General features: G+C 33.8%; 1 non-coding gene and 1 pseudogene across 1 annotated transcript; one reads left to right on the forward strand and one right to left on the reverse strand.

Annotated features, from left to right (window-relative positions):
- Positions 1 to 15,060: 15,060 nt before the first annotated feature.
- On the reverse strand, positions 15,061 to 16,350 carry LOC122479401 (annotated as a pseudogene).
- Positions 16,351 to 19,974: 3,624 nt separating this feature from the next.
- On the forward strand, positions 19,975 to 20,138 carry LOC122496738. Its single transcript, XR_006300920.1, has one exon. It is a non-coding gene; the product is annotated as a U1 spliceosomal RNA (small nuclear RNA).
- The last annotated feature ends 51,951 nt before the right edge of the window (positions 20,139 to 72,089 follow it).

Raw genomic sequence — 72,089 nt, forward strand, 5'->3', positions numbered from 1 at the left:
TTGGTAATATTATCAAGTACTGTTTTAGCTATAGATTACTGCAAAGTTTTCAGAAGGCATTTTTATCATATATATTAAAAATCCTCAAAAGTTATTACTTAGAATAGGCTAAACTGTAGTATAATAAGTTACTCTAAATTCATAGTCGTTTAAAGAACAAGAAATTGTTTCTCAAGTAACAGTCCTGAACAAGTATGCAGGTCAGTGGAACACTTTTCTGCCGAATATGCATTAAGAAACTAAGGCCATAACAGATATTAAATTTAACCAATGTTTCCAAGGGCAACTTGCCAATCATCCAAGATGGAAAAAGAACATAGAGTATCATACCAGGGGATTTTATTAGGAAGATCTGGAAGTGATGCCTATTGAATCTGCCTATCTTCGATTGGAGAAAAATTAACCACATGGCCATACCTAATTGCAAAGGAGGATGGAAAAATAATCTAGTTTTGTCCTCAATAAATGGGAGAACATATGTCAGTTGGTAGCAAGCAGGCTTTCCCAATTCAAGAAAGTTTCTGTAAAAATATTCGGGGCCACACAAATATGGGTATGCAAGGTTATATATCATGTTGTAATTTTTATAATAGGAAACTGGAGACAATTTATGATTGGTTAAATGAGTATAGCTCTTGTGTTAATAATTTATTATGAAGCCATTTAAAATTACAAGTTAAGATATTTAAAACTTGGCTTGCTGTTATATATTTGTATATTCTTATTTTTAAAATATTTGATATGTATATATTTTTAAAAGCTGCAAAGAAAAAGAAAAAATATGAATTGTGATCTTTGTGTGTGAGTTTTTATATTTCTTTAAATTCTTCTGTGTTTCTAAACGATTCTACAATAATTATGTATAATTTTATAATCAAAATAAAATGTATAAAATTATTTAGAGTAGTTATACAAGCATGTCATTTGAGCTACTTTAAATACAAATAGGAAGCAAATTACTTTTACAATGAAAAATATATTTTCCACATTGTCACTTGTTGGAAAAAGGGAACAGATTTTCCTCCCACATGTGAGAAGAAAATCACCTAGAGAAAGAGGCAAAACATGCGACACTTTAGTGCAAACCGAGACTTTTTCAGAATCATGTCAGGTTCTGAAAACAGAAGTTTATAACAGAAACTGTTTAGTAACATTAATCATAGCGTTTGGTACTGTCTTGCCCATAATGTCTAAACATTTATTTAAAGATCTTGTTAGGGTTATAAAAGTACCTGTATGCAGAGTTCTTATTAAATTTCATATTAAAATAAAAAAAATATTTGTTTTTTTTAATGTCCAATTATTAGAGGATTTTAATGGTGTTGGTATGTCAATAGTTATATTGAAACTAGATCTCAAATAAAATATATCCACCTTGCTAATAAAAATATAGAGGAATCTTGAAAGTTGTGAATTTTTGTCTTTAATATGGCATATGTCCCTTTCAAACTGTAAGGGATGATAATTTTCTAAGCATGGATGAAGTTCAGTTTTCACTTTTAGATTTTATAACAGAATTTCTTTTTTTTTTTTTTTTAAATTTTTTTTTTTTCAACGTTTATTTATTTTTGCGACAGAGAGAGACAGAGCATGAACGGGGGAGGGGCAGAGAGAGAGAGGAAGACACAGAATCAGAAACAGGCTCCAGGCTCCGAGCCATCAGCCCAGAGCCTGACGCGGGGCTCGAACTCACGGACCGCGAGATCGTGACCTGGCTGAAGTCGGACGCTTAACCGACTGCGCCACCCAGGCGCCCCTAACAGAATTTCTTAAACAGCCAATTTAAATTGTTTTGGTTCCTCCTCAAAGTTTAAGAAATATTCAAAGTCAAAAGAAAAAGAACTAAGTAAATGTGTATGTCTATGTGTATATGTATATACATGAACATTGTTAAAAAGCAAAATTCAACTGAGTAAATTTGAAGATCTTATTGGCTTTATTAAGTGGTTCATGAATTGGACACCATCCCCTCTGGCAAACAGAAACAATCTCCAATGAGCTGTACAGGATGGAAGGCTTTTATAGCCAGAAATGGGGAAAGAGTGGATTGTTCCAGGAAAGGTCACCTTTCCTTTAGGGAATGAAAGGGGTCTGTTGGACAGCTTACCTCAGTAGTGCTGACCAGGAAATTCCAGACTGACTAGTTAAGGTTAGATTCCTGGGAGGGGCTTAAAATGCAATTAGGTTAGGTGTTAAGTCTTGCTGATGTGGGATTTTGCACAAGTGACTCAATCGTGAACCTGTTGTTTCTTAAAAACAAAAAGTATATATATATACATATATATATATATATATATATATATATATACACACACACACACATATACATATATATGCATATTTGCATATATATTATGGCCATATTTGCATATATATATTATGGCCATATTATATGGCTCAGTCAGTTAAGCATCTGACTCTTGAGTTGGGTTCATGGGACTGAGCCCCACACCAGGTTTTGTGCTGACTGCACAGATCTTGCTTGGGATTCTCTCTCTCTCTCCACCCCACTCTGTCTCTCACTCTCTATTTCTCTCTCTGTCTCTCAAATAAACATTAAAAAAATAAAGGTAAAGAAAACTTATACATATGCATGCAAAGTAATAATGAATATTGCTAGTAACTGAACATCATACCCTTCTGATTGTCACCTATGTGTGGTGATATTGCCTGATGTATTAAGCATAATCTCATTTCTTTCTCAGTTAACTACAGCTACATGGTTCTATTACCTCAGAATGTCATCATCACAAAATTATAAGGAAATTCACTGAAATAGCAGTCTCTCCCAACTTCCTCTTCATCTTCACCTTCCCCAAAAGAGGAGACTAAATAACACCTTTTTCCCCTATAAACACATTACTATGTATCACAAATACATAAGGATTTCACTATAATATCATTATCACACCAAAATATTTAAAATTATTAATTCATACCATGTAACTACAGTCTATGTTATTTTTCCAGAGTATCAAAAATATAGTTCTGCTGGGGTTTTTTTGTTGTTTTTTATTTTGATTGAAGATCCAAATATGGCCCATTTTTAAACTTATTATAGCTTCTCCCTTAGTTTATCTTTTCATGCCGAATGTAGTTGACCTTTGATCAACATGGGGATTAGGGGTGCCAATTCCTATGCAGTTGAAAATCTGTGTATAAATTTTGATACCCCCCAAATTTAACTACCAATAGCCCACTAGTGACTATAAGCCTTACTAATAACACAAACAGTTGATTAAAACATATTGTGTATGTTGTATATATTATATACTATATTCTTATAATAAAGTATGCTAGAGAAAAGAAAATAATTTTTTCAAGTTTTTATTTGAATTCCAGTTAGTTAGCATACAGTGTAATATTAATTTCAGGCATGCAATATAGTGATCCAACACTGCCATCCAATACCAGGGGCTCATCACAAGTGTACTCCTTAATCCCCATCACCTGTTTCATCCATCACCCCACCCACCTCCATCCTGGTAACCATCAGTTTGTTATCTATAATTAAGAGTCTATTTATTGTTTTATTTCTGAGTGGAAAATATTATTAAGAAAATCATAAGGAAGACAAAATAGATTTACAGTACTGTACTGCATTTATAAAAATAAAAAATAGGCCTATAAGTAGACTTATATGGTCAAACTCATGCTGTTCAAGGGTCAACTGTATTTATTTATTCATTATTTAAATGTAGCCCCTTGTACTATGTAGAATTTCCCACTTTCTCTATTCAGGTTGTTTCATTTTCATGGTATCATTTAGCATATTTCTATATGGCCTAAGTTTTCTGTGAATGGGAAGTACGATTTTGACACTTGATAAATTCTAGCGAGGTCATTTTGAGTTACTCAGATAAGGGAAAATGGTTTAAATAATTGAGCTAAATAATTACCTTGCAGGAATAAGCTATAATAGAAATGGAAACTCGACGAATATTCTTTGAAAATTTTCAAATGGAATATGGGTTGATGGGAAGAGACATATTTATTTCTGATTTATTTAACCGAGGATTCAGTAATTGCCTGCACAGAGCACGAGTAAATGAATATAAATTAGAATGGCTTTCCCCTGTCCTACTCTTCTTCTCTAGGGACATACAACATGCAGATTATGTGTTGTTAAGAGTTGAAAACACAGAGACATTATTGTCTTTCAATAATCTTTTTATACACCAGGTTGCAGCATCTTCTTAAAAGATTTACATTGCTAATCTCTGCACTTCTCTTAAAATAAATACTTTTATAAATATCGTTGTCCCCTGCTAACTAAAGCAACACAGCCTTAGCTAGGCTATGTCCTCATAGCAAAGCCAGCAGGATCCCTTTCCAGGTGACCCTGAACAATCTCTATTTTTAGGATCCCTGATAACCGCATTTCTACACAGAATTTCTTCAAAGGCATGGGAAAAAGGGCTAAATAAAAGGTACATCCAGACTGAATGTAGCCACACATGTTTTTAATCTAAGCCTATTGTATAATATTTTAAAGAACTATATGAGACTATGATGGACCAGAAATCGCTTATATAATACATTATGATGAAGGTGTTTTTGTGTGTGTGTGTTGTTTTTGTTTTGTTTGTTTTTGTTTTTGTTTTTTCTGATAAAGACAGCGGATTAATCCAACTTCGTACCTGAAAAATAAAATGCCAAGAAATAAAATAGTTATGTTAGCTTTGTATACATTATTGTTCAGAACCTCTGATTCCTGTTTGTACCACACATTTATTAGGTTACAATTGAACATTCTATTAATCTTACTAAAACTTTTGGGTGAAATTCAATTTTCATTAAACTCTGATGATAGTTTTATAAATAAAATTGTTGTAGCTATTAATATGTTGGTATATAAACATTAAAAAAGACCACAGTCTGGGGCACCTGGGTGGCTCAGTCGGTTAAGCGGCCGACTTCGGCTCAGGTCATGATCTCGCGGTCCGTGGGTTCGAGCCTGTTTCAGATTCTGTGTCTCCCTCTCTCTGACCCTCCCCTGTTCGTGCTCTGTCTCTCCCTGTCTCAAAAATAAATAAAACGTTAAAAAAATTAAAAAAACAAAAACAAACACACAGTCACCATGTATTCAATACACTCTGCATGCGGTCATAGATGAGCTATTTGCACGTAAGATTTTAGGTGAATTAAATGACTTTAATGTTTTTTTCAAATTTCAAGATTCTATGAATATATTATTCCTGAAAAAATCTAAATTTATCTCCACAAATTTGGTTATGTATCACAAATTACCTGTAACTCCACAGATTACCTGTAACATGTAGTAATCTGATTCTTTTATTATACTTAATAAAATATAGCATCATTAAGCATAACATTTTCCATCACATTTTTTAATCAATGATTTAGCCTATCAGTTTAATTATATATGTTTGGTTGGAGAAGATAAGGATAATTTTAAAAACCAGTAACTCAAGTGTGACTGACTGCATTATCATTTGGTAAAATTGAAAAGGGATGTATTTCACTATTTGCACTTTGTAAAGAACAACTGTTTATATTTCTGGGCAGTTTGTTTTTTGAGGCTCCTTTCCCTCATTTGGCTCTAAAGACAACTATGTATTCTTTTGGCAAACAGCCCAACTTCATTGTCACTGCAATTGAATGGTATTGACCTCCCTAATCCCCCCCAGTTGAGGAGTGGATATGTCTGGTCCATTAGAGAACCAAACCTCTCTGAAAAGTGATTGGGAAAGGAAATACATGGCAGAAACAAATCCTGTTTCATTTCCTTCTTTCTGGACATATGAGAAAATATATTTTCCAGCATCTCCTTCACTCAGGTAGCTGGATGCTACTGAGTTCTTGGCAAGTCAATTCAGAGTGTATTTTGTGTGTGTGTGTTTTCTCTCTCTTCCCCTGCTATGGAGATTTTAAGGTCATGAGTTAAAGATGGCATGACGGAAGGGTGGGAAAGAGTCTTTTGACCTACATCAGTCATGGCTTGAGCAACAAATAACGCTTCCTTACGTTAAGCTACCATTACGGTATCTATTTATGACTGCAGCAAGTCCTAAACCTACTCTGACTGACAGGGATGGGCATGCAACCCCAGGCCAGTGAGACTTAGTTTAAATCGTTGGTGGAATTATTATAAGTGTAATCAGTCCGCTTCTTTGTGTTGCCAAAAAATAAAATGTAAAGTTAGATGTTGCTGGAGATCAACTTGTTTTGTGGGGAGATTCAGCTGAACTTAGGGTGGAAATAAAGAAGCAAGAGCATGATGTTATTAGACCATCTGAATGTTCATCTATAGACATATTGGAACCTTTGAGTTACATAAGCTAATAAATGTTCCTTTTTTCTTAAGTCAATATGTGGTTTTGATCATTTGCATTTTAAAGAGCTAAAATTGATAATGGCCATAGAACTTCCAGTATGTTTTCTACAAACTTACAAACTTACATATTTTGACCTTTGAAGATGAGGAGTCTCATTTAATTGATTTACTCTGTGACTATAGAAATGACAATAAATAGAAAAGCTTCTCTTTTAAAATCTCCCTTATTTGATGTTCTACCAGAGAGCCAGCATCATTCTCATCCTGAAATGGTTCTGTGTTTTGCTTCTTGGTGCAACTTAATTAAAATTAACCTCCAGATAGTTTCTATTCACCATATTTTGTGTTAAAATATAAAAACTTACACATGCAAACACATACACACACTTACATTATTACCACTTTTAAAGTATAATTTAAAAATTATAGTTAAATCCTGATTCCACAGACAGTTATAACATCCAAGCTCATGTTGAACACACGTTTGTTTGTTGAATCATATTTTTAGCTATGAAAGTATTTAATCCTATCACATACCTGCTGAGCTCTAGAAAATCTCTACTCCTTAAAAATCAATTTTACAAACTTAATTTTTCTTGTTTTTCCAATTTTATTAGGCTAAATCTTATAAGCTCTGTGTTAAAATTAAACTACAAAAACTTCCTGAATCTTATTTTTATTGATTTTTCCAGACACAGCTTTAAAAACGGCTACTAGATAAACACTGCAGAAGAATTTTGTCCGGTGTATGAAGACTCTGAGGATTATTTATTTATATAGGATTATCTATGTGAATTTGAATTATAAATGTCCCATTTTAATTTAGTGGACTGTATTTAAAACTTATTTTTTGTATGTGTTAAATCACAAATCAATTGGTGCCAATAACAGCATATTTGTTCAAATTTTATTATTCTGGGTCCTCAACATCGGTTTACATATAGAGATGTAAAATACTATCATAATGAATATTGAAATGTAAAATAAAAATATTCTTTAGAAAAATACATAATTTATTTTAAGGAGAACACTTACAAATATAGGCTCATCTTTTACAATATAGCCTTATTATCAACTAACAGAGTTAGTCTTCTCTTTCCCTTGAATTATAAGTTTTTCAGACCTCCTATAAGGTCTGTATTAATTTGTTTATTGATTGATTTAATAATTATGTATAGCTACTGGATTTACTGTAAACTATTGATCCCACTCCTAAAGGTTGCCTGCAGACTGAACTCAACACTACTGAAATATTTCACTAATATGTTAAGAGAATTGTTATTTTTTACCCTTATGTCTGAATACTGTCAGTTGAGTAATGTAAATAAGCCTGATTAGCTGTTTCAGGAAGCAGAGTCGTAAAGCAAATGAACTAAAATTCTAAGACCCTTTGTTTACATGGACTGGTTACTTTCCAAAAATTGTGTCTGCTAAATTTTGTCCTTTCAATGCTGGTCAAGATGCCTGGTGCAATGCAACCATATAAAAGAGTTAAATTAGTTATTGCAAATAACCCAGAGACATCTGCTAATATTGTTAAATCAAACTCCATGTCTACATTTAAGTCATTGAATAAATAAAGAAGTATTTATATGTAATGATGACATCTGAAAATGGTCCATTATTCAATAGTTTTTCAACTAAATAGAACACCTTCCAAACAAGAACATGATCTGGTGTACATCTGAGATACAAGGTTCTTAAAACACGCTCTGAAATTAGTTATCTGTAGTAAATACAGACTATGCCTTGATTATAGGTAAGTCTACTTAAATAAGGTGAATTCATTGTGGCTTATGCAAACACAGGTTTCTTCATAGATTTCTTCATTGGAAGACCACACTGTTCTGGGCTTAGAGAAAGCCAAAGAACACTTAAAGAAAGCTAATTAATATCCAACAGCTACACCACATGGTGGAGTGGATCAGTGACAGAAATGGCAACAGTGGACTTTTAGACACCAGGCTTCCTATTACTTGCTTATGGAGAGTGTTATTTTCCTTTAGATTAATAAGATGGGGGTTACAAATACAAATGCTCAAGAAGGCAGATTTTTTTTTTTTTACATTTTGAAGGGGGCAGCAAAATATCTAGTTATTAAAATATATGAGATTTCCCAATTGAAAATATTGCCTATATTAGTTTTAGAAACAACAATTTGCAGTCTAAACAAAATACATTAAACAAGACGTTTCTACCACATGAGTGACCAGAGTGTGATTTAAGTGCCCAAGGGCCTTGAATAATACAGTGGAGATAAGAAGGAAGAAACAGCATGTAAAAACCATGCTCCTGGCAATCAAACATGTTTAGTACCCAAGGAAGACTAACGTTTCCCCCAGCTTGACTAACTTTTAGATGCTTCCACCTGACTCTAGACCCTGACCTCTTTTTTTCTTAGAATATTTACTCTAGAAAACTTATAAACTCTTTCTGTGCCCTGTTGAGATGAAGTTTCTTGCCAGTTTTACAAACCAGTAAAGCCCTTGTCAAGTTCCTGGGAGCCATCCCTTTGAACTGTAATCATCAAGGATAACAGCACTACCGTCTGCCTCTGTCAATAAGAAGGCAAAAGGCTAACTGTAATGGGCAGTAATGAGCAAATACAAATGACCGTGATCAAAAAGAAAAAAAAAACCCTTGCAAACTCAGGAAAAACTGAATGCACCTGGCACATCCTATACACCAATGCCACCCCCTGAGGTCCTCAGTACTTTTGTACTAACTTACTCCAGGGCTTAAGAACCCTCCCACCTTTCCTCTGAGTGGAATTGAGTTCAAAGGGAGTTCTGTCCTCTCTCCACTCTTCCAATAGCCATGAAGAAAGTCCAGGGCTTAAGAACCCTCCCACCTTTCCTCTGAGTGGAATTGAGTTCAAAGGGAGTTCTGTCCCCTCTCCACTCTTCCAATAGCCATCAAGAAAGTCTTCCTTGACTGTTGAACTTTGTTCAGTGTAATTTTTGTTTTGACAGTGTTTCAACATTTTAAACTTCCTTTAGAGAAATAGGAGGAATGTGATTAATTATACTCCAGGCATGTTAGACTCATTTGTTCATATTACACACTGCAGTTACTTGTGTTCTAATGGATTTTACCCATTGGCCAGGTTCCTAGGCAAGACTGGTTTAGTTTTCTCCTGTATCTCTCATGACGAGAAGGGTATTCGGTTGATAACAGGCACTCACTACATGTGTTTTGAGTGACATGAATATGATATAGATAGATAGGTCTGTCCAAGCCACTAAACTAGTTACCCTGTGAACAACAACAACAACAACAAAAGGATAAAAGTGTTTGAAAATTATAAGAGTCAGAAGTGGTAGAGTCGAAAGTGCACAAGTTTTAGTAAGCTGGATGTTATTTTGATACAACTGCATTCATTTATTGGCTATATGATCACAGATGACATTGTTATCCTGTTTCACTACAGTGTGTTTATTAGAGAGATAATAGCAACATTATCAAATATTATGTCGAAGGCTTTTGATATTTAGAAGTTTTTGATAACATTGTAAAATAATAGTTAAATATGGTTTATTATCCTCAATTTTTTACTCTAAAATAATTACTGTAAGCAAGATTATACTGATTTATGTTGGGGTAATATATAATTATTTGGGAAAGATACTGAATAGAGATATTAGGAGTTGTAATCATTTGAAACTCTTCCTGTTTTCAATCCTATTAGTACTTTAGTTTCTGTTGTTATTAAAAAAAAAACTGACATATTTTTTCCCTACCATGAATTCCTTTTCATACCTCCAGAACATTTTCAAGGATTATTTTGACTATCATATCTCTGCTAAGCCAATAATAGGGTCATTCACTCTGTGTTCTTTTAGTGTCTTTTATATATTCCTGATATGAAACACATTTTAATGCATTGTACTTGTGTATATTTAACTAAACTGAGACCTTCTTCATGTAGGAAATATGACTATTTTGTTGTTTCTTGGAGGCCTATCATCTGTGTCTGGCGTATAATACATCCTCGATATTCAATTTTTGATTGGTTGGCTGGCTGGCTGACTGAGGCCATTTTTCTCAATTTTTGTTCAAAGTGAATAAAACATGAGGAATTAAGAGAAACTTTTAAGATAAATAAAAACAAAATTATTTTTAGCCACTTCCAAAAATAACAATTTTGGCAAAGATTAATAGGTTGAAATAATAGGCTTTGGTTGACTTGAAATGCCCAGAATATACCGAAAATACTTCATTGTTGTCACTCAAAATTATCCTTATTTGTTTATTGTTAATGGACTGACAGATACAAAGGAGAAAATACACACACACACCCACACACACTTAGAATGTCTCTCTGTGCCACTGTTTGACAAAATAAAATGTGTCAGGAATATTATAATAATTTCTATTTGGCTCTGCAAATTATTGTTTGCAAAGTCAGAATGCTTCGTGGTTTTGAACAGACATCAACATGAATTACTTTAAAGATACCAGCATTTATTATGTCATTTCTCTGTGCTGGGCACCAGCTACGTATTTTCTATTCCATTTAATCTACAGGTTAATCCTTGGGTTTCCTTATTTCTGGAAAGAATCTTATGATTAGAAAATAATTTTGTCTAAGTTCTCTCAGCTAATATGAGGTAAAATCCAAATTTGGGTATAGGGATCTAAGACTCTAAACCTTATGTTTTTATGTATCATCCTATATTCCACTTGTGCAGAAACACCTGCACACACTCTTAAACCTTTACAGTTTATAATAAAGGTCGTTAATGAAAGGCTGAATACATTTGCATTATGTAATAACCTTGGCTTTAGCAGAGTATAGGAATGGAATGTATGTGCCTAAAGTATAGATATTATGCTAAAAGATTGATGTAAAATCATGTCTTGAGTATATTCTTTGCCCCAGTGGAGGTAAAACAGAAATAATTCATTTTGGAAGAGAGAGAGCAATAACTTTTCTAGAAGAATAGAAAGGGATGGCAACCTTGTTGTACCCAAGGCCTCATAGATATCATGTAACCTTCTCATTTTTACAACTAACAGATAATTTCATATGGATTCATTACTTTATAAAGAAGAGGGAGTGCAAGAGAGAAAGAGAGTCTATGAAAGGCATTTTATGATACCCATTATGTGCAATCAAGTTAATGATGAAACTGCATTTTCTGTAGTACTCCAAAGAATTAGAAGCATAGAAATACAAATCACACCTTCTTAATTAGAACAAATTAATTACTAAAAATGATGAAAACAATTTGCAATCAATTTATTCTCCCTCAAATTACATATTAGTTTCTATATGTATTTCTAGCTAGAAGTACAATTTTTGTTTATTAACATTTGTTACCAAGTACTGTATATCATCCATAATTCTGGGTTATTAAATTCCTGAAGCATGCAGTACAGCAAACTTAATAGATTTTATGCAAATTGTTATATAACAAAATAAGAGCAGATGCTACTCATCACATCAGAATCTTTCAAAAACAGCTTCATATTTTTGTTAAAATTAAACAAAACATACAGGTACCTTTGTGGCCATTAACTTATTTTAACCCATTCCTTATAACTGTTTTTAGCCATTCTCATAACCTTTTGCACCACATTATGATAAAATGTCTGATTCAACATTCTTTTGTATTAAGCTACTATCTTTGAGTTCTTATTAGGATCTATGGGATAATTTACGCATACCAACATTTTCACTGCCGAACAAGGTATAGATAAATAGAGGACAAAATTCAGCTTTGGGTATAGCTCAACAGTTAAACTACAAACAACATGAAAATTTTAAGTGCCTAGTTTTGTGTTTATATGTATTAATATATAAAATAAGCATGTAAATACCTGCTCACAAACGTACACATTTATAACCAGACACCCCTGAATGCGGTACACTTTTTAATTCTGTGATTTTACTAATCTTTGTATACAGATAGAACATTGAATTTCATAATTATACTGAACTTTTATAAAATAGCTCTTAGAGTTATAACAGTGCAAATAACGATTTGTTGAGGAATTCACATACATTTTTACTTAAATTTTGAAAATTACATAGTGCAAGTGTTCATTTTGGGTATAGGCAAAGAAATCAAACATAAGTTGTGATAGCTGAAGTAAGTTTGAGGAAGGTCACTTTGTCAGTCTACTGGTCTCCTAAAAAAAAAAGTGTATGAAATCACATGAGACAATGTTTGTATCAAGCTAAACACAGGGATTCTGCTCCTTATGTAATGAAGAGTTTAATTTGAGATATAATAGGGCAAAACAAGGAGAGAGGCATATGTATCTTTATAGGACACAAGAGAGCCAAAAGAGTCTTATTCATTATTGTATTTCTCAGTGGAGAGATATAAAGGGATCGTCCATTGTGCCTATACTATGAGATATATTTCAACACAAAATTTTTAAAAATGAAAGTAAGTATGGGAACTGGAAATTGAGCAAAGAAACAAACAGGTGTCATGAATTAACAGGTGAAATAAACAGGTCAAAGTGTTTGGAAACCATATTGAAAAAAATAATTTCCTTTGGATTATTAACAAAATTGACATTATCACAGTACAGTAAAATAATAACATATTAACAAAATATTTAAAATACCTAACCACTTAAAAATTAGGTGAACCTCAAGATACCTATTTGATCAAGTGGAAAATTCTTTATTTTATAGAGAGTATTTGGCAAATAATATAAATATCTATGGATTATGGTTATAATTCTTCTCACAGATATATATCATAAATTCATGTTATTTTTATTAATTGAGAATAATTGAAAATGAACGGACAGAACATGGTTATTTGATAATTTATGAGTTTATTCTTCAGAATTAAAAGCTTTGATCAATTTTAACAGTAACTTCTCCAAGGAAAATTAAAGATACTTTTAAAAATAACACTCAAAATTGGATCATAACTCAAAAATATATTAACAATAAATAATCAAGGTTTATAGGTTAAAAGTATCTTGAATATATACCACAATTGCATTTCAGTAAATGGAGACTAATTAATAATTCTTTAATGGTAAAATAAATGGCAGAAAAATCAGATTTCCTCAATTTAGGGAGTCATATAACATAATTTTATTTTAAATTGTAGATTTCCCCCACAAACTTAAAAATTTACTTTAAAATTCACATGGAAAATGAAATGCATAAAAGATAGAATAGTATGTGTACTGTTGCCATAAATAATATAAAGGTATTATAAAATCCATTGATTAAATAATTGTGATGCTGGCCCAGCAACAAATATGCAGATCAATGAGCAGAACACAAATTATTAATTAAAGAAGAAATTTATTAGATAAAACCGGCATTTCAAATCAGACAGGAAACGTGTGGATTATTCAATGAATAACATGATTAACAGTTGTTAATAATGTAGTTGCTATTTCTGATCTATCAGCTTTCCTTTGAAATAGTGATGTGGCTCTATTCTTAATGCTTAGAATCTTTGTTATTTTAATTATAGTGTGTTTCTTTTGATCATTTTAAGACTTTTGCCCAATTTGAATGCTGTAATATAGATAATTTTTAATATCAACAGTATTATCTCTTTAAATATGATTCATATTAAGCTTACTTTCTTTACTTTTAGTTATAAGAATATATTTAAGAATAAAAATGTGTTAAATAGTTATATACATATACACCTCTATGTCGTATAGAGCTTTTTAAGATGATCTTGGCTTTGTTTCCCTTAAGATCCTAGAGAGATTTGTTTTTAAATATTAAAAATAGAAACAATCACCTAGGGTAGGGAAAAAGCCATGGACTGAGACATCTTGACATACTAATTATTTGAAAATTTTAATATGAAGTCCTTAAAAGCTATGGAAGCTATCATAAGTCCTCACTACTTTTTTTAATGTAGTATATAAATTGTATGAGTGCAAACATCAGGTTTATGAACTATGCTTAAACTTTTTAGCAACATAGAAGTCAACCCTAGACAATTGTGAAAGTAAAACAAGTTCTCTGAAACATGAGCCCTGAGATTTTTTAAATATTTTGGTCAAGTTGCAGCAGGGAACAGTCTGGCACAGCTCAGGGTAGAAGAAAATATGTGTTAAAGCACTACTGTTAGTGGTACTGTCCAGATACTTTGAAAAAAGGTCAAGAGCAATGAAATGACTTTTGAGAGGTTTAATTATAAGTAATTTTATTAGTTACTATATGAAATACTAGCACACAGTATATATGAATGCCTTTGGGAATTAAACGAACACAAATTTTACACACACAAAAATTAACCTGAACCCATTCTTTGTAACATATACAAACATGAGCCCAAAAGAGATCTTAGACTTAAATATAAAGAATAAAGTTACAAAACTTTTAGGATGAAACACATTAGAATACATTTGGAACCTTGACTAAGGCACAGACTTTTTAGAAAACCAAAGAAAAATATATAAAAAGCAAATTGACAAGTTAGTTTGCAAAAAAATTAATAGTCACAGATTGAAATAAAACATTTGATAAAGAAATTATTTCTTGTTTTTTGTTTGTTTATTTGTTTTTGTTTTTATTTTTTTGAAAAGGAGCTCGCCTTATTTGGGGGAGAGTACCGCACGTGACCAACAGATGAAGGCAGCCCAGCGGGCACCCTGCACATCACACTCAAAAAGGGACACAGGAGGTTTCACTAAGAAAGATCAACTGGAACATGGGTTCCTCTGGGCAACTTTCCCAACCTCATACCTCTGAGGAGTCAGGACACTCCGACAGATAGAGCCCCTCAGGGATGCCGCCTTGTTTTTTGTTTTTGTTTTTGTTTTTTATAAAGAACATTTTCTTTAGATTTTTTTGGAGTCTTCATTTGTTGCTTTCATTCTATGTTCTCTCAAGGCCATCAGACCAACTTCTGTACAGATTGTCTGGATGTCGGCCCCAGAGAAGTCATCTTTAGCCATGATCAAGTCATCCAGTGTAACATCATTGGCCAAGGTCATCCTGCTTGTGTGCATCTGAAAGACGTGCTTCTTAGTCTTTTCATCGGGCAGGGGGAACATAATTTTCCTGTCAATGCAGCCTGGTCTGGTGAGTACTGAATCCAAAGTTACCATTTTGTTTGTGGCCATGATCACTTTCATGACACCCCTTGAATCAAATTCATCCAACTGGTTCAACAGTTCCAGCATTGTTCATTGAATTTCTCTCTCACCACTGGAATTTGAGACATAACTTTTTGTTCCAGTGGCATCAATTTCATCAATAAACACGATGGATGGTGCATATTCTTCTGCAACTCGAAACAATTCCTGAAGGAGGTTAGGCCCATCACCTAGATACTTCTGAATAAGTTCAGAACCAACCACTCAAAAAAGTGGCTGAGGTTTGGTTTGCTACTGCTTTGGCTAATAAGGTTTCACCTGTGCCAGGTGGCACAGAATGACCCCCTTTTGGGTACTTTATGCCCCTCTCTTCATAATATTCATGATGAGTTGGAGGAAGCTCCACAGATTCCTTAATTTCCTGGATTTGGTTGTCCAGCCCCCCAACAGCAGCATAAGTTTCCTGGCGGAGGTGCCTTTTTACCTTCATCACTGTGATCAAGGGTCTGTGTCATCCATGAGCACCTTTATGATGGCATATACCTTGTGGCTAAGCAAGACCGAGCAGCCTGGCTCCAGCAGATCCTTGTCTACAAAGTAAAGAAGGCTGACGTAGTGTTCTGAGCCCACAGATGTAGACACGATGGCATGATTGCCCTCAATGATCTCTTCCAACATTCCTACTGACATTGGGTTCCCTTCAGATCATCCACCTTTGATCTTTCCTCCTCTTGTTTTTCTTCTAAAAGTTTCATTTGTTCCCGATCTCTAATGAATTCTTCCTCCATGAGAAAATAGTCTTTTCAGTAACTTTAACTGGCATGGAGTGTGAGGTATCTCCGTGTTAGCTTGCTGACAGCATCTGATCTCCTTGTCTTCTTTTTCTTTTTCCCCACTCTAGTTGGCCCGGGAGGTTTGTATTTCTTTTCCTTGTCCTCTTCATCCTTCTTGCCACCTCCAGGGCCATGACCACCACTCTGACTTTGACCCATCTTGCTTCAGCCCCTCCAACCGCCACTACCAGAAGTGCTGATAATGAAATTATTTCTGAAATAGATAAAAAATTTCAAAGTTCAATAATAAGAAAGCAAACAATCCAATAAAAAGGAACTCAAAATACTTGAACTAAACTACAACAAAGTAGAATTATGGATAGAAAATAAGCACATCAAAAAAAAAAGTTCAACATCTTTAGGCTCTAGAGAAATGCCAATTAATACCAAAATGAAATGCTACTACACACCTGCCTACAGGAATGGATAAAATTGAGGCAAATAAATAAGCAAAACTGATCATACCAAGAATTGGTGAATATGTGGAGTGCAACTAGAAATCCTGTACATTGTGGAAGAACTGTAAAATTATATAATAATTCTGGAAAATAGTGTGGTCATTTCTTATAAATTTATATATGTGCTAACCATGTGAACTAAAGATCCCTCCCATGTATTTACTCCAGAGAAATAAAAACTTATATTTGCACATAGCCTTTATGCAAAGGTTTATCATAGCTCTATTCATAACCAGTAAAAAGTATAAACAACCCAAATGCCCCTCAATCAAGTAATGGACAAAATCTATTTATCCATGAAATGAAAGTAATAAAAAGAAATAAACTACAGACACATGCAACAAAAAGAATCAATCAAACAATTATGCTAAGAGAAAGTAGGGAAACTCAAAAGGCTGTGCAAGTATTCCTCATAACATATTAGCAAATCACATCCGCAATGTTTAAAAATAATTATATTCTGTGACTAACTGGGATATATTCCAGATATGCAAGTCTGGTAACTTATTTGAAAATCAGTCAATGTAATATACCACATCAATAGGCTAAGAAGAAAATCATATGCTCATATCAATGGATGCAGAAAAGGCGTTTAAAAATCAATACCCATGTATGATAAATACTCTCACACAAACTTGGAATAGAGGGGATCTTTCTCAACTTGATAAGGACACTTTCAACAAATCTACAAGAAACATCATGCTTGACATTAAAAGAGTGATTATTTTCCCTGTAAGTTTAGGGACAAAACAAAGATGTCCACTCTCATTCCATATAGTACTGGAAGTTGTTCCCATTTTAAAGAGTAAAAAAAATGGCAATAAAAATCATACACATTGAAAGGAAGAAATAAAACTCTCACTATTTGAAAATGGGATGATTATTTGTATTGAGGAAAAAAAAACCCTCAGAATTAATAAGTGAATTCAGCAAGATTGCAAATATAAGGTCAACATACAAAAAAATCACATTTGTACTAACAATAAATATATGGAGACCAAAAAGTAATACTCAGAAAAATGCTCCAGTAAAATACTTAGATGCAAATTTAACAAAATATGCTATAGGATCTATGTGCTAAAAATTACAAATTACTACTGAGATAAAGAATTCTTAATGGAGAGACATAGTGTGTTCAAAGATTTGAAGACAATGTAGAAAAGATGTCAACATTTAATGAAATCCCTATCAAAATCCAAGCAAGATTCAGACATAGAAAACATTATTCTACGTTTTATATGGAAAGTAAGAGACTTTAGAATAACTAAAACAACACTGAAAAATAAGAATAAAATGGGAGGGATCACTTTGCCTGAGGGTAATGCCAACCCTGTAGCTATAGTAATTAAGAGAATGTGGAGAAAGAGTAATTAAGAGAATTAAGAGATGAGTTCCTCCTCATCTGTGGGGGGATGTTCCAAGACCCCTGATGGATGCCTGAAACCACAGATATTACTGAAACCTGTATGTACTGTTTTTTCCAATACATATGTACTTATGATAATATTTAATTTAAAAATTAAGCAGAGTAAGTGGTTAACAACAATAACGAATAATAAAGTAGAACAATTTTAATAATATGCCATAATGAAAGTGACCATAGATCTTAGAGACTTCAGCATATGATTTTTTCTTTTCTTATAAAATTGAGAATTTCCACTTTTTAAATGTTTAAATAAACATTTTTAATACAAAAAGGTAATAATAACACACATACAACAAGAGAATGAATTAAAAATCAAACACCAAACAAAGAAAAACCCAAGCAGATAGTTTCATTGGCAAATTCCCCCAGATATATGAAGAATTAGCAACCATCTTTATCAAATTCTTCTGAGAAATAGAAGAAGAAGAAACATACTCCACTTATTCGGTGAGGTAAATGTCACTCTGATAGCAAAACCAGACAAAGAATTCACAAGTTAAAAAACCAAGACAGGGTGCCTGGGTGGCTCAGATGAACCCAACCCTTGGTTTGTGCTCAGGTCATGATCGTGGGATCAAACCCAACATTGGACCCTGCGTTGAGTGTGGAGACTGCTTAAGATTCTCTCTCTCTCTCTCTCTCTCTCTCTCTCTCTCTCTCTCTCTCTCTCCTTCTGCCCCTGTCTCCTACACTCTCTCTCTCTCTCTCTCAAGTAAATACGATGAAAATAAAACAAATATCCCATATAGATAAAGATTTAAAACTCCTCCACAAATTATGTATGCAACAGCATATCAGAAGGATTATATGTCATGTATTTAACATCAGTCTTTTAACAATTATTCCAAAAACTAGAAGAGTAAGGAAAATTTCTCAATTCATTCTATGAGGATAGTATTATGCTATTATGAAGCCAGAGAAAGGCATCATAGAGAAGAAAACTAAAGGTTAATATCTCTTAAGGAGATAGACACAATAATTCTCAGTAAGATACTAGAAAACAAATCTAGTGGTATATTAAAAGATTTTTACACTGACTATGGAACTGACTTAGGAGTGCAGAGTTGAGTCAACATAAAATAACCATTCAATGTAACAACACCATATTAATAGAACAAGAATATCATCATCAAAATAGACTCAGAAAAAGCATTTGACAAAACTCAGGGCCCTTTTCACTATAAAGCAATAAAAAATTTAGGAACAGATGAGATTTCCTCCAAACAAAGAGCAAGTACAAAAATCTCACTCCTAACATAATGTATAATGGTGAAAGAGTAAATGCTTTCCCACTAACATCTGAAACGACAAGAGTGTTCCCTGTCATCACTTCTATTTACATTGTACCGCAGGTGCTACAGGTCCTACAGAGGGCAGTTAGAGAAGGAAATGAAATAAAACACATGCGGATTTGAAAGGGAAAAAGAGGGGAGCCTGGGTGGCTCAGTCAGTTAAGTGTCAGGCTCTTGACTGCGGCTCACGTCATGATCTTTCAGTTTGTGGGTTTGAGTCCTGCATCAGGCTCTGTGCTGACAGCATGGAGCCTGCTTGGGATTCTTTCTCTCTTTCTCCCTCTCTCTGTCCCCCCCTGTCCATGTGCTATGTTTCTCTCTCTCTCTCTCAAAATAGATGAATAAACTTAAAAATTAAAAAAAAGAAAGGGTGGAGGAAACTGTCTCTATTTGCACATGACATGATATTATGTGAAAAAAAATCTTCAGGAACCCAGAATACCTATTAGGCTGATAAGTAATTTCAGCAAGTTTACAGGATATGAGACCAATATACAAAACTCAATCTCATTTCTGCCTGCTAGGAAAAAAATAACCAAAAATGAAAATAGGAAAATAATTCCATTTACAGTAGCATAACCCAGTCTAAATACTTGGAAATAAGTTTAAGAAAAGGAAGCACACAATACTTACCTGGCAGGGGAGATACCATGATCACGAAGGTGGTTTTCCCAGGGCGAGGCTTATCCATTGCACTCCGGATGTGCTGACCCCTGCGATTTCCCCAAATGTGGGAAACTCGACTGCATAATTTGTGGTAGTGGGGGACTGCGTTCGCGCTTTCCCCTGGCAAAGAAAAAAAAAAAAAGAAAAGGAAGCACAAGACTCGAACACTGAAAATTACAAAACGTTATCTAAAGATATTAAAGATACATGAAAAAAAATGGAAAGGTATTTTGAGTTCTTGGATAAGCACTAGTCTGTAAATGATCTATAGATTCAATGAAATACTATCAAAATTCCAGATGGCTTTTTGTAGAGTTTATAAACTGATCCTAAAATTAATATGCAAATTCAAGGAAACCCCAAGAGTCAAACAGTCATGACAACAGAGTAGGAAAACTCATGCTTTTTGATTAAAAAGGCTTACATTTCCTGCCTGAGTTTCCAGCCTACTGTCCTGCCCCCACCATCTCAGACTCATGACTGCTACTTCAACTCTTGCCTGAGTTTCCAGTTGGCTGGTCTGCCGTGTAGATTTCAAAGTCACCAGACTCCACAACTGTGTGAGCAGGATGGAAACTGGACAAGACATTTGTATTACAGTCTTCAAGCAGAATTCCTTCCTTTCAGGGAAACCCCAGTTTCTGCTTATGAGGCCTTCAAGTGATTGCATGAGACCCACTCACATTATCAAGGGTAATTTGTCATTGTTGTTGTTTTTAGCTTAAAATTAACTCTTTGTAGATGTTATTCACAAAATACTTTCACCACAACACCTAAGTATTGTTTGACCAAACTGACCACCATATTCTATACTTATAAGTATATGCTTACAAATTTACACATTGGTAAAAATGTGTTTTCCAAATTGATACCCCCATGGGAAGAAAAAATGTTTAAAGATCGCTGGGTTTTCCCATTAACACAAATAAACTGAGTTATTTTTTCTTTCTTTACCTTTGACTACTTTCTAATATCCAAATATGATTTGCTTTTTCCACAGTTTACAAGATGAATAGATGAAATAATTCAGGAGGAAGGAAAGATCAAGAGAGGTGTTAACATTTTATCCAGTGTGACTATCTCTAGTTCGTTCTTTCTTTCTTTCTTTCTTTCTTTCTTTCTTTCTTTCTTTCTTTCTTTCTCTCTTTTTTTTATGGGGAGAGAGAATGAGAGAGAGAGAGAGAGAGAGAGAGAGAGAGAGAGAGGGAGAGAGAGAGAATCTTAAGCAGGCTCCAAGTTCAGGATGGAGCCCTATGCAGGGCTTTACTCCACGACCCTGGGATCATGACCTGAGCCAAAATCAAAAGTCAAATGCTCAACTGACTAAGCCACCCAGGCACTTCTTATAGCAGTTTGTAAAAAACAGTAATAATAGTACAGGGATGACTGGAAGCTAGGACAAAAAGAGTACATTTTGCTAAAATGGAAAAAAAAATTGATAGTAAACATATATTCCCATTAGCCCTAAGAAATAATTAAAAGGAATATTTTGAAGTCATAACAAAAAATGATAATTATAATAAAACTGCTTTATATTGTTAAAATTATTTGAATATTCTTGTATTCCTTTCAACAATGATTACTTCTTGTTGTTTCTCTCTAAAGTTTTATATATAAAGCTGCCCTTTGCATAAAAGTAATCTAAAACCATTGTTTCTATTAAATATATTGACTTCATATTTTCTCATATGTATGCAAATATATTGTTTACTTTTTGAGAAATAATAATTTTCCATTTGTTAATTATGCCTCTAAAAAAGAAAAATCTTAGAGCTGAAACAGGGCCATAATTTGAAGCTAAAATAAAATTATAAACTCCAAGAAGTATAATTTAAAAATTAGATTAATGTGTTCACCTGCAAGACCTTTTATTAATACCTAAGGAGACTGAGAAAAAAAAATCCCATGTGATTTAATTATGATTCAAATTTTTCTACTTACAGGATGTGGCTGTTCTTGTCTATGAGATCAATAATATATTAAAAATGTGTTCAATCCACATTCTGTAACTTAAATGGACCAAAATAAGAAACTGCTTGTTTGGCTAACCCAAAGTAACCTAATATATTCTCAATATCTAATGAAAATCAATTATTTACTACTTATTGCTCATCTAACTGGATTAGTTGAGTTAGTGGTTACCCTCATTGAATTGCTTTCAAATTGAACTGCTGTTCAAATACTAGAGCGGTCCTTGTTACCTGCTTTATTTAAATGTGGTGAAGCAGTGAGCTAACATAGAAGCAAAGACGTCAGAGATTTTTATGTGTAGTCATGACATACTAAACTGATAAGAGTAATCTTAAATTTTCCATTCTTAATTAGCTTTCTAGCACTTAATGCATGCAAACTTGATTATTTTGAAAACTTCTGGCAATATTTATAGTAAAATGGAATTACTATTTTAGGTACTAGGTTTACAAATATTGTGTAACCAGTAGAAGCAGGAAGAAGGAGTCTTGCAATGAGAACTTAGGTGACCGTGCACAAGTACTTATATCCTCTAGTTTCAGGGTCCATAGTGGTGAAAGAAACTGTTGAGTTTAATTAGCAATTCCTAAAATGTGATTCTATGGAGAAATTCAATATAACTTTAAGTGGCACATGGATGAAATTTAAAAATTGTTACATCTAAAAATGAAGTAGGGAATTCAAACTATTTTTTAATATTTCAACTACAACTACTGAACATAATCAATGAGTAAAAAGTATTTCATCCCTGGAATGGAACGCTCAATGTTGCTTTGCATATGTGGATATTTCATTATAGATAGAAAGAGAAAAATTAACCTGAACTATCTCTCAGTATAAAAAGTAATGACCATGACTGAAAAAAATATTGGTCTAAGCACAGTTGAAATGGCTAATGAATTTTCTCAGTAGGGACCTTACATTTTAAATATTTCTTCACATATACCACTTTATGGTATCCTAAACCAAATATTACTCATCATTTTCAAGGGATAGGAGAATTGATTTTTCTAAATAAGAGTGAATAGCAGTGACTAAAAAGATATATAGGAGAATCCATGTAAAAACATAAAGAAATAGCAAAACCCTAGAATTTTTATAGTGATTTAAACAATCATGTTCTCTATAACACAAAAATAAGACAAAATGCATGCTTGCAAACACTGAATCTTTAGAAAATATATAATATTCACTGCACATTTGGCAATATTTTATCTACTTTGCTCAGTTTGAGAATGGGTTACATTAGTAAATAGGGAATCATTTAATTCAGTACTCGTTTCTAAAATTCACTGAGTTTAAAATTTCTATTTCACTATTAATTGAAAGCTAAAGCTAAATGGGTATTTATTGCAAGAATTAATATAACATTAATATACATATATGTGTGTGTATGTATGTGTATATATATATACACACATATATGTGTATATATATGTATATATATACATGTATATATATGTATATATGTATATATATACATGTATATATATATAGAGAGAGAGAATATATATATATGTGTAATACATATATATATATATATATATATATATATATATATATATTCTAAGGTATCTGAGACTATTTTGCCTGAAAATTTCCTTGTAACGCATAGTCAGCAAACTCATAAAGAAGTCAGGTAGTAAATATTTTAAATTTTGTGGGCACTTGGTCTGTATGACAAATTCTTAAGTCTGTCACTGTAATATGAAAACAGCCATAAAATCTACATAAAGAATGGGGGGGGATTTTTTCCAATAAAACTTTATTTACAAAAACAGGCAACAGGCCACATTTGGACCTCTGGACAGATTTGGTCCATGGGTGGTATCTTACTGATCCATTTTAATGCAACAGGACATGCAGTATTAAAAATTATTTCTATGAAAACTCTTAGCTATTCCCTACACAAAATCAACTGTAAGTCAGTAAGTATCAATATATTATTGTCCTCATTTTATACAGTCTTTGTGTAATTATGTCCATACTAATCTCTATAAAGTGCAACACATTCTAATTAAGTTTGGTGAAAAAAAATCTGAATATTTTCAAACTTTTGGAAGTTTTATTTGGTTATTTAAACCTGAAGGGAGGGGGCGCCTGGGTGGCGCAGTCGGTTAAGCGTCCGACTTCAGCCAGGTCATGATCTCTCGGTCTGTGAGTTCGAGCCCTGCGTCAGGCTCTGGGCTGATGGCTCAGAGCCTGGAGCCTGCTTCTGATTCTGTGTCTCCCTCTCTCTCTGCCCCTCCCCCGTTCATGCTCTGTCTCTCTCTGTCCCAAAAATAAATAAACGTTGAAAAAAAAATTAAAAAAAAAATAAATAAACCTGAAGGGAGAATAGAGAAAGATAATTGCAACTAACAAACATGTAAATGCAGATAATATGGGTTAATACTAGTTACAGACCACTCAGTAGCATTTAAGTTTCTAGAACCTAGGTTTATTATTTTCAAGTGTAAAAGCAGTACCTCAGAATAATCTTTTATATTAGAAACCTGTTTTTGAAAAAGGTGAGCTGTAACCAATGTGGGCTTACGTATCAGCCTCCCATATAGACCATGAAAAGCTCTATTAGCACATTTCCTAATTATTCATTTTCTTATTGAAAAATCACAATAAAATGAAGTCAAATCTAAATCTCTCTTAGTTTTTTTTTCTTTAACAGTATAAGGAATAGTAAATCAATTTATCCTACATGAAAATAGGAAAAAAAATTAGTTGGCTACATAATTAATTTGACCACTGGCTAATAGAGTGAAAACTCACACACAGTAAAAAAAAACAAAATAAAAATAAATATATATATAATTTATAATATATGTTATTTATAAATATATTTATATTTATGTTATATTTATATATTTATTTTTATATTTCACCTAAATACCTTAGGAGAATAAAGGCTAAAGATTGCAACCTATTGTAGCCAGAAATGTGCCTCAAAAGTGAGGGCATGTTCTGGAGGAATTTTGTAAAAGGTAAGGCTTATATATTTCTTTAAAAAATTTGTTTTTTATATAATTTAAAAATACTACAACTAACACAGTATCATAAGAGGGACTTCTTTGACCTACATTTACATATGTACTTTCATGACTTAGAGAACGACAAATACAAACGTATTTCATTTAGAATACTGAGTTTGAAACTGCTGGGAAGAAATGCTCACCACTGCAGGTAGATCTATTTGAGTTAAGTTGGAGGAATATGGAAACATGATTTGAACTAAAGGACAATGAAAGGATCTGTGGCCTGCCTTGGTGTCCTTGCAAAGGGGAAGTGTCAAGACCCAAAAATTCAACATAGGTTTCAAATTCAACTTGTTCACCAGCTATATATACTGCTAGGGATAAAAGGTGAGTAAGCCATTGACCATCCCCTTAAAGGTCTTAGTAAGGTAAGTTAATCATCACTGTCACATTACCATGAAGCAGAGCATGGGGGATGGGCCCAAAGACTTTGTTGTATAGATAGGGAAAAAATGCATTATGTCTATAATCAGGGTACTCACACAATAAATAATTTTTGAACTGAACTGAGATTCAGGTCCATTATTCAGTTTCACATAGTGACATCTAGAGTGCATTATGTATAGAAGTTTTATATAATGAGATAAGGAGGGGGGGAAACAAAACAAAAGAGAATATGTAAACCTGGAATCAAGAAACTTACCACCATGGGGGGAAAAAGGGCAAAACAAAACAAACCCTTTTTTAAGATATTAATTTTAGAGAATATAGGCTGGTTATTTAGTAGAATGTTCCTTATTCTGGCCTTTTTCTAATGAAGAAAACACAATTTATTTATCCAATCTATACAGCTGTTTGGATTCTTCCCAGTTTGACTATTATGAATGTTTAACAATATGCACATTCATGTACCTGACTTTCTGTTGTCCATATACCTATCAAATATGTACCTTGCAGTAAAAGTGTTGAGTCATTGACTATGCATTTGCATTTTGTTTGTTTGTTTGTTTGTTTGTTTGTTTGTAGAGTACATAATTTATTTAAGTTCCAGTTAGTTAATATACAGTGTAGTATTGGTTTCAGGAGTAGAACCCAGTGATTTATTACTTACATACAACACCTATTGCTCATCCCAAGTGCCTTCCTTAATGCCCATCACTCATTTAGCCAATCCCCTCCCACCTCCCCTCCAGCAACCCTCAGTTTGTTCTCTGTAAAAACAGACAGGGAGGCAAACCAACAGAGAGGGAGGTAAACCTTAATTTGACTTTATCTCATGTTTTCTCATCATTAGATCCTGGTAACCCATTTTGGCCAGAAAATAACAGAAATGCTGATGTGTCCTTCTCACTGAATTATATTAAGAGCCATTTGACATCTCATTATTAGTGACGATAACTCTTATCACTTGGTCAAGGCAGTGTCTGTTAAGATTTGCTGTTATAAAGTTGCCATTTTACTCTTTCCACAGGAAATAATTTAGGATTCTGTAAATATCTTCTTTTTCATCATACTTTTGACCAATAGCTTTAGCATCCATTGATGATTTTTGCCATTATGTTTTGTAACTATTGCATTTTCCAAATTGTGACTTTCCATTTCCATCTCTGTTTCTGCATTTTTAGGTTGAAATTTTGCTGTAAGGAGAAGCTTTCCCTTCTATGTCACTTATTTATTTATTAAATTGTGTGTGTATGTGTGTGTGTGTATATATATATATATATATATATATATATATATATATATATATGTATATATAAACAGTATGGGCTCATGGGTTCTTACTTCGTTAATGGGTTATAACATGTTACTGTCATTATTTGTGTGATGATCAAATAGTCCCCAGTTCAGCTACTTCAAGATGATTGCTGTTTTCATTTAACATAACTTTACCATTCTTTAGTCACTTCCTTATTGGCTTGCACTCCCAGAAAATGTCAAGATCATGAAAGACAAAAGCAGATTGAAGGGCCATTCCAGATTAAATTAAAAATTAATTATAACTGAATGCAGCATACACACACACACACACACACACACACACACATATACCTATATTAAATCCACAGACTGAATTTTCTTTTACTATAAAATAAACTAGTAAGCAGTTGGCAAAATTTGAATGTAGAAGAAATCATAACATTGTAACAGTATGTGTACCTGGCTTTGACCATTATAGCATACATATGTAACATATTCTTGCTTTTTGGAGATATACATATGGACACATTAAGAGGTAATGGAGCATCATGTCTAAACTTACTTTTAAGTATTTCAACATTTCAGAAAGAGACACATAGAAATTTTGTTTCTAATGTGGGAAACGTTTAACATTTAGTGATTCTGTGTGAAGGGCACATGGTGATACTTTGGATTAATCTGGAAATTTTATTTAAGTGTGAAATAATGTCAAAATAAAACACAATTTAAAAAAAAATACAAGTTCAGAGATCAGCCATGCTTCCATGTGCACAAGTATATATACATCCATATCCATATATGTTTACTCAGCACAAGAGGTTACAGTGCTTGGAGATCGAATGGTTTGTGTTAGATTATTACCTGGCAGAGCCAGGTATCCCCCTAGATACAAGAAATATGGTTTTTATTTATTTATTTATTTATTTACTCACTTACTTACTTACTTACTTACTAGTTTTGATTTACTCCAGGCTTTGGAAAGAAATGACATAACCTCTCAACTCCATTCCTGTTTAGAGAAAGATAAAAAAAAAAAAAAAAAGCTTTCTGAATGGTAGCAAAAATTTAATGTCTAGTCTAGAGCTATCATAGATAAATTAACAGCTTTCCAGCCCAAATTCTGTATAATACATTGAGAAAATTTTGTTACTTGTGAGCAGTATAAAGATTAGTGGTACAGATTTTTTTAATAATAAGACAATATTCCATAAGTTATATTGATATGAGCATGAATATTAAGTATAAAAGAACAGATTGAATTAAAATAAGATATATTTACTTTACCCTTAATTTTAAATGCTGAACTCAGTTATATTCCTAAGCTTTTTTTGTTTTCTGGAACTTAATTATATCTTTCAAAAGTTTATCTTTCCTAGACAAAATTTTGATCTGTGCTATTTACTAATGACTTTAGTACAGATATTTTGCTAAAAATATAGATTGCTTGGCAACAATCTTGTTTTATGATAACTACCAAAAATGACATTGTCTGATGTTTAAAATTAGTCCACCTTAAAAAAAAAAAAAAAGGCAGAAAGTTGAAAGCCAAAAAAAAAAAAAAGTGGGAAGTCAAACATTTAAGTAGATATGTAAGGTGAATCCCATTTAATCTCAATCGTAGAACCAGAGTTAAATTGTCTATTGTTAGGTTCCAAGGTCATTAAGAAAGATGTTTAATTTTAATCCTGTGTGTACATTTTACATTTTACCCAGAGACATCATCTGAACTATAAGAATTCATTCATTGCCCATGGTTAATATTCAAGAAATTTGCAAATCTTGTGAATTCGGATGTAAAATATTTTTGTGTGCATATGTGATTTATCATTTAATACACCCATGGGTAGAACTTCTATAGCTTTTATTAGATTCTCAAGTGGGGCTGTGGTGAAAAGGTTTATTATATGGCCAATTCATATTTTTATCACAATGGATTCCTCAGAGTGTTCTCTGAACTGTATCCTTTTAAAGTAGATTGTATAGTCTCATAACAATAAAGTAATTGAGATTGCTTTCTTTATCAAAAATTTAATAATCAGCAAAGCATGCATCTAACCATCAGATAGCATAAAGTTTAAGATGCACCAAAAATAAAAGCCTTTAAATTTTACAATTAGAAAATAGTGCTTCACGATCAATAAAATTAAAGCACACATGACCTTCTTTTTAACTACACTAGGGTCATAGAATAGTATAAAATGTGCCTGTAGCACATAAAAAAATAACTTGAGTGCTACATAAAATTGCCTGAAACATGTGCTAGTTCTGGCAACATATTGTTAGGCATCTCAATTCAGTAGGATAAGCACTAATATTGTAGGTATGAGCCCTTAGATAAACATTAAAAGGATTTTATGTTATAAATGGGGAAAAACATGACTTTCATATCTTATAAATCAAATCAGTAGCACAATGACAACAAGAAAAGGAAATGAAACTTGAGTTTCAACATAAGCAGGAGATTCTATACAATTACTTATGGAGAAGGGCTACAGCACACAGCTGATACCCAATAAGGTTTCAGAAAGATGCCTAAAATGCATGATCGCAAGAATAATTCTCAGACTAAGTTCTCCGAAGCAAGTTACTCATACAAAGAGAGACAACAACAAGAACAAAACAAACCAACAAACAAAATCCTTTTTTAAGACAAGAGCAAAGATTTGTAAGGGCTGGTGGTGACAGCTTCTGTGGACTCTCTTTTAATACAATAGAGAAGAATCAGGGACAGTTTGGGTACTGAAGAAATATACAAATTCTTGCAAGTCTGTTATTTATGGAGTCTCTAAATGAGGAACAACTCTGAGGTTGGCAAACTGTTGGCTTGTGGAAAATAAAGGGCTAAAATAAATCATTTAAACACAAGCATTTCTGCCTTGAACACTGGCTTCTCCATGCATTGATACATACATCCTGCTAATGGCAGGTCATAAAAGAGCTCATATCATTAAACAGTGTTTGGTACTCATTATGTGCAAACATTTGCACAAAACAGAAAAATAATCTATGAGAACACAAGAGAAAGGAAAAAGAAAACGAAAATAGCAGACAACTTTGACAAAATATTTTTAAAAAGGTTGCCAAGAGGACAAATGAGATATACAAAAGCTTAAGGGAGAACTGTCAAAGCATCTGAAGGAGAGGGTTGTGATTTAGCAGAACTCAAGATGAAATTACAAGAAGAAATTAAATGGTCACATTCTAAAATATGAATAACAAAAATAGTGCCAAAAACATTACAATCCCTGTAGCCATTCTAACATGTCTGAGGTGATAGTTCATTGTGGCTTTGATTTGCATTTCCCTGTTGATTAGCAATGTTGAGCATATTTTCATAGACTTGTAGGCCACTTCTATGTCTTCTTTAAAAAAATACCTTCAATTAATTTCTTATTTTTAATTGAATTGTTTTTTGCATTGAAGTTTGGGAGTTCTTTCTATATTTTGGAGATAAACCCCTTATCACATATAGGCTTTTCTAGCAGTTTCTCCCATTCCATAGATGGCCTTTTTACTTTCTGTTTTGTTTTTTGTTTTTTTGTTTTCTTCTGTGCAGAAGCTTCTTAGTTTAATGTTTTTGTTTTGTTGTTGTTGTTGTTGTTGTTGTTGTTGTTGTTTGCCTTTGCTATCTTTGTTGTTGGTGTATATCCAAGAAATCATTTCCTAGATCCCTGTCAAGAAACTTTTCCATTTTTGTTGGATTTCAATGGTTTCAGATCTGACATTTAAGTTTAATCCATTTTGAATTATTTTTTTGTGTGTGTAATATAGGATAAAGTACCAATTTAATTCTTTTGGATGTTGATATTCAGTTTTCCCTACATCATTTACTAAAGAGACTATCCTTTCCCCATCATGTTATTCTTGGCAGGAATTCTTGTTAATGATCAGTTCACTATATATGCATGAGTTTATTTGGGGGCTCTCTATTCTGTTCCATTATTCTTTATGTCTATTTTTATGCCAATACCATACTCCTTTGATTATTATGGCTTTGTATTATATTTTAAAATCAGGAATTGTGTTGTTTCTAGCTTTGTTCTTTTAGCATGAAAATGCTTTGACTATTTGGTGTCTCTCTTGGTTCCATAGAAAATATTTTAGGATTATTTTTTCTATATGTAAAAAGTGTCTTTGAGATTTTGATAGATTTGCATTGAATTGTAGATTGCTTTAGGTAGGTAGATGGATATTTTAATAATATTAATGCTTCCAGTCCATGAATACAGGATGTCTTTCCATTTATTTGCATCTCCTTTAATTTCTTTCATTAGTGTTTTATAGTTTTCAGCATATAGATTTTTCACTTCCTTGTTTAGGTTTGTTCCTAAGTATTTTTTTTTTCCTTTTGTGTGCTATTGTAAATAAATTGTCTTCTTATTTTTCTGTTGGATACTTCATTGAGGATATGTAGAAATACAATGGATTTTTGTATATTAATTTTGTATCCTGCAACTTTTCTGAATGTATTAATTCTAACAGTGTTTTGTAGAGTTTTTAGAATTTTCTGCATATAAGATCTTGTTATCTGCAAACAGATCATTTTGCTTCTGTCCTTCTGATTCAGATGCTTATTTGTTTTTCTTGACTAATTGCTATGTCTAGGAGTTCCAGTATTATGTTGAGTAGTAATGAAAATAGTAGGCATCCTTGCCTTATGCCTTATTCTAAATTAGAAGAAAATCTTTTAGTTTCTCACCACTAAGCATAATGTTAGCTATGGGTATTCATATATGGCTTTTACTGTGTTGTAGTAAGTTTCTCCTGTGCATAATTTTTTGAGAATTTTTACCATGAAAGGGTGTTCATTTTTGCCAAATGCATGTTCTGCAGCTACCGAGATGATTATGTGATTTTTGTCCTTTATTCTATTAATGTGGTGTATCTAATTAATTGATTTTTGTATGTTGAATGATGCTTATATCCCAGTGACAAATTCCACTAGGCCATGGTGTATGAGTATTTTAATGTACATTGAATTTGGCTTGCTAATATTTTGTTGAGGAATTTTGCATTTATGTTCATCCTTTTGTAGTGTTTTTCTGGCTTTAGCATCAGGATGATTTGGGCCTCATAAAATGAGTTTGGGAGCTTTCTCCTTCTAATTTTTTGTGAAAGTTTAAGAGGGATATATATGTGTGCATATATATTTATATATATGTATATATATATGTATATATATATATATACACACACACATATATATATATATATACATATATATATATGTAATATATTTGGTAGATTTCATCTGAATCCATCTGGTCTTGGGCTTTTCTTTGTTGGGAGAGTTTTGGTTATTGATTCAATCTCTTTATTTGTTATTGGTTCATTCTTTTTGATTCAGTCTCAAAGGCTGTGTGTTTCTAGCAATTTATCTATTTCTTCTGCATTATCCAGTTTGTGGTCATGTAATTATTCATATTAGTTCTTAACTATCTCTGGCATTGGTTGTAATGTCTCCTCTTTTCATTTTTCATTTTAGTTATTTGAGTGTTCTTTTTATCTTAGACTAGTTTAGAATTTATTGGTTTTATTTGTTCAAAAAATGAGGCTTTAATCAATTTTTCTATTGTGTTTCTAGTCTGTACTTCACTTATTTTTTACTTCTAATCTTTATTGTTTCCTGTATTCTGGTAAATTGGGCTTAGTTCCTCTTTTCCTAGGTCTTTGAAGTATGAAGTTGGGTTGTTTGCTTGAAATCTTTCTACTTAATCTTTTAACTTTATTGTTTTAATTAAAAATTGTATGTATTAAAATGTACAAATGAAGCATTATTATTATAGTCAGGCTTTTAAAGTATCCATCTTCTCACATAATTACTGTGTGTGTGATAAGAGCACATAAACACTACTCCCCTAGCAAATTTCTGGTATATAATACTGTAGCTATAGTACTAGAGCTATAGTCATCATGTTATACATTGGATCTCTGGACTCTTTCATGTAAATGTTTACATGAATTACATCAACATCATGCAGATGTTACATAGCTCCCTCTTAGTACCGCATTTGCTGTATTCCATAAGTTATGGGGTTTTTTTTAATATTCCTTTCTCCTACATAGTTTCTAATTTCCCTTTTGAAATCTTCCTTGACCCAATGGTTGTTCCAGAGTATACTGTTTAATTTCCCTGTATTATGAGTTTCCCCAACTTCATTTCAATATTGATTTCTAATTTTATTTCATTGTTGTTTGAAAAGACAGTTAGAGGGACACCTGGGTGCCTCAGTCAGTTGAGTGTCCAACTCTTGGTTTAGGTTCAGGTCATGATCTCACAGTTTCGTGAGTTCAAGCCCCACATTGGGCTCCACACTTGACATTCCAGAGCCTGCTTGGGATTATCTCTCCTCCTGTCTCTCTGCATTCACAGTGCCTCCCCCATTCGCACTGTCCCTGTCTCTCTCAAGATAAATTTTTTAAAAAGTTTTAAAAAAAGAAAATATAGAATTATTTCAATCTCCTTATTTTGTAAGACTTATTTTGTAACCTAGCATGTGACCTATTCTAGAAAATGTTCCGTGTATGCTTAAAAAGAATGTATATTCTGCTGATGTTGGGCAGAATGTTCTGTATATGTCTGTCAGGTCTGTTTTGTTTATAGCATTGTTCAAGACTGTTGTGTCCTTATTGATTTTCTTTCTGGATGAATTATCCATTATTTAAAATGAGGTATTGAAGTATCCTACCATTATAGTATTTGTGTCTATTTCTCCCTTTAGATCAATTGATATTTGCTTTATATATTTAGGTGCATTGATTTGGGGTGCATATATATTTATAATTTTATATCTTACTTTTGAACTGGCTCTTTTATTATTATGTAATCACCTACTTTGTCTCTTGTGATAGTTTTTGATATATACTTTATTTTATCTGACATAAGTATAACCACCAAGCTCTTTTTATTTACATTTGCATGGAATATCTTTTCTTATCCAATCCCTTTCAGCTTATGTATTGTCTTTAAATCTAAGGGAATCTCTTCTAGACACTATATAGTTTACTTCTTTATATTTTTAATTTTTTTAAATAAAAAGTATATAAATTTGAGAGGATAAACATGATGATTTGATAGGCATACACATAGTGAAATGGTTATCATAGTCAAACTAATTAGCATATAGATCTCTGTACATAGTTATCATCCGTGTCTGTGTGTGTTGAGAACACCAGAGATCTATTTTCTAAGTAATTTTCCAAAATAAAATGCAATATTATTAACTATATTTACCATGATGTACACTAGATTTTTATAATTTAATAATCCTATGAAACTGTAACTTTGTACCCTTTAACCAATATCACCCCCGTTTTCCCCAGAATAACCTCTGCTTCTATAAATTCAACTTCTGGAGATTCAATATATACTTATAGTGAGATCATGTAGCATTTTTTATGTGTCTGGTTTATTTTCCTTAGCATAATGTTCTCTAGCTTAATCCATGTTGTCACAAATAGTAAGATCTCTTTCTTTTTCGAGGGTGAATAATATTCCGTTATATATACATAATATATATACATATATACATATACATATATATATACATATATATATGTATATATATAGTACTAATATAATTTCCTTTGGATATACACCCAGAAGAGTGATTGTGGTGAGTATTCTTTTTTAATCTAATCATCCCACTGTCTTCTTTTTCCAGTTGTATTGAAATATAACTGACATATAATGTTGTGTAAGCTTAAAGTGTACAATATGATGATTCAGTTACACATATATATTGTGAAATAATTACCACACTAGGCTTAGTTAGCACCTCCATCACCTCACATAATTATCAATTCTTTTTTGTGGTGAGAACATCTAAGATCTACTCTCCTAGCAACTTTTAGTATATAATATAGTATTGTAAACTATAATCATCATGTTATACATTTATACATTCAATCTTCAGAACTTATTCATCTTGTAACCAGAAATTTATACCCTATGATGCATATTTCTTTATTTCCCCCATCCCCAGTTCCTGGAAACTACCATTTTAGTGTAAGAGTTCAGTTTTTTTTTATTCCATATACAAGTGATATAATATATTTGTCTTACTATCTATATCTTATTTCATTAAGCACAATGTTCTCAAGCTTCATCCCTGCTGTCACAAATTGCAGAATTTCCTTCTTACTCATGGCTGACTAATATTCCATTGTAAATATATATACTATATTGTCGACCTCAATGGCCTGTGGACCTGGGGCTGCAAAGGAACTGAGAAAATGAGATGACAGTATGGCGAGGCACAGGGGACCCCGAGCCAACAGCCTGAGGAACCAAGGTTTATTGTACATCTTCTTATATACATTTTCAGGAAAAACAGATAAGCAATGATTAACAACAGAAGCTTAGCAAAGCATGTCAACAATATACATCTGATTTGGTTATTGTACATATCTTGCTTATGAGAGCAGTCTTGCAGATACACATGTTCCGATAAGAATCTTTATGACAGAAGCAAAGACAAAGAAGGGAGTGAATGCACTGTGCTATATGCAGCTTGCTTCCTTTAAGCAAAACATCCCTATCTGAGTACTAAAGAACAGGCCACATTTCCCAAGGGAAATTCACTCAAGTCTTTTCAGGTTATTTTTAATCTTACAATCTGGACTTTTCTCAGAGATCTTGGAGCCTGAATGAATATGAGCCTATATGGTCATTGTGATATTCTGTTTCCCATACCATATATTCATTGATGAACACTTCAGTTATGTCCATATCTAGGTTGCTGTGAATAATGCTGCAGTGAACATGGAGGTACAGGTAGGGCTTCAAGATCCTGATTTCATTTCACTTGAATATAAACCTAAAGTGGGATTGCTGGATTATATGGTAGCTCTACTTTTAATTTTTAGGGGAATTTAAGTTCTGTGTTCAATACTGGCTGTACCTATTTACATCCCCACCAAGAGAGCACAAGAGTTCCCTTTTCTTTACATCTTCAGCAACCCTTGTTATCTCTTGCCTTTTTTTAATAGGGAAGAGATAATATCTCATTGTGGGTTTGTGCTGATAACAAGTTAACTTCGATCGCATACAAAAACTCTACCCATTTTCCCCTCACTTATATGTTTTGATGTTACAATTTACCTCTTCGTATATTTTGTATTCATTAACAAATTATTGTAGCTGTAGATATTTTTCATATATATTTTTTTTGTGTGTTTTAGTCTTTATACTAGACTTAAATGGTTAATACACCACCATATTACAGTATTAGAGTATTCTGAATTAGACTGTATACTTACCTTTACCAGCGTGTTATATGTTTTCATGTTTTCATGTTATTAATTAGTGTAAGTCAGGTCTAGGGGTAATGAAATTCTTCAGCTTCTGTTTTTCTGTGAAAGTCTTTATATCTCCTTCATTTCTGAAGGACAACTTCTCCAGACAGAGTACTCTTGGTTGATAGGTTTTTGTTTGTTTGCTTGCTTGCTTGCTTGCTTGCTTCAGCACTTCAAATATATCATCTCATTCTTCCAGGACTGCAAAGTTTTTGCTGAGAAACACACTATAAGCATCATGAGAGTTCCCTTGTGAGTTACAGACTTCTTTTCTCTTGACACTTTAAGATTCTTATTTGTCTTTGATTTTTGACAGTTATGTTTTCATGTATCTTGGAGAAGATCTCTTTAAGTTCTGTTATTTTGGTAACCTATAAGCTTTAGAACAGATACAGAAATCTCTCCCCAAATTTGGAAAGCTCTCAGCCATTTTTCTTTAAGCCTCCTGTTCTCCCTTTTCTCACTTTCTTCTGGGACTTCAGTAATTCACTATTGCTTCTTTTGATGGTATTCTATAGATTATATAGTCTTTTTTCACTTTTTTTCATGTTGCTAATCTTTGTTCTCTGATTGGATATTCTCAAAGTTCTTATCTTCTACTTTACATGCTTTTCTTCTGTTTAATCCATGTTTATGTTGATGCTCTCTATTGCACTTTTCATTTCACTCATTGTATTCTTCTGCTCCAGAATTTGTTTGGTTCTTTTTTATGATTTCTATCTCTTTGTTAAACTTTTCATTTTGTTTGTATATAATTTTCCTGATTTTATTGAGTTGTCTTTATGTGTTTTTTTTGTAGCTAACTGAGCTTCCCTAAAGCAGCTACTTTGAACTCTTTATCAGGCAAATCACATATCTTTCCACCTTTGGGGTTGGTTACTGGAAGATTATCACCATCCTTTGTTAGTGTTATGTTTCCTTGACTTTTCAATGTCTCTTTGAAGTCTTTTGTTGCTGTCTTCACATTTGTAATAGCAGTACCTCTTCCAGTCTTTACTAACTAACTAGGAGACAAATACCTTCCATCATCCCTGCTAGGGTTCTGAAACTTTCTAGACCTTCTATGGGTATACCTGCTTTATGTTTCCTACTCTCTCTGTGGCAGACTTATTAAGCTTCTATGCCTTCTCTTAATCACACAAGGCACTAGGCTGGGTGTGACAGTATCCCTTTTGCTTTCTCAAGTGTGGAGTTGAGGCTCAAGCTTATGATCTCTTTCTGGCCTACAGATTTGGTTCAGCTCTCTGTTCATGCTCACTAGCCATCTGTCAAAGCACACTCTAACCTCCATTGTTATTGCACAGACAAGGCACAGTGTGGGGTGTGTGCATGGGAGTGACGTGTGCATGAGAGTGAGTACTGGGGATGCCTTTGGCCCAGTTTTGAGCACCCAAAGGTAGACATTCCCAGCAGCTCATGGACAGGTTTCTTGATGGAGTTTATGAAGCATTTAGTAGGATCCACATCCTTTTAATGCCCTCTGAGAGTCCTATCTGCCACTGTCCCAGCCTCTTTCCACCTTCCAGTTATGCAGCTCATGATTCAGTACACTTGATGCAGCAAGAGAGAAATATGCCTTTTTGGCAATGTCCCACAAGGCTCAGGAAGCTAAGCATTCATTTATAATCTCTTACTTTCCTTGCAGGAGAAATTCCAAATTAGGAAGAACTCTCTTGGCATTAAGCTGAAGGAGAGGTGATATGGATATAAACTCATATTGTTCCTTTTACCTTCTCCAATGTGTCTTTCTTTCTTTCTTATTATTTATTTATTTATTTATTTATTTATTTATTTATTTATTTTCCCTCTTATGGTATGCTACACTTTCTAAACTGGAAAACCACACTTCCACAAAGGTGCTCCTTGCCATGAAAGATTATCTACGACATTGTTTCACAGGGGGCTCTTGGACTAAGGATGAAAGGGCCTGGAGCTTGTTTTGGCCAAAGTCTATGTACCTATTATTCAATGCACAAGCAGGCAAGACTTGTCCTGGGTCCCTTGACGTATGGTGCTGGATTGCACAGTTCCCACAAAGGCACTCTTGTCCATGAATGGATGCCAAATTGTTATTTTTCATAGGGCAGAGGTGGAGAATACAATAATAGAAGTCGTATTCAGCCATGTTGCAGACATCACTCCCATTCTGTCTTTTGGCTGGTGAGTTTAATCTATCATTTAAAGTAATTATTGATAGGTAAGGACTTTCCATTCATAGTTTATTTATTGTTTTTTTGTCTGTTTTGTAGTTCTCTTGTTCCTCTCTTCCTTTCTTGCTGTCCCTCTTTCTGGTGTTATTTGTTATTATTGTTGTTGTTATATGCTTTGATTCTTTTCTCTTTAACTATTGTGTAATTAATATAGATTTTATCTTCATGATTGACATGAAGCTTGCACTGAATTGCTTATAGTTGTAATTGTCTATTTTAAGCTGATGACAACTTAGCTCTAACTGCATATAAAAATCCTAAAGTTTTATTTCCCCATGTACTTTAAGTTATTGATATCAGAGTTTACATATTTTATACTATGCATCCATTAATAAATGCTTGTAGTTGTAATTATTAATACTTTTGTCTCTTAATTTTTATATTAAAGTTAAAAATAATTTATGTACCACCTATACAATACTATAATATTCTGTTTATATATTTACCTGTGCCAATGAGAATATTTGGGTAGACTATTGACACAGCCTCTCTAAATTTGGCATATGAAAACAGGCATACAAGGATAAGTCTGAGCACTATCCATAGCATAGATATTTAGACACCTGGTGTTGGTTACCTTAATTACATGCATTCGATATCCTTAAAAACTCCTGAGGTTTAATAGGAGAAACCAGAAAAAAAATAAAATTAATAATAATTATAAATAAAACAAAAAGCTTTTCATATGTGCCAATGGATTTTCCATGTTCCTAAATTTCATTGGTTTGCTATGTTTACCAACCATCAAAATTCCTATAGATTTTTGCTGTAGTAAAAGATGAAGTATACTTGGTAGCACGAAATAAATAATGTTCCCTTTTATTTTTCTCTAAAGATCTTGTTAATTTGCAGATGCTCTGCTTTGATTATCTGAATTTCCTCCCTAATACCACTAATCATACGGATACCGCCCTTGAAGCCAAGTATACCACATCAACATATAAAAGTTAAAATGCTTGATTTCTTGCTTAAAGTCCAAAATCTTTTCTCTGTATATACTGTCCTTAGCTGATTGTCTACATCTCTAAGCACTGAGTTTATCTGTAAGGGATAACTCCCAAATTCATATCACAGCTCAAACCCTTTTTCTGCTGAAAAATTTTATAAACAGTAACCTATTTAGCATCTTCAACTTGGATATTTCATTGATTTTTGAAATCTAAAATTTCTAATATTCACCCATTCTCATAATTCTACTGTTTCTCAACTAGCAAACTTTTTCCGATAGTGGATGTTTATTAGTCTTTCTCCATTTCAGTAAATACTATAATACATTCACTCATTCAACAGCTATGTATTGGCTTATTGCTAGAATTTGCGAGTAGAGGGGTAATGGTAAAGGAAAAGTGTCTTATTTTTATGGCTTATTGATTTTCATTCTAGCATAGGAAAGTCTTCTGCACCTGCAGTTTATACAAGCAGTCTTTATATTTTCTTTCAATATTGAGATATTTTTTCTGCAGTAAGATTTTCAATAAAACTTGAATTTAAATTTTAAATTTAAATTAAATTAAATTTAAATTCATGTAATCATGTCTGATATTTACGTTGTTTTTCCTCTCAGAATCCTAGAGTAAACAATTTGTTAAATAACCCCATCCATTTCCCACAGTTACAATGCTACCTGTATTAAATATTAAGTTCTCATACATTCTTGGATGTATTTCTGTTCTTGCTATCATTTTCTATTAATTTGTTTGCCTATTTTCAGACCAATGCTATCTTTTTATAAATACAGTTAAATTATTATAAAATTTGATATCTGGTAGGGCAAATCTATCACTATATATTTTTTTCATTTAAAGTTTCTAATTTTCTCACAAATTTTATTTGATAAATAATGAGTTATTTTGCTAAGCAAAATTATAAAATAAAATTAGTAACAAACTCAGTACGTTGTAATTCTAAATGGAATCTCAGTACAATTATATAGTACCTTAGAATTACTGTGGACAATTAGTTTCTTCATTTATCCAATATATTCTTTCAACAAAATGGCTTTCTTTGCTCATTGAAATATCTAACATTCATTTAGAAATAATTTTACTTATTATAAGGTACTGCTGTCATTATAAATAAATTTTTTCTCCATTTTTATTAATAATGTTTAAATTATTATAAAGAACTTATGTATATTATATTAAAATCTCCAGACACTTTAATAAATTATTTTGTTATATAGTTATAACATATGTACAGATATGTGCATACAGACACATATATTTGTTATCTTGGTCCTTTTAAATTTTCATGTATACGATGGCATCTTCACTAGACAATTCTGTCTCTACTTTTCAGATATTTATTCTGTTTATTGAGATTTTTTAAACATAACTTACCAGTTTTTAATCTCCACAACATAGTTAAATTGTGATGTAGTTGGCAGCTTTCAAATAAATGACTTTGTCTTTTGCAGCATTTTCTCAGTGTTTTGGCATTCTGAAATTAGGTGGGAATTTTCTTTCCTATCTAATTAACACAACTACCATTATTAGGAGCCTGCCTTGGCAGTTAACCCTTGTGGTCATTATTGCCAGCTGCAGGCTGGGTTGTTTTCTGTTTGTTCTGTTTTTTTTGTTTGTTTGTTTTGTTTTGTTTTGTTTTGTTTTGGTTTGGTTTGGTTTGGTTTGGTTTGAAACCATGGCAAATAGCTCCCACTTAGGCACCGTGAAACCCCAGCAGTCCACACTTCCCTAAAAGTGCATCATTATCTACCCTCACCGTAAGTCGATTACTCTGAAATTCTGGATGTCCTTGTTAGTTTCAAGTTCCAGATACCTCTGGGAAATTAGGGAGCAAGTAGCCAGGCTGGAGCAGGGAATGGTCCTATTGTTTAGCTCTATTATATTGACAAAAGGACTTAGTGCTCCATGATTTCCACTTGCTTTGCAGTCTCTGCACTCTTTCTAATGAGCATAGATCCCCCATTCAGACTCTACCACAGCAATACTATTTTATTTAGCTTGCTACACAGTGGAGGTGAGGTTACAGGTGACTGTCAACGAGGGGCTTAGTATATATCACTGGTGAGCTCCAGAGTCATTCAGTTTGCCCACTCTATTACCAGCTGGTATATTTCTTTTTGTCTTCATGTTCTAATAGTTCCAGAGATAACAGAACCTCATTCTTTTTTATTTCACATTATATGAAGAATGCTTACAAATCAATAAAGACAAGATTGACAACCCAGTACAAAATGTGTAATAGATGTGAACAGGGACTTCACAAAAAAGATATCCAAAAGGCAGTAAACATATTTTAAAAAATCACATATCATGAAAATGGAAATTAAATCTACAAAGAGACATCCCTCACATTCATCAAATGCCTCAAAATAAAAAAAAAATAATAATAAAAAAATGAAAAAGATTGACAAACATTTCCAAAGATGTAGAGCAACCCATTTGCCCATACATGGCAGGTGGGGGTGAAACCACTTCCAAGGACTGTTTGGAAACATCTAAAATGAAATATACACCCTGTCTACACTTTAGCAGTCTTCCTTCTTTTCACGTACGTATGAGAAATGCGTGGCTATGTCCTCCAAAAGACAACTACCAGTATGCTCATGTGTGTCATGAGTATGTTCATAGCAGTTTTATTTACATGGTCAAATTTGAAGACTCTCACGTGCCCAACAATAGTAGAATGGACAAATAAATTATGTTATATTTGTGTCCAATTTTACTAAACAAAAATAAAAAGAATAAATTGCAATAACACAGATACATGTCAAAGATTGTATGGCTAACAAACGAAGTCAGTTGCAAAAGGAAGCATACTTTATCATCCATTTATATGATAAGAAACACAAAACACAAGCAAACTACCCTAAGATGATAGATGTAAGAATACCGGGTACCTCTGGGGGTGAGGGTATTGTCTGAGAAGGATCATAATGAAACTGTCACAAATGTTCTAAATCTTGATTGGGGCAGTAATTATGTGGCATTTATATGCAAAAATTAATTGAACAGTGCGGTAAAATTAGCACACTTTATGTGCTCTATTGAGGTATCTCAGTTTAAAAAAAAGTTAAATGTGTGTGCTGTGTACCATTCAAATAGTGGTTGAGTAGTATAGTTACTGTTCAAAATCTATTTGTGATCCTTCAGGTCCAATCATAAGCAGTTACAAAGGCTTTTCCTGGAGGCCTCACATTGGACAGCCAATGCATTGCAATCTCAGAAGGGAGATGCAGTGAAGGAGCTTCCTGTGGGGAAGGGAAAGCAGGGTGTCAAATTAAAGATCCAAAAGAAGAGCTCTAACAAAGCCAGGGAAGCAATTTCCCGGCTACTTCCTACTGTTTTACAGCATGGGACCAAAGTCATCAGACCCCCCCCCACAGAGTTGTACAGGTGACTTTTATCGGCTCAAAGCAGGTCACTGGTACCGAAGGACAGCCTGCAGCCAGCTATTGAGACTTACACTCTAAGTGAAAAAGAATATAGAGCCCTTCAGATTACCTCGCCTAACAACCTGCAGAGATCTTAGAAACTTGGCTAATTCACCACCAGAACGAAGGTGATAATCTTGTTTAACTTAGTAAGAGTGGCATCTTGTGGGGCAAGTCACCACAGATCTTGACACTGGCTGGAGTACCTTGACAGTGTCCACTCTGCATAAGCAGGAGAAGGAAGAGAGGGTGGATGATGGGGTACAAAGAGGTGAGGGTCCACTGACTTATGATTTCATTGCTCATCAGTTTTTGTCATGTAAACCGGGTTGTCATCTGTCACTACATGCAATTTTTTTTTTTAAGTTTCAGGTTTTATTTTAAAAGTTTTTTCTTTATATATATATTTTAGTAACTTTATCAACCTGGACCTACGTGCAAAAACAAGTGGGAGAATTATTTTTGTTCCCATCTAGATTTACTTACATGTTTGTTACTTAAGGTGTTATGGGAAAACTTCTTGGGTCTTATCTTGGGGGATTGTTTGTTTTCATAAGGAAAAAACAAAAACAAAAACAAAAACAAAAAACAAAAAACAAAAAAAGTCATCTTCGCAGGGATGTGGATTCTATAACTCAACTGTTTGTTATCCTGTGAAGAAATTCCCCAGGCTCGCTCTCATTTTATGCTATTGTGATGAGTGGGGCCATGGTCATTGGCATTCTGAGTCAATGGCTGCTATGCTGGTCTTCAGGTTAAGTCTGTTCCTACTGTACCCACCTACAATAAGATTCGCTCTTTGTAGTTCTGCTAGAGGATATAGTTGCAGAATGGGTGCATAAACACAAAGATAATAAAAAGACTAAAAGGACAAAATGTTTTAACTGTGCTTGTGGATGAACTCTTCCAATGACCTTTGTCTTCACCATTCCATTGTCTTTCTATAGGTTGGCTTTTTCCCTGGGCCTATTTAGTATAAAGGACCCCTGGAGCTTGCGAGTTAACTGGTTGCTATTCTAAACATCTAGGGGTATAGAAAGCTAATTTTTAAATAGTATCATGAATTAATCAATGGAAAGGCCAGGAAGAGCATTATCAAATTTAACACAATAATCTAAATTTGAAGTTTAATGTCTCAGACTCTAAAAAGCACCTGTGAGTTACCTAGAATGCAAAGTGTTCCGTGTACCAATTTAGACTTTGCAGGGGGAGGGGGGATGGATTTTGGTTTTATTGTTGTTAAGTAATCTTCAGAAGTAAATAAACATTAAAGAAAAACCATTTCTAAAAAGGGGCGCCTGGGTGGCTCAGTAGGTTGAGCAATCGACTTCAGCTCAGGTCATGATCTCAGTTTGTGAGTTCGAGCCCTGCATCGAGCTCTGTGCTCACAGCTTGGAGCCTGGAGCCTACTTTGGATTCTGTCTCCCTCTCTCTCTGCCCCTCCCCCGCTCATGCTGTCTCTCTCCCTCAGAAATACACATTAAAAAAATTAGTATTGTGAAGTAATCTTTTATTTTTTTGTTGTTGAGATTATTATTCATCCTTATTTTCAATGTGTTTCTGTCTCACTGCTTTACTTTTTTTTTCATCTTTCATAATTATCTTAAGCCTCTATTCTATGTCAGTAATTCTCTAATTCTCTTTCTATTTGTCCCTTGGTACTACCAATTTATTTGTGAATTAATTTCTGATGTTTTCATGCTCAATAATTTTTCCTTAAATTTTATTTTTTTAGTTTATTTTTTTTACTTTGAGAGAGACAGAGAGCAAGTGTGGGAGGAGTAGAGAGAGAGGGAGACAGAGGATCTGAAGCAGTCTCTGTGCTGACATCAATGAGCCTGATGCAGGGCTCAAACTCACGAACCGTGAGACCATGACCTGAATCAAGTCAGATGCTTAACCAACTGAGCCACCCAGGCACCCTCCTTAAATTTTTCTAATTCTTTTTATTTATTTGATGTCTGATTTTACTAGCATGCTCAGCAAATTGCTTTACTCCTGAAAGTACTTAGACAAACTTCGTTCTGTGTCTTGGGCACAGCTCACTACTAAACCCAGTTCTTTATTTCCTTTGTGCTACTCTCCTTTGTTTGTTGCTATTTGGTTTTGCCATCCAAAGTGTATTTCCATAATTTCTGTCCCTTTTAGACCTTTTTCATATCCTGGCAGCTTTGGGCCTTTCCATTTGTTTTTTGCCTGTGGACGATTGCTTTACTTCTTCCTCAACAGAGTGAAAACCATTTTGTGGTCCAGATAAGATAACAGCTGTTTCTGCCCACTATTTTTATGAAGTCTAAGAGAAGTTAGAGTTCACTGAGGCAGAACTCAATGTTTTAGTAAAAGCACTCTGCTTTTATTTCTCAGGTTTGCTTTGTTCCTTTCATGTATGTAGACAATGTAACCCAACCCAAAGTGGACAAGTTCATAGGCTTAAGATACATCACATATTTGGTTTGTAGGACAGGTACATTCATTTGTGTCAGAGAGAATGGCTTTGTTTTCCACTTCTTCCACTTTCATGCATTTCTCCACAGTCATTATCCCCAATACCCTTCACCGCAAATTCATCTCCCTCCTGATACAAGAGGAAAATGCAGTATCACCAATTCAGATAACCACTCTCTGGATTCCAAGATATCAAAGAGAATTTTGTGGATATTGAGACTCAACATTATGTTTTTTGGGGGTGGGGTACTTTTAGAAGCCTCGCTGTGTTATCTACACAATTCCAGAAATTTCTCACTAACTTATTTATATCAATAATTCAACGATTATGACATTATGCAATTCCCCCCCCCCTTTTTTTTGTTGTTGCTACTAGTTAGTGTCTATCTGGATTTTTCTTTTTCTTTTTCTTTTTCTTTCTTTCTTTCTTTTATGTTTTGAGGTATGGGAAAGAGGAGGATGTTATGGTTTCTATTACATGACATAAAAGTGCAATTCATATTTTTAAATATATGTAATCCTATAAAACTATAACATAATGTTTATTTTTATATATTTGAAGCAGAAAATTCTTTAGAATTCTTTCGAAGTTTCCTTAATATTAATGCACTATTCACAGGACTTTTCTAAGATTTAAGTTCTTACTTTCTTAAGAACTTAAATAGATTTATAGCATACCAGCAGGTTTAATGCATTTGAATTTTTCTCTGGTCATGTAATGTGGCCAGGCTATTAAAAAAAATTTACTTTAAGTACACAGTCTAAACATTTATTAAATACAAGTGAATCTTTATGTCCCAAAAACTATCGATTAAAAATTTCACAGAGAAACACTTTAATGCCATCAAAATCCAAGAAATGAAAACAATTAAGAAGCTGTAGGTTAGCTATTTTTACGGAAAATGTATTCAAATTTACTTGTGTTCATAAAAATAATACCAGACTTATAAAACATTTATATTTTCAATACACACTCTGGTAAATGAGGCCAAATAATTGAGTACTTACTAATTATCCTTAGAGAGTCTCACAAGGCATATTATAGCCTTTAACCCACAGGAATTTAACTTAACTTTAACCCCATAGAGTATTATAATTCACATAATATTCAACCAAGGATTATGTACTTTAAAACTTCACTGATATTATTTAAAGAAGGGACTCAAGATACTTGCTATATTGCCTCAAGTACTAACTATAATTTAAGTAATGAAATATTATTTTCACATATGTGTAACAATTAAAGCTGAATATAAAATGTACCAGTTGTAGTGTATAGATTATAAAGAGACTTTTAAACTAAAAATAAGTCAATAATAATAATAATATTTTTTATAGAAATGCTGTTTAAACTGAGAGCCAGCAGGTCCTTGAAATACACAGATTTTTTCTAACAAATTTTTTGTGGAGTTTCCTGAGTTAACGTAATTCTATTCAACCTGTAATATCAAATCAAGTCTTAGTTTATAAGTCCTTTGGCGTGGCTCTCCAGTATTAAGGCAGTCTTACATTTTTTATCAAGATGGGCAAGGTCTTCCTTAAATGGATTAAATTCTCTCTATCTGTCTCTCTCTCTCTAGCTCTCCTTTTTTTTTTTTTTGTTTACTAAACATAATTCATTTCTGAAACAAATTCTTCTTTTCTGTAACTGAGTCATTTCAAGATGTGAATATCCTGTATAATATGCCAAAATGTATCTCTTTATTTTCAAATCATTAATTTTTCTCAAGTATATTAAATTTACTTTAAGTAACAGGTCTTTGGGGTAGAAATTTGTGTTTTTTGAGAAAAGTAATTATGTTTTATATATAAGATATGTTAAGTAAATACAATTAGATTTTACTACAGTTTTATTAAAATTAATTTGTAGATTTTTTCTTTTGAAATATATATTTTTATGTGTGCATTGAATATGTATAGTATGCTGTTAACAATGAAGAAAATGAGATTAAAAAGTGTTGAACAAAAATAGCAAAAATAATCACAGGATTATAGTTAAAACTACTCAAAATGGATTTCAGTAAAAATATTTACACATGAGGTATATGAGGAATTTGAATAACAGGGTATCAGTACAAATAATTTTTTATGAATCTATTGTCAAGTTAGTTAACATACAGTGTATATGCAGTGTAGCCTTGACTCTGAGGGTAGATTCACGTGATTCATCACTTATATACAATAGCCAGTGCTCATCCCAACAAGTGCCCTCCTCAATGCCCATCTCCCATTTTCTCCGCCCCTGGATCCCTCATTTTGTTGTCTGTAATTAGGATTCTCTTATGGTTTGCCTCCCTCTATATTTGTAACTTATTTTTCCTTTCCTTCCTCTATGGTCTTCTGTTAAGTTTCTCAAATTCCACATATGAGTTAAAACATATGATATCTCTCTTTTTTTCTTTTCTTTTTTTTTTTTTATTAACATTATATTATTTTTTGAGAGTCAGAGAGAGACAGAGCATGAGCAGGGGAGGTGCAGAGAGAGGGAGACACAGAATCAGAAGCAGGCTCCAGGCTCTGAGCTGTCAGCACAGAGCCCCATGCAGGGCTCGAACCCACAAACCATGAGATCATGACCTGAGCCGAAGTCAGTCGCCCAACTGACTGAGCCACCCAGGAGCCCCAATATCTCTCTTTTTCTGACTGATTTATTCTACTTAGCATAAAACCCTCCAGTTCCATCCATGTTGTTGCAAATGACAAGACTTCATTCTTTTTCATTGCTGAGTAGTATACCATTGTATATATATATACCACATCTTCTTAACCATTCATCATTTGATGGACATTTGGGCTCTTTCCATAATTTGAATATTATCGATAGAACTGTTGTACATATTGGGGTACATGTGCCCCTATGAATCAGCAGTCCTGTATCCTTTGGATAAATTCCTAGTACTGCTATTGGTGGGTCAGAGGGTAACTTTAATTTTAATATTTTGAGGAACCTCCACACCACAATGTTTTCCACAGTGGCTGCATCAGTTTGCATTCCCACCAACAGTTGAAGAGGATTCTCCTTTCTCCACATCCTCTCCAACATTTGTTGTTTATTGGGTTGTTAATTTTAGCCACTCTGACCAGTGTGAAGTGGTATACCAATGTGGTTTTGATTTGTATTTCCCTGATGATGAATGATGTTGAGCATCTATTCATGTGTCTGTTAGCCATCTGGATGTCTTTGGAAAAGTGTCTATGCATGTCTTTTGCCCATTTCTTCACTGGATTATTTGTTTCTTGGGTGTTGAATTTGATAAGTTCTTTATAGATTTTGTATTCTAACCCTTTATCAGAAATGTCATTTGCAAATATCTTCTCCCATTTCATATGTTGCCTTTTAGTTTTGCTTATTGTGTCCTTTGCTGTGCAGAAATTCTTTTTTATCTTGATGAGACCCCAATAGTCCATTTTTGCTTTTGTTTCTCTGGCCTCTGGAGACATGTCAGGTAAGAATTTGCTGCGGCTGAGGTAAAAGAGGTTGTTCTTTGTTTTCTCCTCTAGGATTTTAATGGCTTCCCATCTTATATTTAGGTCTTTCATCCATTTTGAGTTTATTTCTGTGTATGGTATAAGAAAGTGACCTGGGTTCATGCTTCTACATGTTGCTGTCCAGTTTTCCCAACACCATTTGCTGAAGAAACTCTTTTTTCCATTGGATATTCTTTCCTGCTTTGTCGAAGATCAGTTGGCCATATGTTTGTGCATCCATTTCTGGATTCTTTGTTCTTTTCCATTGATCTGAGTGCCTATTTTTGTGCCAGTACCATACTGTCTTGATGATTACTGCTTTGTAATACGTCTTGAAGTCTGGAATTGTGGTGTCTCCAGCTTTCATTTTCTTTTTTCAGAATTGTTTGGGCTATTCAGGGTCTTTTGTGGTTCCATACAAATTTTAGGATTGTTTGTTCTAGCTCTGTTAATGACAGAGAATGGACATTCCTGTCATGTTCCCGATCTCAGGGGAAATCTCTCAGTTTTTCTCCATTGACGATGATGTTAGCTGTGGGCCTTTCACAAGTTTTTTATGATTGTTAGAAGGTACGTTTCTTACATTCCAACTTTCTTGAGGGTTTTTATTAAGAAAGGATGCTGTGTTTTGTCAAAGGCATTTTCTGCCTCTATTGACAGGAACACATGGTTCTTATCCTTTCTTCTATTAGTGGGATATATCTCCTTGATTGATTTGTGAATATTGAACCAGCCCTAAAGCCCAGGAATGAATCCCACTTGATCATGATGAATAATTCTTTTAACATGCTTGAATTCAATTTGCTAGTATCTTGTTGAGAGTTTTTGCATCCATGTTTATCGGGGATACTGGCCTGTAATTCTCATAATTAGTGGGGTCTTTGGTTTGGGAACCAAGGTAATGCTGAGAATGAATCTGGAAGCTTTCCTTCCATTTCTATTTTTTGGAAAATCTTGTGAAGAATAGGTATTAACTCTGCTTTAAACATCTGGTAGAATTTCTCTGGGAAGCCATCTGGCTCAGAACTCTTATTTGTTGGGTAATTTTTGATAATTGATTCAATTTCTTCACGGATATGGGTCTGTTCAAATTTGTTTTATTTCTTCCTGTTTGAGTTTTGGTAGTATGTGAGTGTCTAGGAATTTGTCATTTCTTCAAAATTGTCCATTTTGTTAGCATATAAGTTTTCATAGTATTCTTTTAAAAACAATTTTTTTTTTTACATTTTATTTATTTTTGTGAGAGAGACAGAGCACAAGTGGGGGAGGGGCAGAGAGAGAGAGAGAGACACAGAATCCGAGGCAGGCTTCAGGCTCTGAGCTGTCAACATAGAGCCCAATGTGGGGCTTGAACCCATGAACCATGAGATCATGACCTGAGCTGAAGTCAGTTGCTTAACTGACTGAGCCACCCAGGCGCCCAAGTTTTCATAGTATTCTTTAATTATTGTTTGTGTTTCTGTGGTATTGGTTGTGATTTCTCCTTTTTCATTCAATATATATATTTATATTTATATTTATATTTATATTTATATTTATATTCTGTCTTTCTTTTTGAGATGTCTGGCTAAAGGTTTATCAATTTTGTTTATTCTTTAAAAAAACAGCTCTTAGATTCATTGATCTGTTCTACTCTCTTTTGTTTTGTTTATGGTTTTGGTTGTTCTTTTTGTTTGTTTTTCTTTTTTGTTTGTTTGTTTTGATTCTATATTGTTTTTCTGCTCTAATCTTTATTATTTATCTTATTTGCTGGCTTTGGAATTTCTTTGCTGCTGTGTTTCTGGGGTCTTTAGGTGTGAGGCTAGGTTTTGTATTTGGGAGTTTTCTTGGTTCTTGAGGTAGGCCTGGATCACAATGTGTTTTCTTCTTAGAACTGCCTTTGCTTCATCCAATGGCCTTGGACAGTCATGTTTTCATTTTCATTTGCTTCAATATATTTTGAATCTCTTACTTAATTTCTTTGTTGACCCATTCATTCTTTAGTAGGATGTTGTTTAACCTCCATGTATTTTGAGGCTTTCTAAAGTTTTTCTTAGGGTTGATTTTAAGTTTCATAGCGTTGTCATCTGAAAATATGCATAGTATGATCTCAGTCCTTTTATATTTGATAAGGAATGTTTTGTGACCCAATATATGATCTACTTTGGAGAATGTTCCATATGCACTCAAGAAGAATATGTATTCTGCTGCTTTTGGATGAAAAGTTCTGAATATATGTTAAGTCCTTCTAGTTCAGTGTATCATTCAAGGCCATTGTTTCCTTACTGATTTTCTGCCTAGATGATCTGTCTGTTGTAAATGGAGTATTAAAGTCACCTACAATCACAGTATTATTATCAATATGTTTGTTTATGTTTGTGATTAATTGATTTATTTATCCTGGGGCACCAAGCTGGGGCATAAACATTACAATTGTTAGCTTCTCTTGATGGATAAACCCCTCAATTATGATATAATGTCCTTCTTCATCTCTTAGTATAGTCTTTGGTTTAAAATCTAGTTTGGATACTCCAGATTTCTTTTGACATCCAGTAATTTGAAAGTTAGTTACCCATACCCTCACTTTCAATCTGCAGGTGTCCTCAGGTCTAAAATGTGTCTCTTGTAGGCAGCATATAGATGGGTCTTGGTTTTTGATCCATTCTGATACCCTATGTCTTTTGATTGCGGCATTTAGTTCATTTACATTATGAGTGATTATTGAAAGATATGGGTTTCGTGTCTTTATCTCTCCTTCTACACTGAAAGACAGCCTTGTTGGATAAAGAATTCTTGACTGCATATTATTCCTATTCAGTGCATTGAATATTTTCTCCTATCCCTTGTGGCCTGCCAAGTTTCAGTGGACAGGTCTGCTGTTACACTTATGTGTCTACCCTTGTAGGTTAAGGCCCATTCGTCCATAGCTGCTTTCAAAATTCTCTCTTTATCCTTGTATTTTGCCAGTTTCACTATGATATTTCATGGCGTTGACCTGTTTTGCTTGAATTTTAATGGAGTTCTCTGTATCTCCTGGACTTAGATGTCTGCTTCCTTCCCCAGATTAAGGAAGTTCTCAGCTATAATTAGTTCAAATACAGCTTCTGCCTCTTTCTTTCTCTTCTTCTTCTGGAACTCCTATGATGTGGATATTATTACATTTCATTGAATCACTTAGGTCTCTAATTCTCACCTCATGGTCTAGTAATTTCCTATCCCTCTTTTTATCAGCTTCAACATTTTCCACAATTTTATCTTCCATTTCACCTATTCTCCCCTCTGTTTCTTCCATCCTTGCCTTCACTGCATCTAGTTTATTTTGCATCTCATTTACAGCCTTTCTTAATTCATCATGACTATTTCCTAGGTCCTTGATCTCTGCAGCAATATATTCTCTGCTGTCTTCTATGCTTTTTGCAAGCCAAACTATTAGTCTTACGACTGTTATCCTAAATTCATGTTCATATATATTGTTTATAACTGTTTTGAGCAATTCTCTGGCTGTAATTTCTTCCTGAAATTTCTTCTGAGAAGAATTCTTCCATTGCATCACTTTGGCTAGTTTTCTGTCTTTTACGTGTTTTAATAGCTTTTTATGTGTCCTGCACCGGTGAGTACTACTATACTAAAACGGGATCATACACTGTCCAGGGCCTGGCACTTCAGGAGTTGTTTTTGGAGTGTGTTGCATGCACTCTGTTGCCTCTCTGGTTGCTTTATCTCAGTGCTCTTAGTGGTGGTTTGGACCTTCCACCAGGTGTGCTTTGATTTATTTGTTGAAGTAACCCTCTGTCTTACCAAGCTGTCTCCATACACCTGTGGAAAGTTTTCTGTCATTCTGTAGCCTGGATTCCTGGAATTCCAAGTGTTCTGACCTCAATACTGCTGTATTTGAGGGAAAAGGGAAATTCTGGTCCCCCTACTTCTCCACCATCTTGACTCCTCCAGTACAAAAATTTTTTAAAATAGGTATATAGTTTACTTTCAGTTTGCAATGCAGGTTTTCTTTCCTTTGTGTATATCTTTATTATTGTTATTATTATGAATTATCTAGCAGGCTAGTATCACATAATTCCAATATGGAAAATCCCCCCTATCGAAAAAATGTAGCATTTCTTGTCCAATCTAAGTATGTAATTTATATTTAGAGTGTGATTGGTTTCAAATGTCATTAAAGATCTCAGAGACTATTTTAAATAAATAATTCCATCTCTTTGATGTACATATTTAATAAAAATAAATAGACATATTTAGGAGGGTTAGAATGATCTTAGTATAGTTATTTGAATAGGAGTGGGATTTTGCAATATTCACTTGGAGAACTCTAAGTTTCTACTGTTAGATAACAGAACAACTAATTTGATTTGTGGTTTTTCTCTCCCCCTTCTTTATTTTGTACTCCTTACTTCCCTGTGTCTGTCTTTGTCTATTATACCCTACCTGTAAGAAATTAGTTTAATAATTTATTTTTTTTTCAAATTGGATAACATTTTGGCTGTCTCACAAACTTCCTTCCAAATATGGCAAATATGTTTCTTTAGTTTGAGATCAGACCTTAACCAAACTGGAATTAGAAACTTTAACTCAACTCTTACTAAAGCATGAATATCAAAATAGATTCAGTTTAAAAACTCTTCTGACTCCTCTGTCAGAAGACAAAGGAAATTTCTTTGTAGAGGTTCTGGAGTCAAAGTCTTAATGTGTAAATGTCTAAAATAAAAGGCTGTAAATCCTCACCATGCCTCTTACTTTTCCCATCCCCCATCAAGCTCATCATATAACCATGAGCCTTTTTCTGCATCAGAGAACTATGCCAGTGGTTGAAGAAAATGGAAGAAGTAAAAAGTTTTGCCTGGTCCCAAAAATGCCATTGTTGTTTTTTCTGTGATGTTTGAAATGTATACTAACTTTATCCTTTTGCTTTTTCAATTACTACTGGTTTGTCTCTAGCAGGTTTTTACTTGGTTCTCCATAATTTAAGCAGTACAATTCTAATTGTTTCCTAAACTTCTTCCACATCTATTATGCTAACATCTCAGCAACATGCTTTACAAAATAACAAAATAGGAAGATAAATTTAGTATCTTTTAGTTTAGAAGATGGAGAATTTCCATACCTAACTGCTCTAAATCTTTTAGTAGAGACAAAAGGATTTTAAAATTAACCTGTTTGATTCCATTTCTTATCAGGTTCTAATTTGCTAACATTTTTGTCTGCTGACCTTATTTTATTATTGTTTAATGTTTATTTATTTTTGAGAGAGAGAGAGACAGAGAGAGACAGAGAGACAGAGCATGACCAGGGGAGGGGCAGAGAAAGAGGGAGACCCAGAATCTGAAGCAGGCTCTGACTCCAGGCTCTGAGCTGTCTGCACAGAGCCAGACACACAGCTTGAAATCACGAGCTGTGAGATCATGACCTGAGCTGAAGTTTGGCACTTAACCAACAGGTACCCCTCACTGTTGACCTTTAGATAACAATTAGAATATGCAGCAGAATCCTTGGTTTCAGAGTAAAAGGGATTGACTATTGCATACACTTTAGGTCTCTCAAAAGCAATAAGTGCAACAAATAAAGTATGCTGTGATAAAGAACTCTATGGAAAGATTCACAATTTATCTACCCAGTGTAAGTGAAGTCAAACATGTACGACCAAAGAATTTCATAGAACAAAGTGAAGCGTGGGTTGAAGGTCCCATGCTCAAATTATTGGAACTAATTTTATTTTAGAGCAATTTGACTTATTAACATTAATCTATTTTGTTTTGTTTTTTAAAGTTGTTCTTTATTGCTGAGTATTTTAAGAGTCCAAGGCAGTAGACATATGTTAACTTTGACATGTATATTGATATGGCACATCTAGGCAAACTGATATAATAGTGTACCACAAAGTGACAAAATGAATTTTGAAATGAATACTAAAGCACTTCAAATTCTGTACCTTAACCACAAAGTATGCAATTATTCAAATAAACTATGCTTTGGGGCGCCTGGGTGGCTTGGTTGGTTAAGCAGCTGACTTCGGCTCAGGTCGTGATCTCGCGGTCCGTGAGTTCGAGCCCCGCATCGGGCTCTGTGCTGATGGCTCAGAGCCCGGAGCCTGTTTCAGATTCTGTGTCTCCCTCTCTCTGACCCTCCCCTGTTCATGCTCTGTCTCTCCCTGTCTCAACAATAAATAAAACATTAAAAAAATTAAAAAAAAAACAAATAAACTATGCTTTTATTTAATGAGTGAATATCCATACGTTTCAGTCTTCTCCCTTATGCTGGTACTGGGGTTAACATTACCTGTTTTTCAGTTGTATCTTAAACAATGTTTTCTCTGTCAAAAGCAAAGAGACAATAGCAAAGCCAAACAAACAAACAAACAAAAAAAAACAGTCAGCTTCCCTTTCATAAGTAAGGTGGATGCTCTATTGAGTTTCCTCAAGTTCTAGAACCTTATGCTAGATTCCTACTCACAGGTCCTCTCGGTAGTCTCATGTTATTTCCTATTTAGCAGGGCAGAAACCCTTCATATCTACTCTTCCCCCCCAACCTTATCCACAGTCTCATCTCCAATTTGTCCCCATCCCAGAACTATACTACTACCCTTGTTAAAGGAGGTAACTTCACAATCAACGAGTCTACCTTTAGTTCATCCTCACAGGAGATCTAAGAATAATCATCGACAATTTGCCAATTTTGTGTTTCAAACGTACTTTCAGTCTCTCTGTCTACTCCCTCTCCACCTCCTTTGACCTCATTCAGGGCTGGCTCTTGTTCGTTTTTTGGATTCTTAAAATAGCTTTCCAAATCAGCCTCAGGCTCTGGAGTCAAGCCACTGTTGAGCCTCAGTTCCACATCTGTGGGATGGGAATAGAAAAATTACGGAAAGAATGAGAAAATAAAGAGCCAACTAATAATAGTTCAACCTTCCTGGGTCAAGAGGCAAAAATAAGGATATTACAAAGCTAAATAACTAGAAGACACAGGTGTCTGCCTGCCCTGCAGACGTGGGGGGGGGTGGCCCAGGTTGGGACATGTCTTGTGCCCAGCTGACCTTACCTGGAAACATTCTGGGTATTAGAATCGCAGGTCTGAGGGTGAGATGCAGGAGATCTCATGGTCCTTCTCACTCTTTGCCCAGGCACGTCCTGGCTGCCTCCCAGAGATCCCAGTCTTCCCTACTTGCCAACTGGCCCATGACATGTTAGTGGCTGACTCCAGGACTGAGATTCCACTGCTTCACACACCTGGCAGCTGCCAACAGTAGATTCTCCAGTAGGTGGGTGGTAAGAGGGAACAGAGCAGAGGGGACCATCTTGCTTGGTATCCACAGTGCCATCCCAGAACTGTACAATCACAGCTGATGGCAGGATTTGACCATTGGGCTATTTGCCCAAACAAAGAAAAACAAAAAACTATCTCTTGCCTGAGATAGCACATGCAACAGATTTAAGATAGTATCTGGCACATAGTAGCTTTCAATGAATATTAGCTAATGCTGTTATAAATGACAATAGCACCATCTTAAAAACACCAGTGGCTTTACCAAATAAGTGGAATAGTGGCTAAGTGCTTAACCTGACTTGCAAAGTTATTGGTGATTTGATTTTGGATTAGACCCTAACCACTGCCACTTCTCTTGTCCATACCATGTAACGTAATGACATTACTACCAGACCAGTTCCCATGTCTACCTTTCCTCATCTTTATATATGGGTAAATCTTAATTTTCATGTATCAACTTAAATGTCAGCTCATTGGTGACATCTTCTACCTACCTATCAAAAACAGATCCTACTCATTTTCATTTATCTTAGCATCTTGTTTATGTCCTTCTTGATTTTTAAAACATTTACAGTTACTTTATCCAAATGTTTGCCTCTTTGCTTGCTTGTCTCTTCTACTGGATTTTAAGCCCCATGAGAGTAGACATCATGAGTGTCTCAATTATCATTATTATTATTATTTTTATCATTTTCTCAACCTATAATAATGACCAACAAAGAGTGATAAGTATTTCTATATTGTAAATGAACCAAAAAATAAGCAACTTATACTTGTTTATGAGAACCACATTCCTTTCTGTCTATAATGAAAACAATCATGTATTTTTGTCATAATCATATTGATATTTCATTATTTGCATCATTTGTAAAATAGTGCTCAAATAAGCATAAACTTTAAATTCTCATCAGTGAACTCACAATTGTATGTAATTACCACAAAATCTTTTTCCTTTCCTATGGTTCCTAAATAATGCATTATTTGTCAAAGATATTATTAGATTTTGGGGGTTAAAGGCATTGACAGGTTATTTAATATCAGAATGAATTTTGTGCACAAAGAGGTACTCACAGAACTATTTAATTTAAAAAATATATTTACTCTTTATAACATTAATTTTTTAAAACTTTATTCACCAGGATTCTATTAACAGATGATTTATATAAATCATAAAGCAAAACTTAAGATTATAAAATTAATTTTCCACTAAATATTTAAACATTTATTAAAATGTATTCAAATTATTTTTCTAAACATCAAAATAAAATCACAAATCTAGGAAGTCAAATTACATTGAAAGTTTTAGATATTATAAACTCAGACAAAACCCTTTGATTTATTACAGTCATTACAAAGCCAATTATCACATTTTTATAAAAACTGGGTTTCAAAATTTTGCTGCCCAAAAATAGATTGCTATTTTTTTTTTAGTATTTGTTTTTCTGTTGCTTTACTGGCACTAGATTAACACCACAGAATTTTTGTATTTTATTTTCTTTCAAAAGTTTTCTGTGTTTATAACAATTTACTTGGTGCAAAGGGGAAGAAAAATCCATCTCAAACTGGAGAAGTTTGTAAGAGCTATGTGAGTGACATGGATTCTTGAATCTAACATGATTCCTAGTTGTCTAGTCATTGGAAAGCCAAACCGAAGCCAGTGATCATTCATCTGTGCCTTCTTTCTATTTTAATACTTGAGCTTTCCTGGGTATTGTGTGGAGCTTTAATACCTCCTCTTTCATAGTGTTTATCTGATTAAACCATATTGGCTTTCTCAGAAATAGTGGCGTTTTTTTTGTTTTGTTTTGTTTTCTTAACTTCACCTGGTCGGCGTTATTTGACAAAGTATCTGGGCTCATGATATATTGACTTGGAACACTGATGTAATTGAAAACCCACAATAAATCCTATCAGTCTCATTATTAATTTCCATTGCCTAGATTTTTCATCTACCAAGAGATGAAGGATGAGTCTGCTCATTACCTTTTAGGGATATATGGCTAATTTGTTGTCTTAAAACATACAATTGAGTACTCTGTGTATAGATTAAATATGTTGAGAATTCAAATATCTTTCTTCATTTTGTTCTTCCTTCCATAAAACTTAGCTATAATAACATATACACTGAATGGTGATATAAACAAAATTATTTTATTTATCTTGTTTAGTATTTATCTCCCTATATCTAAATAGGACGTGTTGAAACTTTTTTTTTCAGTTATGCTCTCTTCAGTTTACTTACTCCAATTGACATGAAAGATGTTCTCATCATTTACCGCCCTCACCACTACCTCACACATTGTTATATCTAAGTAAATGTCAATTATACTTAAGCTGTGTAGCTAGTATAGTATGAGTATCTTTCATTTCTGAAACATTTTTTTTCTCAGTTAATAATTGCCTCGCTTATTTGCTTGCTTAATTGTCTGTGTCCTCATTGTTATTCCAATTTCAAACTCTTCCCCAATTGTATCCATATCTTCTCAGCATGAGGACACACAGAAAAACGATCTATAAATTTCCTCCTAAGTAAAGTGCTTTGAACAATGCCTGAAATAGAATAACAGTAAAACATGTCATATCCATATAGTGGGATATTTTCAGCCATAAAAAGTAATAAAGTATTTATACATGTTAAAGCAAGGATAAACCTTGAAAACTATGACAGGTGAAAGAAGCCTGAATGAAAGGTTGTTTGTTGTATGACTCCATTTATATGAAATATCCAGAAGAGGTAAATCTATCAGAGAGTCGTGGTTTCCATAGGCTGGAAAAGATGGGAAGAATGGAGAATAACTCCTAAGGGGTATAAAGTTTTTCATTTGTTTGTTTGTTTGTTTGTTTGTTTCATTTTGTTTTGTTTTGTTTTTCAGTAATAATAAAAAAAAATATCCTAAGGTTAATTGTAGTGCTGGTTGTGAAACTTTGTGAATATAGTAAGACCCATGCTGAATTTTCCTCGCTAAAAGGATGAATGGTTGGGGCACCTGGGTGGCTCAGACAGTTAAACATTCAGCTCTTGGTTTTGGCTCAGGTCATGATCTCATGGTTTGGTGCTTTCCAGCCCCACTACAGTCTCTGTGCTAGCAGTGAGGTGACTGCTTGGGATCCTCTCTCTCTCTCTCTCTCCTCTCTGTCCCTCCCCCACTTGCAATGTCTGTATCTCTCAAAAATAAATAAACTTAAAAAAATGATGAACTGTGGTATATTAATTATATGTCGGTTAAAAAAAAAAAAAAGGTGGAGGGGTAGAGAAGTTACCATGGACTCCTGGGAAAGGCTAGTGGAGGGGAAAACTGGCAAAGGAAGCTGGCATTCTTCTACCTAAAGCCAAAGAACAATTCCAGGAAATGCTCCTGGCTTTTTAACAGATAACCAAGTTTTATTTTGGGAAAGACAAAATGAGGGAAGATACTTGAATTCTCAACATATTTCTGCTGTGTTTCAATTCTATGTGGTTCATTGTCTGACATTATCTTACATACTCAGAGCATTCTAATGGAGAATTCAATTTCATCTTCAATGAGTTTAAGTCTAATTAAGGAAGATAAAATTTTCATATAGAAAAAAATGTTAAATTACACCCCCCAAATACAAAATAAATAACAGTGAGAATGATACCCCAAAGTGGAAGTTTTCATTCCTGGAAAATTTTATCTGTATAAATATGAATTTTTTTATTATTGTACTTTTAAAGGGAATGTTATCTGTACTTTCAAAATGTTATTTCCTTATTTTAGTGCTTTCCTAAGCGTTCTATATGTTCCTGCATTCTGTTGTTTTAAGTATCTTCACCGTACCAATACATTTATCCCCAAAATGTAAATTTTTTCCTCCTGATATAAATCTTTTTAGTGTATTTTGTAATTTTTTTTAAGTTTATTTAATCTTGAGAGAGAGAGAGAGAGAGAGAGAGAGAGAGAGCAAGTGGAGGAGGGGCTGAGACAAAGAATCTGAAGCAGGTTCCAGGTTCTGAACTGTCAGCACAGAGACCAAGTCAGGGCTTGAATCCATGAACTTTGAGATCATTACCTGAGCCGAAGTCTAACACCCAACCAATGAGTCACCCAGGATCCCATCTTTTTAGTTAATTTTCTAAAGGTACTGTTTTAGTACTCAATATTTTTCCTTAACTCTGGTTTTTATCTTTTTACCTAATTGGGTTGTCTAATCATTTTTCTATTTGATTTTTTGTCAGTTTATTTCGTAGTCTCCATAGTTACTATGTGAGGAACTATTTAAGTAGGAGCTGCTCCTTGATTTTTACAATTCTCATTTTTACTTCCCTGTTTATCTCTTCTCAGAAATGATAGCAGTAGTTTAGTATTAGTATCCCTTTTATTAAAACATACTGCCATATTTGTTTCCACTTTAACATGTAATGTTTACTTATTTATTACAATTTCAGGTAGGGAACTTGTCTGTCTAAATAACACATCACCCTTGTAATTTATTTTGTTTATATCTAAATAACATTTTTTGTTGTAGTTGAAATTAACTCCAAAGAAAACATATATTTAGAATCATATTAGTTTGACCGGATTTTAGAAGACAGAATATCAAAATCGGATTATACAATAGTCATGCATTTAACATCTTTCTGCTTCAACTGCTTCCTCTAGCATCTTTAAAAACTTCTTAACACATAGTAAGTCTATTTGGATACTTCTAGTCAAAGTGAAACTTGTTACATTGTCTTATGAGGTAACAGTTAATACTTTCAAAACCTCTATTAAGCATTGTTTTTGTATGTTGAATTAGCTTTCCTCTCCTAACCACAAATCTCAGATCTCTCTGTGAACACATCTGTTAATTCCTCTGGTACAAAAAATATCACAAGAAATTCAAAATTTACTTGCCAAAATCAGGTGAGTTTTGTTTAAACATTCCATATTTTGTGTGCCATTCATAGAGCTTAGTTTTTCCCTGGGAGCCCTTTGAAATAAAACAAAAATGATCAATCACACATTGTACTATTGGGCTGACCAACATAGAATGAGATAAATCTCTTTGTGCACATTACCACAAAACTAGGGGAAAAATAATCCTTATTTCAGAGAGAGAGAGAGAGAAACCAAGCCATGAAATCAAATAAAAAATATTTACAAAATGTATCATAGTAACTCTTGTATCAATTATAATATATACCACTATTTCATAGACCACAAAGAAAATTTTATGCCAATTAAATTATAGCATATATTCTAATATCAGATATGTTAAGATGTCAGGAAACGTGCACATAAGAGTTCATAAAATGTTTTACTTCACATTGTAAAAATATATTAAACGTTAGTATTTCATCTTTTTCTCTTTGATGTGTTTGCTTAATGGTTGTGCTAAACAGGTGCAGAATCCGTTGTCTGAATAATCTTATTGTCAGCGAAACATAAGGAGTATTCACTGAGTTTGCAAGTAACAAAGGAAAAAGTGATTACTTCTGAGTGAGGTAGGAAAGTAGATCAAAAGAAAGTTTTAAACATAGAAAATATTTAACTTGAGAGATAGTAATAGAAAGTCTTTCTAAGGCTGAGGGAACTTGAGCAAAGTCAGGGAGATATGAACAGATTGATGCACACAGAAAAATACAGATCATTTAGTATCCCTGCAGCAGAAACTCAAAGTGGAATAGTGAAAAAAAATAGATTATCTAATAACAGACTGAATGCTGAATTCTCCAAGCAAATGACTGGGAAGACAAAGCTTAAGGGTTCAGAAATTTTATAGTATTTACCTCAAAATGTCTGAGTGAAAAAGAAAGCATTTAATAAATACCACTTTTATTTGTACTACTCTTTAAACATGTTTACATGTAATATTATAGAAAATGGTTTTCCCAATAAATGGTTGGAATAAATTTATCTTTTGGATTAAGAGTTATGCAAACACTAATAACTAACCAATTAAAATAATCTCAGAGTCTCACTTGAAATAGCTTTTCGTTCTCTGTTTCTGTAGGAAATCTAATTCATATAATGGCCCCTTAATTGTGGAAAACTTATAAAAATTAATAATTAAAGGGGAAAAGGTCCAATATGTACATAGAAGGTATGAAATTTGAAGATTAGTATCAGTACAACATATTATTGGTGGTATGTTATGTTTTATTTGTGTTCCTAGTCAAAAAAATATTTTTTCTAGGGGCACCTGAGTGGCTCAGTCAGTTAAGCGGCTGACCCTTAATCTCAACTCAGGTCATGATCTCACGTTTTGTGAGACTGATCCCTGGATCAAACTCTGCTCTGACAGCATGGAGATTGCTTGAGATTCTCTCTCTCCCTCTCTCTCTCTCTCTGCCCCTCTCCCACTCATGCTTTCTCTGTCTCCCTCTCAAAATAAATAAACTTAATTTTTTTCTAAATGTATTTGATACAATTGAGAATTTTATAATTATTGCTCAATAATAAAATATCTCTTATATCAGAAGGAAAATTAGATTTATGTAAAAGGAATATATCTGAATTCAGGAATCTTCAGTTTCAATCCTGTATTCTAAAGAAGTAACATAATATAGATAAATACTGTAAATAAAAGGAAAACAAATAAGAAAGTAAACCTTAAACCTCAGGATAAAGTAAAGAGTTGTGACACCTTAAGCAAGTTGTAAAATCTAGAGCTAATGGAAACAGTCTACTAGTCATGTTCCATTCAAGACACTGGAAATTCAAACTGATAATTACAGAAGGTTAAAAGGTACATTTTACAGAGGATTGGGTAGTATTTAGAAATGGAAAAGGAATAATGCAATACCCTGGAACTAGTAATAAGAAGAAACCATTCTCTTCTTAATTCTGAAGGATGAAGGCAAGAGATCAATTGTCCAAATCTTCAGAAGATGGAGAAAAGCCCAACACAGCCAACAAATAGCATTATGTGTTTAACGAATCCCATGAAATACATATCAAAAGTTAATACTCCTCCAGCACTCACATCTCTTGCTGATGCCTTCCTCCTGGCTGTATACAGCTAGATGGGGAAACCTAGAGAAGTTATTGAGGTAATCTATCATCTATCTATCTATCTATCTATCCGTATAAGTATACAGAAGGATACAGAATTTCTTTAGGTAGGCAAACCAAAGATATGCAGGTCAGAGTACCCCCTTTCTTTCATCCCCCCATGAGCATACACTTTTGTTTTTACCTAGGTGAAAACCTATATCTTAACACCAGTAGCTTGTTATTTCCTTGTCACCAAGTCCAAATAGCATAATGTCTAAAGTTCAGTGGAATAGAGATACGCTTGCAGGGTTATAGAAACAATTTAAGTACACTCTAAGCTACTTATCACAGGGGACAAGAGAGTTGCCATTGTTCTTAAGCAAATTAGTGAAGGTAGAAGTAAGACAAACATTTTATTAAACTGTATGGGGGGACAGATATAAGGATTTCCATTTGTTTCCTATGTAGAAGACACTGTAAAGGTTTTGCCATACATTGGGTTTTTCCCCACTGCATACATTCTAAAAGTGAAAAAAAATAGTCATGGAATGAATCTGTCATCCCACTGGACCCTCTGCAAGAAGAAATCAAACCACCACTCCATCAATCATCAAAAACTTCTACTCTGCTTTTATTTCCCTTGCCTCAGGAGACATATCTACTAAGAAATTGCTACTGCCAATGTCAAAGAGGTTACTGTTGGGATTTCATCAAAATAAAAAGCTTCTGCACAACAAAGGAAGCAATCAACAAAACTAAAAGGCAACCTTAGGAATGGGAGAATATATTTGCAAATGTAGATATAAAGAGTTAGTATCCAAAATATATAAAGAGTTAGTATCCAAAACATATAAAGAGTTAGTATCCAAACTAATAGTTAGTATCCAAAATATATAAAGAACTTATAAAACTCAACACCCAAAACACAAATCATCCAATTAAAAAATGGACAGAAGACATGAATAGACATTTTTCCAAGGAAGACATATAGATGGCCAACAGACACATGAAAAGATGCTTAATATCACTCACCACCAGGAAATACAAATCAAAACTACAATGAGATATCACCTCACATCTGTCAGAATGGCTAAAATCAACAACACAGGAAACAACAGGGGCTAGTGAGTATGTGGAGAAAGGGGAGCTTTCTTGCACCTTCGGTGGAATGCAAAGTGGTACAGCCACTCTGGAAAAGAGGTTCCTCAGACAGTTAAAAATAAAACTACCCTATGATCCAGTAACTGCACTACTAGGTGCAAAATACTAATTCAAAGGGATGCATAAACCCCAATATGTATAGCAGCATTATATACAATAGACAAAGTATGGAAACAGCCCAAATTTCCATCAATTGATGAATGGATAAAGAAGAAGCAATGGAATATTACTCAGCCATCAGAAAGAATGGAATCTTACCATTTGCAACAACATGGATGGAGCTAGAGTATTATACTAAGCAAAATAAGTCAGAGAAAGACAAATACCATATGATTTCAATCATGTAGAATTTAAGAAACAAAACAAACTACCATAGGGGGAAAAGACAGAAAGAGAGAGGTAAACTAAGAAAAAGACTCTTAAGTACAGAGAACAAGCTGATGGTTAGGTTACCAGATGGGAGGTGGGTGCGGGGATGGGTAACATAGGTAATGGGAATTAAGGAGTGCACTTGCTGTAATGAGCACCGGATGTTATACATAAGTGTTGAATCACCAAATTGTACACCTGAAACTAATACTGTATATTAACTGGAACTTAAGTAAAAACTTTAAAAAAAAACAACCTCCTACTCTGTGCAGATCATGGTAAATTGCAAAAATCCAGATATTAGTGTTAATCCAGAGGCAGTACCATGAACACCCAAAATGGTTGGATACTCTTCTTGTTGTTTTTTTCTTCAGCATCTGTTATCCTGCTAAATATCTGAAATTTCTGTAGTTAAAATTTGGGGGGAAGATTCATTTTAGATTCATGTGTCATTTTGCTGAGACTTTCTTGGAAACACCCAGACTTCTCTCTCAATTGAGAATTATTGAGTCTATGAACAGGTATATCTCTGGCACCTCAGTTAGCTTTTGGTCTTGTAGCCATATAATTTTTCCACTAATGTAAGTCTTGCAGCCCCTTCATGAGCTGTCAGTCTATATTATCCCTGAGGATTGTATGCTTCATTAACTATCACTACAGATCTCTGCACATTAAAACATTTTTATTACTACTCTTGCCTTGAAATTTATTGAGGTATTTGCATCCACCTTGTCTCTGAAGGTCAGGCACTACTAACTGCCTCTAGCAATCTTGGATCCCAATATTTCCACTGAGATTTAAGAAACATACAGCTTTTGTAGCATTATTTTCCATAATCTTTAGCCAATACATAATAGGTAATGGACACATGTTGGCTTTTAAAAAGGCTAATATCTTTCTAACCAAGGCCTTTCTTAATGCCTAATGAGGAAGCAATGTTTAGACTCTTGATGAGCACATGATCAAAGACTATCAGATCAGGTACTTATAATATTTTAATTCCAGTGTTACAATCCAGATGAAATTTCTGACTCCTTCCTATGCTTACCCCCAAGAAACTTCTGATATGTCACCCACATTGCTAATCTCTACAGGAGACTGTTGTATTCAGGCTTCAATGAGTCAATGTAGCTGCTAACTATTAATATCCTTCCTAGGCCCTAGATCCAAACATTATATCCCAAGTTCCAAGCAAGGACATCTTATAAATAGATTGTGTAACATTGATCTTTTTTTATTCCATCCTCTTTGTCTAACACCCTCAGAATGTCTAACACTCCCATACATACTTACCAGATTCCTGTCAATTAAAGCTGATGAAATTCTGCAGCTTTTCTGTGTATAGACTATCTCCTCCTAGAGCCAGCTTTGTTCTTATTATTTTATATATATATGGAGACAATTCCTCTTGCTTGGAAAGTAGGGAAGGGCATTTGGTGTGGTTTCCGTGAACAGTTTCCGAGTGTATTTAGGGAAACTTTCATAAAGAGATAGACTGGTTACCTCAGAAAGGGTTAGATTTTGTGCCTCCACTCTCAAGGGGTATTGAAGAGTATGTAGAAGAGGAAGAGTCCAAAATTCTCTGTTATGTCTACATCTTCTCAGTTGTCTCTACCTCATATTTCAGAGGCCCATTCTTTCCCCTTCAGTGCTCTGAGTTGAGTATTTTATTGACACTGCAACTCTGTGATGCTTACAACAAGCTCTAGTTGTTGACCCTCAACTTCATTTGCTCTGCAGCTGGAGGAGGTAAGGAACTCCTTAAAGTTGTCACAGAAATTCTAATCTTCTATTTATCTCAGTTGAACATTCACAGCTTATATTTTATTCTTTTACTTGAGTATACCATGTAGGGTTCTGAGGAGTAGCCAACTATAATAAAAACCTTTGTGCTCATTATTGTCTTCAGGAAGATGAAATTCCAAAGATGTTTTACCTCCCAAAGCCTGGACTTTAATTGAATGTCTTCCCGTGCTAGTACCTGTAATATTTTGAGGATCTTGATACCTCTACCCATAACTTACCAGTGTCAAATTTTCCCTGGAAACCACTGTAACCATGGAGTGCTCAGTATGTGTGCAATTCAATCTCAGAATCCTATTTCTAAGTTTTTTGTTTTTGCTTTTTTTTTTTTTTTTTTTTTTTTCCTGGAGCCATTTCAGGTACCAATTACCATTTCAGTTAGAGCACATCAACGAAAAGATGGCATATTATAATTGGTGCTCTATGGAGTGTTTAATAAAGCAAACATTTTTACAAAACTGTATGCATGTTTTCAGGAAAAAAAAATTAAGTGGGGGGAGGGGTGTTGGCTAATTCAGACTTTTGAGTCAGTGATATTTTTAATAATAAGCCTTCCAGAAAATACAAAAACAGAAACACCCTACAGATTTCTGTCTCCTATCATTCTTCTGTCAATATCACATTTTGGCTGACCCTAACTGGAAACCCTAGGTACAGGGAGCCCAAGATGCAGTGTATAGGGGCTAGTCTCCCAAGCATAGAACAGATGGAAAAATGGTGAGTCAATATGGAGGATAAAATAGAACATATCCAACACATATGTGTTTTTCTTTGGTCTTGCATACTTCACAGTTGGTTGTAAGTACTAAATATATTTTTCCTGCAATGTTTTTTGAATGTAATATTCAATACAATTATCTGAGCTATAAATGGTGGAAATAATAACTTGCCATAGTTTTTGTTACCCAAAATAAGTAGAAGCATTATCTACTTGTGACTGAAACTTCAGACACATATCTGGCACAGGATCCTGAATGCTTGTTTGCCACGGTAAACTTCAAAACTAATTGGGAAAAATATTATAAAATTATGATTATCCGTAAGCCTCATCACAGCATGTGTGTTCCGTAGTATTGCTATCCATATTGTTAGCTTTTCCTTGTCATTGGATTAAAGGCAAACTTATTTCATGTACATTTCTGAACTAGATCTGTACAATCCTATATATGACCTAAAGTTTTAAGCAAGAAGGATAAAATTAAATTTCAAATACATCATAAATTAATTTCTATATTTTTTCTCCCGTTCTTCCAATTGGTCTTTTTCTCATCTTTCTAGACTCAGCTGAAGTCCAAACTTCTCCATTAATTCCTTTTTTTTTTTTTGTATTCTTCCCCTTCCCAGATTTGTTGAGAGATAATTGACAAGTACAATTATGACATATTTAAAGTGTACAACATAACAATTTGATACATAGTGTGAAAGAATTACCCCATCAAGTTAACTGAGTTAATCAATACATTCCTCTCACCTCACAGAGTTAACTTTGTTTTCATAGTGAGAACATTTAAGTTTATTCTTTTAGCAAATTTTAATTATAAAATGCAATTTTATCAATTACTGTCACCATGTTACATATTAGATCCTCAGATGTTATTTATCTTATAACTAAGCCTTTGTAGTTTTTTGCCACCCTCTCCCTATTTCCTCCACTCCCCAGTCCTTGGCAACAACCACCTTTTTTGCTGTATTTCTGTGCAAACAATTTGAGTTTTTTTGAGATTCCTATGCCGTATTTATCTTTCTCTCTCTGGCTTATTTCACTTAGCAAAATCTCCTCCAGTTTCATCCATGTTGTCACAAAGAATAAGTGTTCCTTCTTTTTAAAAACTGTAGATTTGATTCATTCGGGTTCAGCACTGAGAGTGCAGAGCGTGTTTGGGATTCTCTCTCTCTCCTGCTCTTTGTCCCTCCCCCACTTGTGCTGTTTCTCTCTCTCTCAAAATAAATAAACTTAAAAAAATTAAAGCTGTAAAATATTCCATTTGCGTATATGTTTGTGTATGCATGTGTATGTGTGCATGTTTGTGTGTATGTGTGTCTGTACATAAACAACTATATATTTCTTTATTCATTTCTTTATATTTTCTTTATTCATTCATCCATCAACAGGCACTTAGGTTACTCTAATACCTTGGCTGATGTGAAAGATGCTGCAATGAATATGGGAGCATAGATATCTCTTAGAGAGAATTTTTTTTTTTCTTTTGAATCTATTCCCAGAGTGTGATCGGTAGATCATATTGTAGTTCCATTTTTAATTTTGTGAGGAACCTCCATATTGTTTTCACAGTGGTTACACCAGTTTACACTTCTGCTAACATTGTATAAATTTCCATTCCTCCATATTCCATGAAGCATTTTTTATCTATTGATTTTTAATAATAGAAATCCTAATGGAGGAGATATCTCATTGTGGTGTAGGTTTGTATTTCCCTGATGATTAGTTGATGTTGAAACCTTTACATCTATCTGTTGACCATTTGTATGTCTTCCTTGAGAAAATGTCTGTTCAGGTCCTCTGTCCATTTTTTTTTTTTCTGCAGCCAAATAATTTGTAAAAAGCCTCAAAAGTAAGTGCCAAAAATCATAATCACAAATAACATATTAATTGTCAGACAGCTGGTCCTCCACTTTTAAAAGTAAGAAAATGGAGCCCAGGCAATTACAATATACATTAAATATGAATTAAACATATCTCAAGAATCTGTATGTCACAAATTCCAATAATATGTTTAAATATGCTAACAACAGTAGACTATATAGTGATGTTTTATATTCCTTAATATTCCACCCTTTGTTTTATCTGATAATCTTTAGGCCTCCATATAAAACTTTCATCTTTAGTAATTAGTGGTAGTACCTTACCCATTTTTTATCTACTTAATTCTTGGGCACTGTATATTCAGTAATGACTTTGCATACACTTTGCAGTGTTCCATGTTTACTCCCAAACCCCGTCAACATGTTGTGTGAATTCTTTATTGCTATAGGTGTTACTTCCCTTAAGGAATGTGATGGGTAGCACGCTCAACAATAGCCAAATTGTGGAAAAAGCCTAAATGTCCATCAACTGATGAATGGATAAAGAAAAGCCTAAATGTTCAACAACTGATGATTGGATAAATAAATTGTGGTTTATGTATACAATGGAGTACTATGTGGCAATGAGAAAGAATGAAATATGTCCTTGCTACAAAGGACATATTTGTCCTTTGTAGCAACGTGGATGGAACTGGAGAGTGTGATGCTAAGTGAAATAAGCCATACAGAGAAAGACAGATACCATGTGTTTTCACTCTTATGTAAATCCTGAGAAACTTAACAGAAACCCATGGGGGAGGGGAAGGAAAACAAAAAGAAAAAAAAAAAAAAAGAGGTTAGAGTGGGAGAGAGCCAAAGCATAAGAGACTCTTAAAAACTGAGAACAAACTGAGGGTTGATGGGGGATGGGAGGGAGGGGAGGGTAGGTGATAGGCATTGAAGAGGGCATCTTTTGGGATGAGCACTGGGTGTTGTATGGAAACTAATTTGACAATAAATTTCATATAATAAAAAAAAAAGGAGTGTGATGGGCTCTGATGACTTGGTTTATTCATCTATTGTGACCCTTTCACACACTTCTGCCCTCTATTCCTCCAGCCTTGCCATCCCATTGCTTTGTACCTGAGACCACAGACTTTGTTTTACTTCTCTCGCATAATAAATTCCTGCCTTTTTAGATTTCTCTTACTCAATTACTCTTGAAACAACATTATAAACCTCTATATTACTTTAATAACTTCAAACCTATCCTGTCTTATACCAATTTTATTTTTATCTCTAAACACCTTAGATTTTAGAGTTCTTTATCTCAAACATATTTGTCAATAATGATAAATCATTTTGACTACTTTATTTTCTTTGGTCATTCTGAAAAAAAGTGGGGAAAAAGAAAAAAAAATTGAAACCTACAGCAACATTAGTCTTTCTCAATGAAGTCTACAACTGAGGTATGGATTCTTGATGAAAAACAAAATGAGCCACCAAAGTATTCTAAATCAAAATAAACTCATGGTTATTAAGTCATTCATACAAACCATGTGAGTCCATTTTAAGATGTGTCTTATTGATATATTTTATTTTTTATTGTTGAAAGAGCATTGTGTCCTTAAATAACAGGGACTCCCAAGCCTCTTATTTATCTCCCTTCTATTCACCTAGGAGTTTATTTATGAAAAGTAATTTTGACGAATGATATTCCAAACAAAAGAATGAAAGTTTGAAACTGAATGAAGAAAGACATTGCTGTTTTCAGTGGGCATTCATTCTTCTTAGAGGGCATACTTTTTTGGATACATTTACCATAACCCACTATAGATCCTAAGCATTTGATGCCCTGCTTTCTCCTTTCAAAAAAGGGTTTTAGTTTTTTTTTTTTTTTGAGTTAATATTATGCATAAAATACAAAGTCACTTTTCTTCTTATGTTTTTCATTATCCAATTCATTAACAAATTCTTCAACTAACTATGCAGTCACTAATTACGTATTAAACTTGGAATTATGTGTTAACATTGGAACCTAGAAATCCTTCTGTGAACAAAACATATTTTCCTCCAAGTATTTCCAGTTTCTGTTTATCCTACCAATTTTCCCACAATGTCTGACTATGAAACTTAGTCTTCAGCTGGGTGATTTTGCAAAGAATGATGACCTTTGTATGCCTTTGATACATCCCCAACTCCTTCTCAACTACACTTCTAGTCCAGCATGCAAATGAGCTGCAAGACATTAAGGAATCATTTGAAACAACTGGTTATTCTAGAAACTATTAGAAGGAAGCCGATAACACTTTTTCCCCCTTCAAAATGTATAGTCAAAGGGATCGGTAGTGGAAGGTACTGACACCAGGACTATGACACTCTTCCTCCAAAGGAGGGCACAAACCAGGAAGTGTTATAAATACTCACAAATAGAGCAGCACCTGCTTGTTGACATAAGTTCATGGAAGGTATTATATGCCTTACCCTACCCACTAAAAGGTCTTTTAGGGAGTTGCCCTAATAAAAGCTATTTCGAAACCAGACTTGACCTGGTACTTCCAATTACAACCTATCTCCACAGCTTCATTTTAACTCCTCCACTTTCCATGCTTGTAACTCTTGTTGGCAGTGAAGAACTTTGCCTCCAATATTCACAGTATGTTTACTTGTTTGCTCAGTCCTAGGTGCTTGGAGGTTAGATAGGTAGATAGAGAATAGATAGATAGATAGATAGATGGTTTTGATAAACTTGATAATCTTTATAAACCTATCAAGTGATTTCATTGGTAATTAGCATCATTACCTTGCTCTTACACTTCTACCCTATTCTCTATCAATGTCATACATAACTATTTTTCCTGTTCCTGATTTATCCTTCCTGTTCCTTTTTAGACGTATTCTAGAAATACTCTAAAAATCCTTCCTTATTACTTTAGGGTAATCTTTATTCTTGTTTCCAACTACAGAGTATTCAAATGTGTAGCTGAACCATAGTTTATATAACTATTTTTCCTTATCTCTGCATGTAGGTAATTTTCAATATTTTGCAATTAGAAGTAGTTTTTGTGAATAAACATGAGTATATGTTTTCATAATATTTGAGGCGAATTGCTAGGGTAAATATCTAGAAATGCACTTGCTGGGTCATAGGTAATTGTATATGTAACTTTGGTATATTTTGGCAGCCCATTCCTGCAAAGACTTACCAGTCTGAGTTCTACCAACCAATTATTAGAGTGACTGTTTCTCCACAGGCTTGCCAAAATATATCGTGTACTCTTTAGTGTTAAGCATTCTTATAGATGATAGGTAAGAAATGGTACCTCTGTGTAGTTTTACTTTGCATTTCTCTGTGAGGGAGCTTGGACATCTTGCAATCTTTTTGTATGTTAAGTATATCTACATCTGTTCTTACTTTTCCCCACTTTTGTAGTAGGCTTTATGCTCCTTTGTTCTCAAATTCGATAGTTTTTTATAGACTATAGTTGCTACATCTTTATATATGATATCATTTGTAAGTACCCTTTCCCATTTATTTTTATCAATTAATTTTGCTTGTAGTGGGCTTT

The sequence above is a fragment of the Prionailurus bengalensis genome, chromosome A1 (genome assembly GCF_016509475.1).
Source record: "Prionailurus bengalensis isolate Pbe53 chromosome A1, Fcat_Pben_1.1_paternal_pri, whole genome shotgun sequence".
NCBI lineage: Eukaryota > Metazoa > Chordata > Mammalia > Carnivora > Felidae > Prionailurus > Prionailurus bengalensis.